Here is a 72,089-nt window from a genome sequence, read left to right as displayed (position 1 = left end):
GCGAGCTGCAAATGCCACTTCCAGCTTAGCTGTGCAGAAGAAGAACAACAAGAAGAAGAAATATCTCGAAATATGTCCGTCAGGCCCCTTCCCTTGAGATAAATCTGCAAATATCTCGGAAACGAAGCGAGCTATTGCAAAATGTTAAGAGACCTTTTTTGTAGAGAATTGAGTTTCCTACTTTTTATGTTCTATGATATTTTTTGATCAGATGCGTAGTTCTCGAGATATATCAAGATATTTAAAAGTTAAGAAGCCGCACCAACATAATAGAGATACAGAAACACCGTGGCCCCTTTCTTTGAGATAACTATGCACTAATGCGAGCTGCAAATGCCACTTCCAGCTTAGCTGTGCAGAAGAAGAACAACAAGAAGAAGAAATATCTCGAAATATGTCCGTCAGGCCCCTTCCCTTGAGATAAATCTGCAAACATCTCGGAAACGAAGTGAGCTATGGCAAAATGTTAAGAGACCTTTTTTGTAGAGAATTATGTTTCCTACTTTTTATGTTCTATGATATTTTTTGATCAGATGCGTAGTTCTCGAGATATATCAAGATATTTAAAAGTTCCGAAGCCGCACCAACATAATAGAGATACAGAAACACCGTGGCCCCTTTCTTTGAGATAACTCTGAACTATTGCGAGCTGGAAATGCCACTTCCAGTTTAGCTGTGCAGAAGAAGAACAACAAGAAGAAGAAATATCTCGAAATATGTCCGTTAGGCCCCTTCCCTTGAGATAAATCTGCAAATATCTCGGAAACGAAGCGAGCTATGGCAAAATGTTAAGAGACGTTTTTTGTAGAGAATTATGTTTCCTACAATTTATGTTCTATGATATTTTTTGATCAGAAGCGTAGTTTTCGAGATATATCGAGATATTTAAAAGTTCCGAAGCAGCACCAACATAATAGAGATACAGAAACACCGTGGCCCCTTTCTTTGAGATAACTCTGCACTAGTGCGAGCCGCAAATGCCACTTCCAGCTTAGCTGTGCAGAAGAAGAACAACAAGAAGAAGAAATATCTCGAAATATGTCCGTCAGGCCCCTTCCCTTGAGATAAATCTGCAAATATCTCGGAAACGAAGCGAGCTATTGCAAAATGTTAAGAGACCTTTTTTGTAGAGAATTGAGTTTCCTACTTTTTATGTTCTATGATATTTTTTGATCAGATGCGTAGTTCTCGCGATATATCAAGATATTTAAAAGTTCCGAAGCCGCACCAACATAATAGAGATACAGAAACACCGTGGCCCCTTTCTTTCAGATAACTATGCACTATTGCGAGCTGTAAATGCCACTTCCAGCTTAGCTGTGCAGAAGAAGAACAACAAGAAGAAGAAATATCTCGAAATATGTCCGTCAGGCCCCTTACCTTGAGATAAATCTGCAAATATCTCGGAAACGAAGCGAGCTATGGCAAAATGTTAAGAGACCTTTTTTGTAGAGAATTAAGTTTCCTACGTCTTATGTTGTATGATATTTTCTGATCAGATGCGTAGTTCTCGAGATATATCAAGATATTTAAAAGTTCCGAAGCCGCACCAACATAATAGAGATACAGAAACACCGTGGCCCCTCTCTTTGAGATAACTCTGCACTATTGCGAGCTGGAAATGCCACTTCCAGTTTAGCTGTGCAGAAGAAGAACAACAAGAAGAAGAAATATCTCGAAATATGTCCGTTAGGCCCCTTCCCTTGAGATAAATCTGCAAATATCTCGGAAACGAAGCGAGCTATGGCAAAATGTTAAGAGACCTTTTTTGTAGAGAATTAAGTTTCCTACTTTTTATGTTCTATGATATTTTTTGATCAGAAGCGTAGTTTTCGAGATATATCGAGATATTTAAAAGTTCCAAAGCCGCACCAACATAATAGAGATACAGAAACACCGTGGCCCCTTTCTTTGAGATAACTCTGCACTAGTGCGAGCCGCAAATGCCACTTCCAGCTTAGCTGTGCAGAAGAAGAACAACAAGAAGAAGAAATATCACGAAATATGTCCGTTAGGCCCCTTCCCTTGAGATAAATCTGCAAATATCTCGGAAACGAAGCGAGCTATGGCAAAATGTTAACAGACCTTTTTGTAGCGAATTAAGTTTCCTACTTTTTATGTTCTATGATATTTTTTGATCAGATGCGTAGTTCTCGAGATATATCAAGATATTCAAAAGTTCCGAAGCCGCACCAACATAATAGAGATACAGAAACACCGTGGCCCCTTTCTTTGAGATAACTCTGCACTAGTGCGAGCCGCAAATGCCACTTCCAGCTTAGCTGTGCAGAAGAAGAACAACAAGAAGAAGAAATATCTCGAAATATGTCCGTCAGGCCCCTTCCCTTGAGATAAATCTGCAAATATCTCGGAAACGAAGCGAGCTATGGCAAAATGTTAAGAGACCTTTTTTGTAGAGAATTAAGTTTCCTACTTTTTATCTTCTATGATATTTTCTGATCAGATTCGTAGTTCTCGAGATATATCAAGATATTTAAAAGTTCCGAAGCCGCACCAACATAATAGAGATACAGAAACACCGTGGCCCCTCTCTTTGAGATAACTCTGCACAATTGCGAGCTGCAAATGCCACTTCCAGCTTAGCTGTGCAGAAGAAGAACAACAAGAAGAAGAAATATCTCGAAATATGTCCGTCAGGCCCCTTCCCTTGAGATAAATCTGCAAATAGCTCGGAAACGAAGAGAGCTATGGCAAAATGTTAAGAGACCTTTTTTGTATGGAATTATGTTTCCTACTTTTTATGTTCTATGATATTTTTTGATCAGATGCGTAGTTCTCGAGATATATCAAGATATTTAAAAGTTCCGAAGCCGCACCAACATAATAGAGATACAGAAACACCGTGGCCCCTCTCTTTGAGATAACTCTGCACAATTGCGAGCTGCAAATGCCACTTCCAGCTTAGGTGTGCAGAAGAAGAACAACAAGAAGAAGAAATATCTCGAAATATGTCCGTCAGGCCCCTTCCCTTGAGATAAATCTGCAAATATCTCGGAAACGAAGCGAGCTATTGCAAAATGTTAAGAGACCTTTTTTGTAGAGAATTGAGTTTCCTACTTTTTATGTTCTATGATATTTTTTGATCAGATGCGTAGTTCTCGAGATATATCAAGATATTTAAAAGTTAAGAAGCCGCACCAACATAATAGAGATACAGAAACACCGTGGCCCCTTTCTTTGAGATAACTCTGCACTATTGCGAGCTGCAAATGCCACTTCCAGCTTAGCGTGCAGAAGAAGAACAACAAGAAGAAGAAATATCTCGAAATATGTCCGTCAGGCCCCTTCCCTTGAGATAAATCTGCAAATATCTCGGAAACGAAGAGAGCTATGGCAAAATGTTAAGAGACCTTTTTTGTAGAGAATTATGTTTCCTACTTTTTATGTTCTATGATATTTTTTGATCAGATGCGTAGTTCTCGAGATATATCAAGATATTTAAAAGTTCCGAAGCCGCACCAACATAATAGAGATACAGAAACACCGTGGCCCCTTTCTTTGAGATAACTCTGTACTATTGCGAGCTGGAAATGCCACTTCCAGTTTAGCTGTGCAGAAGAAGAACAACAAGAAGAAGAAATATCTCGAAATATGTCCGTTAGGCCCCTTCCCTTGAGATAAATCTGCAAATATCTCGGAAACGAAGCGAGCTATGGCAAAATGTTAAGAGACGTTTTTTGTAGAGAATTATGTTTCCTACAATTTATGTTCTATGATATTTTTTGATCAGAAGCGTAGTTTTCGAGATATATCGAGATGTTTAAAAGTTCCGAAGCAGCACCAACATAATAGAGATACAGAAACACCGTGGCCCCTTTCTTTGAGATAACTCTGCACTAGTGCGAGCCGCAAATGCCACTTCCAGCTTAGCTGTGCAGAAGAAGAACAACAAGAAGAAGAAATATCTCGAAATATGTCCGTCAGGCCCCTTCCCTTGAGATAAATCTGCAAATATCTCGGAAACGAAGCGAGCTATTGCAAAATGTTAAGAGACCTTTTTTGTAGAGAATTGAGTTTCCTACTTTTTATGTTCTATGATATTTTTTGATCAGATGCGTAGTTCTCGCGATATATCAAGATATTTAAAAGTTCCGAAGCCGCACCAACATAATAGGGATACAGAAACACCGTGGCCCCTTTCTTTCAGATAACTATGCACTATTGCGAGCTGTAAATGCCACTTCCAGCTTAGCTGTGCAGAAGAAGGACAACAAGAAGAAGAAATATCTCGAAATATGTCCGTCAGGCCCCTTACCTTGAGATAAATCTGCAAATATCTCGGAAACGAAGCGAGCTATGGCAAAATGTTAAGAGACCTTTTTTGTAGAGAATTAAGTTTCCTACGTCTTATGTTGTCTGATATTTTCTGATCAGATGCGTAGTTCTCGAGATATATCAAGATATTTAAAAGTTCCGAAGCCGCACCAACATAATAGAGATACAGAAACACCGTGGCCCCTCTCTTTGAGATAACTCTGCACTATTGCGAGCTGGAAATGCCACTTCCAGTTTAGCTGTGCAGAAGAAGAACAACAAGAAGAAGAAATATCTCGAAATATGTCCGTTAGGCCCCTTCCCTTGAGATAAATCTGCAAATATCTCGGAAACGAAGCGAGCTATGGCAAAATGTTAACAGACGTTTTTTGTAGAGAATTATGTTTCCTACAATTTACGTTCTATGATATTTTTTGTTCAGAAGCGTAGTTTTCGAGATATATCGAGATATTTAAAAGTTCCGAAGCAGCACCAACATAATAGAGATACAGAAACACCGTGGCCCCTTTCTTTGAGATAACTCTGCACTAGTGCGAGCCGCAAATGCCACTTCCAGCTTAGCTGTGCAGAAGAAGAACAACAAGAAGAAGAAATATCTCGAAATATGTCCGTCAGGCCCCTTCCCTTGAGATAAATCTGCAAATATCTCGGAAACGAAGAGAGCTATGGCAAAATGTTAAGAGACCGTTTTTGTAGAGAATTATGTTTCCTACTTTTTATGTTCTATGATATTTTTCGATCAGATGCGTAGTTCTCGCGATATATCAAGATATTTAAAAGTTCCGAAGCCGCACCAACATAATAGAGATACAGAAACACCGTGGCCCCTTTCTTTCAGATAACTATGCACTATTGCGAGCTGTAAATGCCACTTCCAGCTTAGCTGTGCAGAAGAAGAACAACAAGAAGAAGAAATATCTCGAAATATGTCCGTTAGGCCCCTTCCCTTGAGATAAATCTGCAAATATCTCGGAAACGAAGCGAGCTATGGCAAAATGTTAAGAGACCTTTTTTGTAGAGAATTAAGTTTCCTACTTTTTATGTTCTATGATATTTTTTGATCAGATGCGTAGTTCTCGATATATATCAAGATATTTAAAAGTTCCGAAGCCGCACCAACATAATAGAGATACAGAAACACCGTGGCCCCTATCTTTGAGATAACTCTGCACTATTGCGAGCTGGAAATGCCACTTCCAGTTTAGCTGTGCAGAAGAAGAACAACAAGAAGAAGAAATATCTCGAAATATGTCCGTTAGGCCCCTTCCCTTGAGATAAATCTGCAAATATCTCGGAAACGAAGCGAGCTATGGCAAAATGTTAACAGACGTTTTTTGTAGAGAATTATGTTTCCTACAATTTACGTTCTATGATATTTTTTGTTCAGAAGCGTAGTTTTCGAGATATATCGAGATATTTAAAAGTTCCGAAGCAGCACCAACATAATAGAGATACAGAAACACCGTGGCCCCTTTCTTTGAGATAACTCTGCACTAGTGCGAGCCGCAAATGCCACTTCCAGCTTAGCTGTGCAGAAGAAGAACAACAAGAAGAAGAAATATCTCGAAATATGTCCGTCAGGCCCCTTCCCTTGAGATAAATCTGCAAATATCTCGGAAACGAAGAGAGCTATGGCAAAATGTTAAGAGACCGTTTTTGTAGAGAATTATGTTTCCTACTTTTTATGTTCTATGATATTTTTCGATCAGATGCGTAGTTCTCGCGATATATCAAGATATTTAAAAGTTCCGAAGCCGCACCAACATAATAGAGATACAGAAACACCGTGGCCCCTTTCTTTCAGATAACTATGCACTATTGCGAGCTGTAAATGCCACTTCCAGCTTAGCTGTGCAGAAGAAGAACAACAAGAAGAAGAAATATCTCGAAATATGTCCGTTAGGCCCCTTCCCTTGAGATAAATCTGCAAATATCTCGGAAACGAAGCGAGCTATGGCAAAATGTTAAGAGACCTTTTTTGTAGAGAATTAAGTTTCCTACTTTTTATGTTCTATGATATTTTTTGATCAGATGCGTAGTTCTCGATATATATCAAGATATTTAAAAGTTCCGAAGCCGCACCAACATAATAGAGATACAGAAACACCGTGGCCCCTATCTTTGAGATAACTCTGCACTATTGCGAGCTGTAAATGCCACTTCCAGCTTAGCTGTGCAGAAGAAGAACAACAAGAAGAAGACATATCTCGAAATATGTCCGTCAGGCCCCTTCCCTTGAGATATATCTGCAAATATCTCGAAAACGAAGCGAGCTATGGCAAAATGTTAAGAGACCTTTTTTGTAGAGAATTATGTTTCCTACAATTTATGTTCTATGATATTTTTTGATCAGAAGCGTAGTTTTCGAGATATATCGAGATATTTAAAAGTTCCAAAGCCGCACCAACATAATAGAGATACAGAAACACCGTGGCCCCTTTCTTTGAGATAACTCTGCACTAGTGCGAGCCGCAAATGCCACTTCCAGCTTAGCTGTGCAGAAGAAGAACAACAAGAAGAAGAAATATCACGAAATATGTCCGTTAGGCCCCTTCCCTTGAGATAAATCTGCAAATATCTCGGAAACGAAGCGAGCTATGGCAAAATGTTAACAGACCTTTTTGTAGCGAATTAAGTTTCCTACTTTTTATGTTCTATGATATTTTTTGATCAGATGCGTAGTTCTCGAGATATATCAAGATATTCAAAAGTTCCGAAGCCGCACCAACATAATAGAGATACAGAAACACCGTGGCCCCTTTCTTTGAGATAACTCTGCACTAGTGCGAGCCGCAAATGCCACTTCCAGCTTAGCTGTGCAGAAGAAGAACAACAAGAAGAAGAAATATCTCGAAATATGTCCGTCAGGCCCCTTCCCTTGAGATAAATCTGCAAATATCTCGGAAACGAAGCGAGCTATGGCAAAATGTTAAGAGACCTTTTTTGTAGAGAATTAAGTTTCCTACGTCTTATGTTGTATGATATTTTCTGATCAGATGCGTAGTTCTCGAGATATATCAAGATATTTAAAAGTTCCGAAGCCGCACCAACATAATAGAGATACAGAAACACCGTGGCCCCTCTCTTTGAGATAACTCTGCACTATTGCGAGCTGGAAATGCCACTTCCAGTTTAGCTGTGCAGAAGAAGAACAACAAGAAGAAGAAATATCTCGAAATATGTCCGTTAGGCCCCTTCCCTTGAGATAAATCTGCAAATATCTCGGAAACGAAGCGAGCTATGGCAAAATGTTAACAGACGTTTTTTGTAGAGAATTATGTTTCCTACAATTTACGTTCTATGATATTTTTTGTTCAGAAGCGTAGTTTTCGAGATATATCGAGATATTTAAAAGTTCCGAAGCAGCACCAACATAATAGAGATACAGAAACACCGTGGCCCCTTTCTTTGAGATAACTCTGCACTAGTGCGAGCCGCAAATGCCACTTCCAGCTTAGCTGTGCAGAAGAAGAACAACAAGAAGAAGAAATATCTCGAAATATGTCCGTCAGGCCCCTTCCCTTGAGATAAATCTGCAAATATCTCGGAAACGAAGAGAGCTATGGCAAAATGTTAAGAGACCGTTTTTGTAGAGAATTATGTTTCCTACTTTTTATGTTCTATGATATTTTTCGATCAGATGCGTAGTTCTCGCGATATATCAAGATATTTAAAAGTTCCGAAGCCGCACCAACATAATAGAGATACAGAAACACCGTGGCCCCTTTCTTTCAGATAACTATGCACTATTGCGAGCTGTAAATGCCACTTCCAGCTTAGCTGTGCAGAAGAAGAACAACAAGAAGAAGAAATATCTCGAAATATGTCCGTCAGGCCCCTTACCTTGAGATAAATCTGCAAATATCTCGGAAACGAAGCGAGCTATGGCAAAATGTTAAGAGACCTTTTTTGTAGAGAATTAAGTTTCCTACGTCTTATGTTGTATGATATTTTCTGATCAGATGCGTAGTTCTCGAGATATATCAAGATATTTAAAAGTTCCGAAGCCGCACCAACATAATAGAGATACAGAAACACCGTGGCCCCTCTCTTTGAGATAACTCTGCACTATTGCGAGCTGGAAATGCCACTTCCAGTTTAGCTGTGCAGAAGAAGAACAACAAGAAGAAGAAATATCTCGAAATATGTCCGTTAGGCCCCGTCCCTTGAGATAAATCTGCAAATATCTCGGAAACGAAGCGAGCTATGGCAAAATCTTACCAGACTTTTTTGTAGAGAATTAAGTTTCCTACTTTTTATGTTCTATGATATTTTTTGATCAGATGCGTAGTTCTCGAGATATATCAAGATATTTAAAAGTTCCGAAGCCGCACCAACATAATAGAGATACAGAAACACCGTGGCCCCTTTCTTTGAGATAACTCTGCACTATTGCGAGCTGCAAATGCCACTTCCAGCTTAGCTGTGCAGAACAAGAACAACAAGAAGAAGAAATATCTCGAAATGTGTCCGTCAGGCCCCTTCCCTTGAGATAAATCTGCAAATATCTCGGAAACGAAGAGAGCTATGGCAAAATGTTAAGAGACCTTTTTTGTAGAGAATTAAGTTTCCTACTTTTTATGTTTTATGATATTTTTTGATCAGATGCGTAGTTCTCGAGATATATCAAGATATTTAAAAGTTCCGAAGCCGCACCAACATAATAGAGATACAGAAACACCGTGGCCCCTTTCTTTGAGATAACTCTGCACTAGTGCGAGCTGCAAATGCCACTTCCAGCTTAGCTGTGCAGAAGAAGAACAACAAGAAGAAGAAATATCTCGAAATATGTCCGTCAGGCCCCTTCCCTTGAGATAAATCTGCAAATATCTCGGAAACGAAGCGAGCTATGGCAAAATGTTAAGAGACCTTTTTTGTAGGGAATTCTGTTTCCTACAATTTATGTTCTATGATATTTTTTGATCAGAAGCGTAGTTTTCGAGATATATCGAGATATTTAAAAGTTCCGAAGCCGCACCAACATAATAGAGATACAGAAACACCGTGGCCCCTTTCTTTGAGATAACTCTGCACTAGTGCGAGCTGCAAATGCCACTTCCAGCTTAGCTGTGCAGAAGAAGAACAACAAGAAGAAGAAATATCTCGAAATATCTCCGTCAGGCCCCTTCCCTTGAGATAAATCTGCAAATATCTCGGAAACGAAGCGAGCTATGGCAAAATGTTAAGAGACCTTTTTTGTAGGGAATTCTGTTTCCTACAATTTATGTTCTATGATATTTTTTGATCAGAAGCGTAGTTTTCGAGATATATCGAGATATTTAAAAGTTCCGAAGCCGCACCAACATAATAGAGATACAGAAACACCGTGGCCCCTTTCTTTGAGATAACTCTGCACTAGTGCGAGCCGCAAATGCCACTTCCAGCTTAGCTGTGCAGAAGAAGAACAACAAGAAGAAGAAGTATCTCGAAATATGTCCGTCAGGCCCCTTCCCTTGAGATAAATCTGCAAATATCTCGGAAACGAAGCGAGCTATGGCAAAATGTTAAGAGACCTTTTTTGTAGAGAATTAAGTTTCCTACTTTTTATGTTCTATGATATTTTTTGATCAGATGCGTAGTTCTCGAGATATATCAAGATATTTAAAAGTTCTGAAGCCGCACCAACATAATAGAGATACAGAAACACCGTGGCCCCTTTCTTTGAGATAACTCTGCACTATTGCGAGCTGCAAATGCCACTTCCAGCTTAGCTGTGCAGAGGAAGAACAACAAGAAGAAGAAATATCTCGAAATATGTCCGTCAGGCCAGTTCCTTTGAGCTGAATCTGCAAATATCTCGGAAACGAAGCGAGCTATGGCAAAATGTTAAGAGACGTTTTTTGTAGAGAATTATGTTTCCTACAATTTATGTTCTATGATATTTTTTGATCAGAAGCGTAGTTTTCGAGATATATCGAGATATTTAAAAGTTCCGAAGCCGCACCAACATAATAGGGATACAGAAACACCGTGGCCCCTTTCTTTGAGATAACTCTGCACTAGTGCGAGCCGCAAATGCCACTTCCAGCTTAGCTGTGCAGAAGAAGAACAACAAGAAGAAGAAATATCACGAAATATGTCCGTTAGGCCCCTTCCCTTGAGATAAATCTGCAAATATCTCGGAAACGAAGCGAGCTATGGCAAAATGTTAACAGACCTTTTTGTAGCGAATTAAGTTTCCTACTTTTTATGTTCTATGATATTTTTTGATCAGATGCGTAGTTCTCGAGATATATCAAGATATTCAAAAGTTCCGAAGCCGCACCAACATAATAGAGATACAGAAACACCGTGGCCCCTTTCTTTGAGATAACTCTGCACTAGTGCGAGCCGCAAATGCCACTTCCAGCTTAGCTGTGCAGAAGAAGAACAACAAGAAGAAGAAATATCTCGAAATATGTCCGTCAGGCCCCTTCCCTTGAGATAAATCTGCAAATATCTCGGAAACGAAGCGAGCTATGGCAAAATGTTAAGAGACCTTTTTTGTAGAGAATTAAGTTTCCTACTTTTTATCTTCTATGATATTTTCTGATCAGATTCGTAGTTCTCGAGATATATCAAGATATTTAAAAGTTCCGAAGCCGCACCAACATAATAGAGATACAGAAACACCGTGGCCCCTCTCTTTGAGATAACTCTGCACAATTGCGAGCTGCAAATGCCACTTCCAGCTTAGCTGTGCAGAAGAAGAACAACAAGAAGAAGAAATATCTCGAAATATGTCCGTCAGGCCCCTTCCCTTGAGATAAATCTGCAAATATCTCGGAAACGAAGAGAGCTATGGCAAAATGTTAAGAGACCTTTTTTGTATGGAATTATGTTTCCTACTTTTTATGTTCTATGATATTTTTTGATCAGATGCGTAGTTCTCGAGATATATCAAGATATTTAAAAGTTCCGAAGCCGCACCAACATAATAGAGATACAGAAACACCGTGGCCCCTCTCTTTGAGATAACTCTGCACAATTGCGAGCTGCAAATGCCACTTCCAGCTTAGGTGTGCAGAAGAAGAACAACAAGAAGAAGAAATATCTCGAAATATGTCCGTCAGGCCCCTTCCCTTGAGATAAATCTGCAAATATCTCGGAAACGAAGCGAGCTATTGCAAAATGTTAAGAGACCTTTTTTGTAGAGAATTGAGTTTCCTACTTTTTATGTTCTATGATATTTTTTGATCAGATGCGTAGTTCTCGAGATATATCAAGATATTTAAAAGTTAAGAAGCCGCACCAACATAATAGAGATACAGAAACACCGTGGCCCCTTTCTTTGAGATAACTCTGCACTATTGCGAGCTGCAAATGCCACTTCCAGCTTAGCGTGCAGAAGAAGAACAACAAGAAGAAGAAATATCTCGAAATATGTCCGTCAGGCCCCTTCCCTTGAGATAAATCTGCAAATATCTCGGAAACGAAGAGAGCTATGGCAAAATGTTAAGAGACCTTTTTGTAGAGAATTATGTTTCCTACTTTTTATGTTCTATGATATTTTTTGATCAGATGCGTAGTTCTCGAGATATATCAAGATATTTAAAAGTTCCGAAGCCGCACCAACATAATAGAGATACAGAAACACCGTGGCCCCTTTCTTTGAGATAACTCTGTACTATTGCGAGCTGGAAATGCCACTTCCAGTTTAGCTGTGCAGAAGAAGAACAACAAGAAGAAGAAATATCTCGAAATATGTCCGTTAGGCCCCTTCCCTTGAGATAAATCTGCAAATATCTCGGAAACGAAGCGAGCTATGGCAAAATGTTAAGAGACGTTTTTTGTAGAGAATTATGTTTCCTACAATTTATGTTCTATGATATTTTTTGATCAGAAGCGTAGTTTTCGAGATATATCGAGATGTTTAAAAGTTCCGAAGCAGCACCAACATAATAGAGATACAGAAACACCGTGGCCCCTTTCTTTGAGATAACTCTGCACTAGTGCGAGCCGCAAATGCCACTTCCAGCTTAGCTGTGCAGAAGAAGAACAACAAGAAGAAGAAATATCTCGAAATATGTCCGTCAGGCCCCTTCCCTTGAGATAAATCTGCAAATATCTCGGAAACGAAGCGAGCTATTGCAAAATGTTAAGAGACCTTTTTTGTAGAGAATTGAGTTTCCTACTTTTTATGTTCTATGATATTTTTTGATCAGATGCGTAGTTCTCGCGATATATCAAGATATTTAAAAGTTCCGAAGCCGCACCAACATAATAGAGATACAGAAACACCGTGGCCCCTTTCTTTCAGATAACTATGCACTATTGCGAGCTGTAAATGCCACTTCCAGCTTAGCTGTGCAGAAGAAGAACAACAAGAAGAAGAAATATCTCGAAATATGTCCGTCAGGCCCCTTACCTTGAGATAAATCTGCAAATATCTCGGAAACGAAGCGAGCTATGGCAAAATGTTAAGAGACCTTTTTTGTAGAGAATTAAGTTTCCTACGTCTTATGTTGTATGATATTTTCTGATCAGATGCGTAGTTCTCGAGATATATCAAGATATTTAAAAGTTCCGAAGCCGCACCAACATAATAGAGATACAGAAACACCGTGGCCCCTCTCTTTGAGATAACTCTGCACTATTGCGAGCTGGAAATGCCACTTCCAGTTTAGCTGTGCAGAAGAAGAACAACAAGAAGAAGAAATATCTCGAAATATGTCCGTTAGGCCACTTCCCTTGAGATAAATCTGCAAATATCTCGGAAACGAAGCGAGCTATGGCAAAATGTTAAGAGACGTTTTTTGTAGAGAATTATGTTTCCTACAATTTACGTTCTATGATATTTTTTGTTCAGAAGCGTAGTTTTCGAGATATATCGAGATATTTAAAAGTTCCGAAGCAGCACCAACATAATAGAGATACAGAAACACCGTGGCCCCTTTCTTTGAGATAACTCTGCACTAGTGCGAGCCGCAAATGCCACTTCCAGCTTAGCTGTGCAGAAGAAGAACAACAAGAAGAAGAAATATCTCGAAATATGTCCGTCAGGCCCCTTCCCTTGAGATAAATCTGCAAATATCTCGGAAACGAAGAGAGCTATGGCAAAATGTTAAGAGACCGTTTTTGTAGAGAATTATGTTTCCTACTTTTTATGTTCTATGATATTTTTCGATCAGATGCGTAGTTCTCGCGATATATCAAGATATTTAAAAGTTCCGAAGCCGCACCAACATAATAGAGATACAGAAACACCGTGGCCCCTTTCTTTCAGATAACTATGCACTATTGCGAGCTGTAAATGCCACTTCCAGCTTAGCTGTGCAGAAGAAGAACAACAAGAAGAAGAAATATCTCGAAATATGTCCGTCAGGCCCCTTACCTTGAGATAAATCTGCAAATATCTCGGAAACGAAGCGTGCTATGGCAAAATGTTAAGAGACCTTTTTTGTAGAGAATTAAGTTTCCTACGTCTTATGTTGTATGATATTTTCTGATCAGATGCGTAGTTCTCGAGATATATCAAGATATTTAAAAGTTCCGAAGCCGCACCAACATAATAGAGATACAGAAACACCGTGGCCCCTCTCTTTGAGATAACTCTGCACTATTGCGAGCTGGAAATGCCACTTCCAGTTTAGCTGTGCAGAAGAAGAACAACAAGAAGAAGAAATATCTCGAAATATGTCCGTTAGGCCCCGTCCCTTGAGATAAATCTGCAAATATCTCGGAAACGAAGCGAGCTATGGCAAAATCTTACCAGACTTTTTTGTAGAGAATTAAGTTTCCTACTTTTTATGTTCTATGATATTTTTTGATCAGATGCGTAGTTCTCGAGATATATCAAGATATTTAAAAGTTCCGAAGCCGCACCAACATAATAGAGATACAGAAACACCGTGGCCCCTTTCTTTGAGATAACTCTGCACTATTGCGAGCTGCAAATGCCACTTCCAGCTTAGCTGTGCAGAACAAGAACAACAAGAAGAAGAAATATCTCGAAATGTGTCCGTCAGGCCCCTTCCCTTGAGATAAATCTGCAAATATCTCGGAAACGAAGAGAGCTATGGCAAAATGTTAAGAGACCTTTTTTGTAGAGAATTAAGTTTCCTACTTTTTATGTTTTATGATATTTTTTGATCAGATGCGTAGTTCTCGAGATATATCAAGATATTTAAAAGTTCCGAAGCCGCACCAACATAATAGAGATACAGAAACACCGTGGCCCCTTTCTTTCAGATAACTATGCACTATTGCGAGCTGGAAATGCCACTTCCAGTTTAGCTGTGCAGAAGAAGAACAACAAGAAGAAGAAATATCTCGAAATATGTCCGTTAGGCCCCTTCCCTTGAGATAAATCTGCAAATATCTCGGAAACGAAGCGAGCTATGGCAAAATGTTAAGAGACCTTTTTTGTAGAGAATTAAGTTTCCTACTTTTTATGTTCTATGATATTTTTTGATCAGATGCGTAGTTCTCGAGATATATCAAGATATTTAAAAGTTCCGAAGCCGCACCAACATAATAGAGATACAGAAACACCGTGGCCCCTTTCTTTGAGATAACTCTGCACTAGTGCGAGCTGCAAATGCCACTTCCAGCTTAGCTGTGCAGAAGAAGAACAACAAGAAGAAGAAATATCTCGAAATATGTCCGTCAGGCCCCTTCCCTTGAGATAAATCTGCAAATATCTCGGAAACGAAGCGAGCTATGGCAAAATGTTAAGAGACCTTTTTTGTAGGGAATTCTGTTTCCTACAATTTATGTTCTATGATATTTTTTGATCAGAAGCGTAGTTTTCGAGATATATCGAGATATTTAAAAGTTCCGAAGCCGCACCAACATAATAGAGATACAGAAACACCGTGGCCCCTTTCTTTGAGATAACTCTGCACTAGTGCGAGCCGCAAATGCCACTTCCAGCTTAGCTGTGCAGAAGAAGAACAACAAGAAGAAGAAGTATCTCGAAATATGTCCGTCAGGCCCCTTCCCTTGAGATAAATCTGCAAATATCTCGGAAACGAAGCGAGCTATGGCAAAATGTTAAGAGACCTTTTTTGTAGAGAATTAAGTTTCCTACTTTTTATGTTCTATGATATTTTTTGATCAGATGCGTAGTTCTCGAGATATATCAAGATATTTAAAAGTTCTGAAGCCGCACCAACATAATAGAGATACAGAAACACCGTGGCCCCTTTCTTTGAGATAACTCTGCACTATTGCGAGCTGCAAATGCCACTTCCAGCTTAGCTGTGCAGAGGAAGAACAACAAGAAGAAGAAATATCTCGAAATATGTCCGTCAGGCCAGTTCCTTTGAGCTGAATCTGCAAATATCTCGGAAACGAAGCGAGCTATGGCAAAATGTTAAGAGACGTTTTTTGTAGAGAATTATGTTTCCTACAATTTATGTTCTATGATATTTTTTGATCAGAAGCGTAGTTTTCGAGATATATCGAGATATTTAAAAGTTCCGAAGCCGCACCAACATAATAGAGATACAGAAACACCGTGGCCCCTTTCTTTGAGATAACTCTGCACTAGTGCGAGCCGCCAATGCCACTTCCAGCTTAGCTGTGCAGAAGAAGAACAACAAGAAGAAGAAATATCTCGAAATATGTCCGTCAGGCCCCTTCCCTTGAGATAAATCTGCAAATATCTCGGAAACGAAGAGAGCTATGGCAAAATGTTAAGAGACCTTTTTTGTAGAGAATTATGTTTCCTACTTTTTATGTTCTATGATATTTTTTGATCAGATGCGTAGTTCTCGAGATATATCAAGATATTTAAAAGTTCCGAAGCCGCACCAACATAATAGAGATACAGAAACACCGTGGCCCCTTTCTTTGAGATAACTCTGTACTATTGCGAGCTGGAAATGCCACTTCCAGTTTAGCTGTGCAGAAGAAGAACAACAAGAAGAAGAAATATCTCGAAATATGTCCGTTAGGCCCCTTCCCTTGAGATAAATCTGCAAATATCTCGGAAACGAAGCGAGCTATTGCAAAATGTTAAGAGACCTTTTTTGTAGAGAATTGAGTTTCCTACTTTTTATGTTCTATGATATTTTTTGATCAGATGCGTAGTTCTCGCGATATATCAAGATATTTAAAAGTTCCGAAGCCGCACCAACATAATAGAGATACAGAAACACCGTGGCCCCTTTCTTTCAGATAACTATGCACTATTGCGAGCTGTAAATGCCACTTCCAGCTTAGCTGTGCAGAAGAAGAACAACAAGAAGAAGAAATATCTCGAAATATGTCCGTCAGGCCCCTTACCTTGAGATAAATCTGCAAATATCTCGGAAACGAAGCGAGCTATGGCAAAATGTTAAGAGACCTTTTTTGTAGAGAATTAAGTTTCCTACGTCTTATGTTGTATGATATTTTCTGATCAGATGCGTAGTTCTCGAGATATATCAAGATATTTAAAAGTTCCGAAGCCGCACCAACATAATAGAGATACAGAAACACCGTGGCCCCTCTCTTTGAGATAACTCTGCACTATTGCGAGCTGGAAATGCCACTTCCAGTTTAGCTGTGCAGAAGAAGAACAACAAGAAGAAGAAATATCTCGAAATATGTCCGTTAGGCCCCTTCCCTTGAGATAAATCTGCAAATATCTCGGAAACGAAGCGAGCTATGGCAAAATGTTAAGAGACGTTTTTTGTAGAGAATTATGTTTCCTACAATTTACGTTCTATGATATTTTTTGTTCAGAAGCGTAGTTTTCGAGATATATCGAGATATTTAAAAGTTCCGAAGCAGCACCAACATAATAGAGATACAGAAACACCGTGGCCCCTTTCTTTGAGATAACTCTGCACTAGTGCGAGCCGCAAATGCCACTTCCAGCTTAGCTGTGCAGAAGAAGAACAACAAGAAGAAGAAATATCTCGAAATATGTCCGTCAGGCCCCTTCCCTTGAGATAAATCTGCAAATATCTCGGAAACGAAGAGAGCTATGGCAAAATGTTGAGAGACCGTTTTTGTAGAGAATTATGTTTCCTACTTTTTATGTTCTATGATATTTTTCGATCAGATGCGTAGTTCTCGCGATATATCAAGATATTTAAAAGTTCCGAAGCCGCACCTACATAATAGAGATACAGAAACACCGTGGCCCCTTTCTTTCAGATAACTATGCACTATTGCGAGCTGTAAATGCCACTTCCAGCTTAGCTGTGCAGAAGAAGAACAACAAGAAGAAGAAATATCTCGAAATATGTCCGTCAGGCCCCTTACCTTGAGATAAATCTGCAAATATCTCGGAAACGAAGCGAGCTATGGCAAAATGTTAAGAGACCTTTTTTGTAGAGAATTAAGTTTCCTACGTCTTATGTTGTATGATATTTTCTGATCAGATGCGTAGTTCTCGAGATATATCAAGATATTTAAAAGTTCCGAAGCCGCACCAACATAATAGAGATACAGAAACACCGTGGCCCCTCTCTTTGAGATAACTCTGCACTATTGCGAGCTGGAAATGCCACTTCCAGTTTAGCTGTGCAGAAGAAGAACAACAAGAAGAAGAAATATCTCGAAATATGTCCGTTAGGCCCCGTCCCTTGAGATAAATCTGCAAATATCTCGGAAACGAAGCGAGCTATGGCAAAATCTTACCAGACTTTTTTGTAGAGAATTAAGTTTCCTACTTTTTATGTTTTATGATATTTTTTGATCAGATGCGTAGTTCTCGAGATATATCAAGATATTTAAAAGTTCCGAAGCCGCACCAACATAATAGAGATACAGAAACACCGTGGCCCCTTTCTTTCAGATAACTATGCACTATTGCGAGCTGGAAATGCCACTTCCAGTTTAGCTGTGCAGAAGAAGAACAACAAGAAGAAGAAATATCTCGAAATATGTCCGTTAGGCCCCTTCCCTTGAGATAAATCTGCAAATATCTCGGAAACGAAGCGAGCTATGGCAAAATGTTAAGAGACCTTTTTTGTAGAGAATTAAGTTTCCTACTTTTTATGTTCTATGATATTTTTTGATCAGATGCGTAGTTCTCGAGATATATCGAGATATTTAAAAGTTCCGAAGCCGCACCAACATAATAGAGATACAGAAACACCGTGGCCCCTTTCTTTGAGATAACTCTGCACTAGTGCGAGCCGCAAATGCCACTTCCAGCTTAGCTGTGCAGAAGAAGAACAACAAGAAGAAGAAGTATCTCGAAATATGTCCGTCAGGCCCCTTCCCTTGAGATAAATCTGCAAATATCTCGGAAACGAAGCGAGCTATGGCAAAATGTTAAGAGACCTTTTTTGTAGAGAATTAAGTTTCCTACTTTTTATGTTCTATGATATTTTTTGATCAGATGCGTAGTTCTCGAGATATATCAAGATATTTAAAAGTTCTGAAGCCGCACCAACATAATAGAGATACAGAAACACCGTGGCCCCTTTCTTTGAGATAACTCTGCACTATTGCGAGCTGCAAATGCCACTTCCAGCTTAGCTGTGCAGAGGAAGAACAACAAGAAGAAGAAATATCTCGAAATATGTCCGTCAGGCCAGTTCCTTTGAGCTGAATCTGCAAATATCTCGGAAACGAAGCGAGCTATGGCAAAATGTTAAGAGACGTTTTTTGTAGAGAATTATGTTTCCTACAATTTATGTTCTATGATATTTTTTGATCAGAAGCGTAGTTTTCGAGATATATCGAGATATTTAAAAGTTCCGAAGCCGCACCAACATAATAGGGATACAGAAACACCGTGGCCCCTTTCTTTGAGATAACTCTGCACTAGTGCGAGCCGCAAATGCCACTTCCAGCTTAGCTGTGCAGAAGAAGAACAACAAGAAGAAGAAATATCTCGAAATATGTCCGTTAGGCCCCTTCCCTTGAGATAAATCTGCAAATATCTCGGAAACGAAGCGAGCTATGGCAAAATGTTAAGAGACCTTTTTTGTAGAGAATTAAGTTTCCTACTTTTTATGTTCTATGATATTTTTTGATCAGATGCGTAGTTCTCGAGATATATCAAGATATTTAAAAGTTCCGAAGCCGCACCAACATAATAGAGATACAGAAACACCGTGGCCCCTTTCTTTGAGATAACTCTGCACTAGTGCGAGCCGCCAATGCCACTTCCAGCTTAGCTGTGCAGAAGAAGAACAACAAGAAGAAGAAATATCTCGAAATATGTCCGTCAGGCCCCTTCCCTTGAGATAAATCTGCAAATATCTCGGAAACGAAGAGAGCTATGGCAAAATGTTAAGAGACCTTTTTTGTAGAGAATTATGTTTCCTACTTTTTATGTTCTATGATATTTTTTGATCAGATGCGTAGTTCTCGAGATATATCAAGATATTTAAAAGTTCCGAAGCCGCACCAACATAATAGAGATACAGAAACACCGTGGCCCCTTTCTTTGAGATAACTCTGTACTATTGCGAGCTGGAAATGCCACTTCCAGTTTAGCTGTGCAGAAGAAGAACAACAAGAAGAAGAAATATCTCGAAATATGTCCGTTAGGCCCCTTCCCTTGAGATAAATCTGCAAATATCTCGGAAACGAAGCGAGCTATTGCAAAATGTTAAGAGACCTTTTTTGTAGAGAATTGAGTTTCCTACTTTTTATGTTCTATGATATTTTTTGATCAGATGCGTAGTTCTCGCGATATATCAAGATATTTAAAAGTTCCGAAGCCGCACCAACATAATAGAGATACAGAAACACCGTGGCCCCTTTCTTTCAGATAACTATGCACTATTGCGAGCTGTAAATGCCACTTCCAGCTTAGCTGTGCAGAAGAAGAACAACAAGAAGAAGAAATATCTCGAAATATGTCCGTCAGGCCCCTTACCTTGAGATAAATCTGCAAATATCTCGGAAACGAAGCGAGCTATGGCAAAATGTTAAGAGACCTTTTTTGTAGAGAATTAAGTTTCCTACGTCTTATGTTGTATGATATTTTCTGATCAGATGCGTAGTTCTCGAGATATATCAAGATATTTAAAAGTTCCGAAGCCGCACCAACATAATAGAGATACAGAAACACCGTGGCCCCTCTCTTTGAGATAACTCTGCACTATTGCGAGCTGGAAATGCCACTTCCAGTTTAGCTGTGCAGAAGAAGAACAACAAGAAGAAGAAATATCTCGAAATATGTCCGTTAGGCCCCTTCCCTTGAGATAAATCTGCAAATATCTCGGAAACGAAGCGAGCTATGGCAAAATGTTAAGAGACGTTTTTTGTAGAGAATTATGTTTCCTACAATTTACGTTCTATGATATTTTTTGTTCAGAAGCGTAGTTTTCGAGATATATCGAGATATTTAAAAGTTCCGAAGCAGCACCAACATAATAGAGATACAGAAACACCGTGGCCCCTTTCTTTGAGATAACTCTGCACTAGTGCGAGCCGCAAATGCCACTTCCAGCTTAGCTGTGCAGAAGAAGAACAACAAGAAGAAGAAATATCTCGAAATATGTCCGTCAGGCCCCTTCCCTTGAGATAAATCTGCAAATATCTCGGAAACGAAGAGAGCTATGGCAAAATGTTAAGAGACCGTTTTTGTAGAGAATTATGTTTCCTACTTTTTATGTTCTATGATATTTTTCGATCAGATGCGTAGTTCTCGCGATATATCAAGATATTTAAAAGTTCCGAAGCCGCACCAACATAATAGAGATACAGAAACACCGTGGCCCCTTTCTTTCAGATAACTATGCACTATTGCGAGCTGTAAATGCCACTTCCAGCTTAGCTGTGCAGAAGAAGAACAACAAGAAGAAGAAATATCTCGAAATATGTCCGTCAGGCCCCTTACCTTGAGATAAATCTGCAAATATCTCGGAAACGAAGCGAGCTATGGCAAAATGTTAAGAGACCTTTTTTGTAGAGAATTAAGTTTCCTACGTCTTATGTTGTATGATATTTTCTGATCAGATGCGTAGTTCTCGAGATATATCAAGATATTTAAAAGTTCCGAAGCCGCACCGACATAATAGAGATACAGAAACACCGTGGCCCCTCTCTTTGAGATAACTCTGCACTATTGCGAGCTGGAAATGCCACTTCCAGTTTAGCTGTGCAGAAGAAGAACAACAAGAAGAAGAAATATCTCGAAATATGTCCGTTAGGCCCCGTCCCTTGAGATAAATCTGCAAATATCTCGGAAACGAAGCGAGCTATGGCAAAATCTTACCAGACTTTTTTGTAGAGAATTAAGTTTCCTACTTTTTATGTTCTATGATATTTTTTGATCAGATGCGTAGTTCTCGAGATATATCAAGATATTTAAAAGTTCCGAAGCCGCACCAACATAATAGAGATACAGAAACACCGTGGCCCCTTTCTTTGAGATAACTCTGCACTATTGCGAGCTGCAAATGCCACTTCCAGCTTAGCTGTGCAGAACAAGAACAACAAGAAGAAGAAATATCTCGAAATGTGTCCGTCAGGCCCCTTCCCTTGAGATAAATCTGCAAATATCTCGGAAACGAAGAGAGCTATGGCAAAATGTTAAGAGACCTTTTTTGTAGAGAATTAAGTTTCCTACTTTTTATGTTTTATGATATTTTTTGATCAGATGCGTAGTTCTCGAGATATATCAAGATATTTAAAAGTTCCGAAGCCGCACCAACATAATAGAGATACAGAAACACCGTGGCCCCTTTCTTTCAGATAACTATGCACTATTGCGAGCTGGAAATGCCACTTCCAGTTTAGCTGTGCAGAAGAAGAACAACAAGAAGAAGAAATATCTCGAAATATGTCCGTTAGGCCCCTTCCCTTGAGATAAATCTGCAAATATCTCGGAAACGAAGCGAGCTATGGCAAAATGTTAAGAGACCTTTTTTGTAGAGAATTAAGTTTCCTACTTTTTATGTTCTATGATATTTTTTGATCAGATGCGTAGTTCTCGAGATATATCAAGATATTTAAAAGTTCCGAAGCCGCACCAACATAATAGAGATACAGAAACACCGTGGCCCCTTTCTTTGAGATAACTCTGCACTAGTGCGAGCTGCAAATGCCACTTCCAGCTTAGCTGTGCAGAAGAAGAACAACAAGAAGAAGAAATATCTCGAAATATGTCCGTCAGGCCCCTTCCCTTGAGATAAATCTGCAAATATCTCGGAAACGAAGCGAGCTATGGCAAAATGTTAAGAGACCTTTTTTGTAGGGAATTCTGTTTCCTACAATTTATGTTCTATGATATTTTTTGATCAGAAGCGTAGTTTTCGAGATATATCGAGATATTTAAAAGTTCCGAAGCCGCACCAACATAATAGAGATACAGAAACACCGTGGCCCCTTTCTTTGAGATAACTCTGCACTAGTGCGAGCCGCAAATGCCACTTCCAGCTTAGCTGTGCAGAAGAAGAACAACAAGAAGAAGAAGTATCTCGAAATATGTCCGTCAGGCCCCTTCCCTTGAGATAAATCTGCAAATATCTCGGAAACGAAGCGAGCTATGGCAAAATGTTAAGAGACCTTTTTTGTAGAGAATTAAGTTTCCTACTTTTTATGTTCTATGATATTTTTTGATCAGATGCGTAGTTCTCGAGATATATCAAGATATTTAAAAGTTCCGATGCCGCACCAACATAATAGGGATACAGAAACACCGTGGCCCCTTTCTTTGAGATAACTCTGCACTAGTGCGAGCCGCAAATGCCACTTCCAGCTTAGCTGTGCAGAAGAAGAACAACAAGAAGAAGAAATATCTCGAAATATGTCCGTCAGGCCCCTTCCCTTGAGATATATCTGCAAATATCTCGGAAACGAAGCGAGCTATGGCAAAATATTAAGAGACCTTTTTTGTAGAGAATTAAGTTTCCTACTTTTTATGTTCTATGATATTTTTTGATCAGATGCGTAGTTCTCGAGATATATCAAGATATTTAAAAGTTCCGAAGCCGCACCAACATAATAGAGATACAGAAACACCGTGGCCCCTTTCTTTGAGATAACTCTGCACTATTGCGAGCTGTAAATGCCACTTCCAGCTTAGCTGTGCAGAAGAAGAACAACAAGAAGAAGAAATATCTCGAAATATGTCCGTCAGGCCCCTTCCCTTGAGATATATCTGCAAATATCTCGGAAACGAAGCGAGCTATGGCAAAATGTTAAGAGACCTTTTTTGTAGAGAATTATGTTTCGTACAATTTATGTTCTATGATATCTTTTGGTGAGAAGCGTAGTTTTCGAGATATATCGAGATATTTAAAAGTTCCAAAGCCGCACCAACATAATAGAGATACAGAAACACCGTGGCCCCTTTCTTTGAGATAACTCTGCACTAGTGCGAGCCGCAAATGCCACTTCCAGCTTAGCTGTGCAGAAGAAGAACATCAAGAAGAAGAAGTATCTCGAAATATGTCCGTCAGGCCCCTTCCCTTGAGATAAATCTGCAAATATCTCGGAAACGAAGCGAGCTATGGCAAAATGTTAAGAGACCTTTTTTGTAGAGAATTAAGTTTCCTACTTTTTATGTTCTATGATATTTTTTGATCAGATGCGTAGTTCTCGAGATATATCAAGATATTTAAAAGTTCTGAAGCCGCACCAACATAATAGAGATACAGAAACACCGTGGCCCCTTTCTTTGAGATAACTCTGCACTATTGCGAGCTGCAAATGCCACTTCCAGCTTAGCTGTGCAGAGGAAGAACAACAAGAAGAAGAAATATCTCGAAATATGTCCGTCAGGCCAGTTCCTTTGAGCTGAATCTGCAAATATCTCGGAAACGAAGCGAGCTATGGCAAAATGTTAAGAGACGTTTTTTGTAGAGAATTATGTTTCCTACAATTTATGTTCTATGATATTTTTTGATCAGAAGCGTAGTTTTCGAGATATATCGAGATATTTAAAAGTTCCGAAGCCGCACCAACATAATAGGGATACAGAAACACCGTGGCCCCTTTCTTTGAGATAACTCTGCACTAGTGCGAGCCGCAAATGCCACTTCCAGCTTAGCTGTGCAGAAGAAGAACAACAAGAAGAAGAAATATCTCGAAATATGTCCGTTAGGCCCCTTCCCTTGAGATAAATCTGCAAATATCTCGGATACGAAGCGAGCTATGGCAAAATGTTAAGAGACCTTTTTTGTAGAGAATTAAGTTTCCTACTTTTTATGTTCTATGATATTTTTTGATCAGATGCGTAGTTCTCGAGATATATCAAGATATTTAAAAGTTCCGAAGCCGCACCAACATAATAGAGATACAGAAACACCGTGGCCCCTTTCTTTGAGATAACTCTGCACTAGTGCGAGCCGCCAATGCCACTTCCAGCTTAGCTGTGCAGAAGAAGAACAACAAGAAGAAGAAATATCTCGAAATATGTCCGTCAGGCCCCTTCCCTTGAGATAAATCTGCAAATATCTCGGAAACGAAGAGAGCTATGGCAAAATGTTAAGAGACCTTTTTTGTAGAGAATTATGTTTCCTACTTTTTATGTTCTATGATATTTTTTGATCAGATGCGTAGTTCTCGAGATATATCAAGATATTTAAAAGTTCCGAAGCCGCACCAACATAATAGAGATACAGAAACACCGTGGCCCCTTTCTTTGAGATAACTCTGTACTATTGCGAGCTGGAAATGCCACTTCCAGTTTAGCTGTGCAGAAGAAGAACAACAAGAAGAAGAAGTATCTCGAAATATGTCCGTTAGGCCCCTTCCCTTGAGATAAATCTGCAAATATCTCGGAAACGAAGCGAGCTATTGCAAAATGTTAAGAGACCTTTTTTGTAGAGAATTGAGTTTCCTACTTTTTATGTTCTATGATATTTTTTGATCAGATGCGTAGTTCTCGCGATATATCAAGATATTTAAAAGTTCCGAAGCCGCACCAACATAATAGAGATACAGAAACACCGTGGCCCCTTTCTTTCAGATAACTATGCACTATTGCGAGCTGTAAATGCCACTTCCAGCTTAGCTGTGCAGAAGAAGAACAACAAGAAGAAGAAATATCTCGAAATATGTCCGTCAGGCCCCTTACCTTGAGATAAATCTGCAAATATCTCGGAAACGAAGCGAGCTATGGCAAAATGTTAAGAGACCTTTTTTGTAGAGAATTAAGTTTCCTACGTCTTATGTTGTATGATATTTTCTGATCAGATGCGTAGTTCTCGAGATATATCAAGATATTTAAAAGTTCCGAAGCCGCACCAACATAATAGAGATACAGAAACACCGTGGCCCCTCTCTTTGAGATAACTCTGCACTATTGCGAGCTGGAAATGCCACTTCCAGTTTAGCTGTGCAGAAGAAGAACAACAAGAAGAAGAAATATCTCGAAATATGTCCGTTAGGCCCCTTCCCTTGAGATAAATCTGCAAATATCTCGGAAACGAAGCGAGCTATGGCAAAATGTTAAGAGACGTTTTTTGTAGAGAATTATGTTTCCTACAATTTACGTTCTATGATATTTTTTGTTCAGAAGCGTAGTTTTCGAGATATATCGAGATATTTAAAAGTTCCGAAGCAGCACCAACATAATAGAGATACAGAAACACCGTGGCCCCTTTCTTTGAGATAACTCTGCACTAGTGCGAGCCGCAAATGCCACTTCCAGCTTAGCTGTGCAGAAGAAGAACAACAAGAAGAAGAAATATCTCGAAATATGTCCGTCAGGCCCCTTCCCTTGAGATAAATCTGCAAATATCTCGGAAACGAAGAGAGCTATGGCAAAATGTTAAGAGACCGTTTTTGTAGAGAATTATGTTTCCTACTTTTTATGTTCTATGATATTTTTCGATCAGATGCGTAGTTCTCGCGATATATCAAGATATTTAAAAGTTCCGAAGCCGCACCAACATAATAGAGATACAGAAACACCGTGGCCCCTTTCTTTCAGATAACTATGCACTATTGCGAGCTGTAAATGCCACTTCCAGCTTAGCTGTGCAGAAGAAGAACAACAAGAAGAAGAAATATCTCGAAATATGTCCGTCAGGCCCCTTACCTTGAGATAAATCTGCAAATATCTCGGAAACGAAGCGAGCTATGGCAAAATGTTAAGAGACCTTTTTTGTAGAGAATTAAGTTTCCTACGTCTTATGTTGTATGATATTTTCTGATCAGATGCGTAGTTCTCGAGATATATCAAGATATTTAAAAGTTCCGAAGCCGCACCGACATAATAGAGATACAGAAACACCGTGGCCCCTCTCTTTGAGATAACTCTGCACTATTGCGAGCTGGAAATGCCACTTCCAGTTTAGCTGTGCAGAAGAAGAACAACAAGAAGAAGAAATATCTCGAAATATGTCCGTTAGGCCCCGTCCCTTGAGATAAATCTGCAAATATCTCGGAAACGAAGCGAGCTATGGCAAAATCTTACCAGACTTTTTTGTAGAGAATTAAGTTTCCTACTTTTTATGTTCTATGATATTTTTTGATCAGATGCGTAGTTCTCGAGATATATCAAGATATTTAAAAGTTCCGAAGCCGCACCAACATAATAGAGATACAGAAACACCGTGGCCCCTTTCTTTGAGATAACTCTGCACTATTGCGAGCTGCAAATGCCACTTCCAGCTTAGCTGTGCAGAACAAGAACAACAAGAAGAAGAAATATCTCGAAATGTGTCCGTCAGGCCCCTTCCCTTGAGATAAATCTGCAAATATCTCGGAAACGAAGAGAGCTATGGCAAAATGTTAAGAGACCTTTTTTGTAGAGAATTAAGTTTCCTACTTTTTATGTTTTATGATATTTTTTGATCAGATGCGTAGTTCTCGAGATATATCAAGATATTTAAAAGTTCCGAAGCCGCACCAACATAATAGAGATACAGAAACACCGTGGCCCCTTTCTTTCAGATAACTATGCACTATTGCGAGCTGGAAATGCCACTTCCAGTTTAGCTGTGCAGAAGAAGAACAACAAGAAGAAGAAATATCTCGAAATATGTCCGTTAGGCCCCTTCCCTTGAGATAAATCTGCAAATATCTCGGAAACGAAGCGAGCTATGGCAAAATGTTAAGAGACCTTTTTTGTAGAGAATTAAGTTTCCTACTTTTTATGTTCTATGATATTTTTTGATCAGATGCGTAGTTCTCGAGATATATCAAGATATTTAAAAGTTCCGAAGCCGCACCAACATAATAGAGATACAGAAACACCGTGGCCCCTTTCTTTGAGATAACTCTGCACTAGTGCGAGCTGCAAATGCCACTTCCAGCTTAGCTGTGCAGAAGAAGAACAACAAGAAGAAGAAATATCTCGAAATATGTCCGTCAGGCCCCTTCCCTTGAGATAAATCTGCAAATATCTCGGAAACGAAGCGAGCTATGGCAAAATGTTAAGAGACCTTTTTTGTAGGGAATTCTGTTTCCTACAATTTATGTTCTATGATATTTTTTGATCAGAAGCGTAGTTTTCGAGATATATCGAGATATTTAAAAGTTCCGAAGCCGCACCAACATAATAGAGATACAGAAACACCGTGGCCCCTTTCTTTGAGATAACTCTGCACTAGTGCGAGCCGCAAATGCCACTTCCAGCTTAGCTGTGCAGAAGAAGAACAACAAGAAGAAGAATTATCTCGAAATATGTCCGTCAGGCCCCTTCCCTTGAGATAAATCTGCAAATATCTCGGAAACGAAGCGAGCTATGGCAAAATGTTAAGAGACCTTTTTTGTAGAGAATTAAGTTTCCTACTTTTTATGTTCTATGATATTTTTTGATCAGATGCGTAGTTCTCGAGATATATCAAGATATTTAAAAGTTCCGATGCCGCACCAACATAATAGGGATACAGAAACACCGTGGCCCCTTTCTTTGAGATAACTCTGCACTAGTGCGAGCCGCAAATGCCACTTCCAGCTTAGCTGTGCAGAAGAAGAACAACAAGAAGAAGAAATATCTCGAAATATGTCCGTCAGGCCCCTTCCCTTGAGATATATCTGCAAATATCTCGGAAACGAAGCGAGCTATGGCAAAATATTAAGAGACCTTTTTTGTAGAGAATTAAGTTTCCTACTTTTTATGTTCTATGATATTTTTTGATCAGATGCGTAGTTCTCGAGATATATCAAGATATTTAAAAGTTCCGAAGCCGCACCAACATAATAGAGATACAGAAACACCGTGGCCCCTTTCTTTGAGATAACTCTGCACTATTGCGAGCTGTAAATGCCACTTCCAGCTTAGCTGTGCAGAAGAAGAACAACAAGAAGAAGAAATATCTCGAAATATGTCCGTCAGGCCCCTTCCCTTGAGATATATCTGCAAATATCTCGGAAACGAAGCGAGCTATGGCAAAATGTTAAGAGACCTTTTTTGTAGAGAATTATGTTTCGTACAATTTATGTTCTATGATATCTTTTGGTGAGAAGCGTAGTTTTCGAGATATATCGAGATATTTAAAAGTTCCAAAGCCGCACCAACATAATAGAGATACAGAAACACCGTGGCCCCTTTCTTTGAGATAACTCTGCACTAGTGCGAGCCGCAAATGCCACTTCCAGCTTAGCTGTGCAGAAGAAGAACAACAAGAAGAAGAAATATCTCGAAATATGTCCGGCAGGCCCCTTCCCTTGAGATAAATCTGCAAATATCTCGGAAACGAAGCGAGCTATGGCAAAATGTTGAGAGACCTTTTTTGTAGAGAATTAAGTTTCCTACGTTTTATGTTCTATGATATTTTTTGATCAGATGCGTAGTTCTCGAGATATATCAAGATATTTAAAAGTTCCGAAGCCGCACCAACATAATAGAGATACAGAAACACCGTGGCCCCTTTCGTTGAGATAACTCTGCACTATTGCGAGCTGTAAATGCCACTTCCAGCTTAGCTGTGCGGAAGAAGAACAACAAGAAGAAGAAATATCTCGAAATATGTCCGTCAGGCCCCTTCCCTTGAGATAAATCTGCAAATATCTCGGAAACGAAGAGAGCTATGGCAAAATGTTAAGAGACCTTTTGTGTAGAGAATTAAGATTCCTACTTTTTTTGTTCTATGATATTTTTTGATCTGATGCGTAGTTCTCGAGATATATCAAGATATTTAAAAGTTCCGAAGCCGCACCAACATAATAGAGATACAGAAACACCGTGGCCCCTTTCTTTGAGATAACTCTGCACTATTGCGAGCTGTAAATGCCACTTCCAGCTTAGCTGTGCAGAAGAAGAACAACAAGAAGAAGAAATATCTCGAAATATGTCCGTCAGGCCCCTTCCCTTGAGATATATCTGCAAATATCTCGGAAACGAAGCGAGCTATGGCAAAATGTTAAGAGACCTTTTTTGTAGAGAATTATGTTTCCTACAATTTATGTTCTATGATATTTTTTGATCAGAAGCGTAGTTTTCGAGATATATCGAGATATTTAAAAGTTCCGAAGCCGCACCAACATAATAGAGATACAGAAACACCGTGGCCCCTTTCGTTGAGATAACTCTGCACTAGTGCGAGCCGCAAATGCCACTTCCAGCTTAGCTGTGCAGAAGAAGAACAACAAGAAGAAGAAATATCTCGAAATATGTCCGTCAGGCCCCTTCCCTTGAGATATATCTGCAAATATCTCGGAAACGAAGTGAGCTATGGCAAAATCTTAAGAGACCTTTTTTGTAGAGAATTAAGTTTCCTACTTTTTATGTTCTATGATATTTTTTGATCAGATGCGTAGTTCTCGAGATATATCAAGATATTTAAAAGTTCCGAAGCCGCACCAACATAATAGAGATACAGAAACACCGTGGCCCCTTTCTTTGAGATAACTCTGCACTATTGCGAGCTGTAAATGCCACTTCCAGCTTAGCTGTGCAGAAGAAGAACAACAAGAAGAAGAAATATCTCGAAATATGTCCGTCAGGCCCCTTCCCTTGAGATATATCTGCAAATATCTCGTAAACGAAGCGAGCTATGGCAAAATGTTAAGAGACCTTTTTTGTAGAGAATTATGTTTCGTACAATTTATGTTGTATGATATTTTTTGGTCAGAAGCGTAGTTTTCGAGATATATCGAGATATTTAAAAGTTCCAAAGCCGCACCAACATAATAGAGATACAGAAACACCGTGGCCCCTTTCTTCGAGATAACTCTGCACTAGTGCGAGCCGCAAATGCCACTTCCAGCTTAGCTGTGCAGAAGAAGAACAACAAGAAGAAGAAATATCTCGAAATATGTCCGTCAGGCCCCTTCCCTTGAGATATATCTGCAAATATCTCGGAAACGAAGCGAGCTATGGCAAAATGTTGAGAGACCTTTTTTGTAGAGAATCAAGTTTCCTACGTTTTATGTTCTATGATATTTTTTGATCAGATGCGTAGTTCTCGAGATATATCAAGATATTTAAAAGTTCCGAAGCCGCACCAACATAATAGAGATACAGAAACACCGTGGCCCCTTTCTTTGAGATAACTCTGCACTATTGCGAGCTGTAAATGCCACTTCCAGCTTAGCTGTGCAGAAGAAGAACAACAAGAAGAAGAAATATCTCGAAATATGTCCGTCAGGCCCCTTCCCTTGAGATAAATCTGCAAATATCTCGGAAACGAAGCGAGCTATGGCAAAATGTTGAGAGACCTTTTTTGTAGAGAATTAAGTTTCCTACGTTTTATGTTCTATGATATTTTTTGATCAGATGCGTAGTTCTCGAGATATATCAAGATATTTAAAAGTTCCGAAGCCGCACCAACATAATAGAGATACAGAAACACCGTGGCCCCTTTCGTTGAGATAACTCTGCACTAGTGCGAGCCGCAAATGCCACTTCCAGCTTAGCTGTGCAGAAGAAGAACAACAAGAAGAAGAAATATCTCGAAATATGTCCGTCAGGCCCCTTCCCTTGAGATATATCTGCAAATATCTCGGAAACGAAGCGAGCTATGGCAAAATGTTAAGAGACCTTTTTTGTAGAGAATTAAGTTTCCTACTTTTTATGTTCTATGATATTTTTTAATCAGATGCGTAGTTCTCGAGATATATCAAGATATTTAAAAGTTCCGAAGCCGCACCAACATAATAGAGATACAGAAACACCGTGGCCCCTTTCTTTGAGATAACTCTGCACTATTGCGAGCTGTAAATGCCACTTCCAGCTTAGCTGTGCAGAAGAAGAACAACAAGAAGAAGAAATATCTCGAAATATGTCCGTCAGGCCCCTTCCCTTGAGATATATCTGCAAATATCTCGGAAACGAAGCGAGCTATGGCAAAATGTTAAGAGACCTTTTTTGTAGAGAATTATGTTTCGTACAATTTATGGTCTACGATATTTTTTGGTCAGAAGCGTAGTTTTCGAGATATATCGAGATATTTAAAAGTTCCAAAGCCGCACCAACATAATAGAGATACAGAAACACCGTGGCCCCTTTCTTTGAGATAACTCTGCACTAGTGCGAGCCGCAAATGCCACTTCCAGCTTAGCTGTGCAGAAGAAGAACAAGAAGAAGAAGAAATATCTCGAAATATGTCCGTCAGGCCCCTTCCCTTGAGATAAATCTCCAAATATCTCGGAAACGAAGCGAGCTATGGCAAAATGCTGAGAGACCTTTTTTGTAGAGAATTAAGTTTCCTACTTTTTATGTTCTATGATATTTTTTGATCAGATGCGTAGTTCTCGAGATATATCAAGATATTTAAAAGTTCCGAAGCCGCACCAACATAATAGAGATACAGAAACACCGTGGCCCCTTTCTTTGAGATAACTCTGCACTATTGCGAGCTGTAAATGCCACTTCCAGCTTAGCTGTGCAGAAGAAGAACAACAAGAAGAAGACATATCTCGAAATATGTCCGTCAGGCCCCTTCCCTTGAGATATATCTGCAAATATCTCGGAAACGAAGCGAGCTATGGCAAAATGTTAAGAGACCTTTCTTGTAGAGAATTATGTTTCCTACAATTTATGTTCTATGATATTTTTTGATCAGAAGCGTTGTTTTCGAGATATATCGAGATATTTAAAAGTTCCGAAGCCGCACCAACATAATAGAGATACAGAAACACCGTGGCCCCTTTCTTTGAGATAACTCTGCACTATTGCGAGCCGCAAATGCCACTTCCAGCTTAGCTGTGCAGAAGAAGAACAACAAGAAGAAGAAATATCTCGAAATATGTCCGTCAGGCCCCTTCCCTTGAGATAAATCTGCAAATATCTCGGAAACGAAGCGAGCTATGGCAAAATGTTGAGAGACCTTTTTTGTAGAGAATTAGTTTCCTACGTTTTATGTTCTATGATATTTTTTGATCAGATGCGTAGTTCTCGAGATATATCAAGATATTTAAAAGTTCCGAAGCCGCACCAACATAATAGAGATACAGAAACACCGTGGCCCCTTTCTTTGAGATAACTCTGCACTATTGCGAGCTGCAAATGCCACTTCCAGCTTAGCTGTGCAGAAGAAGAACATCAAGAAGAAGAAATATCTCGAAATATGTCCGTCAGGCCCGTTCCCTTGAGATAAATCTGCAAATATCTCGGAAACGAAGAGAGCTATGGCAAAATGTTAAGAGACCTTTTTTGTAGAGAATTAAGTTTCCTACTTTTTATGTTCTATGATATTTTTTGATCTGATGCGTAGTTCTCGAGATATATCAAGATATTTAAAAGTTCCGAAGCCGCACCAACATAATAGAGATACAGAAACACCGTGGCCCCTTTCTTTGAGATAACTCTGCACTATTGCGAGCTGTAAATGCCACTTCCAGCTTAGCTGTGCAGAAGAAGAACAACAAGAAGAAGACATATCTCGAAATATGTCCGTCAGGCCCCTTCCCTTGAGATATATCTGCAAATATCTCGGAAACGAAGCGAGCTATGGCAAAATGTTAAGAGACCTTTTTTGTAGAGAATTATGTTTCCTACAATTTATGTTCTATGATATTTTTTGATCAGAAGCGTAGTTTTCGAGATATATCGAGATATTTAAAAGTTCCAAAGCCGCACCAACATAATAGAGATACAGAAACACCGTGCCCCTTTCTTTGAGATAACTCTGCACCATTGCGAGCTGCAAATGCCACTTCCAGCTTAGCTGTGCAGAGGAAGAACAACAAGAAGAAGAAATATCTCGAAATATGTCCGTCAGGCCAGTTCCTTTGAGCTGAATCTGCAAATATCTCGGAAACGAAGCGAGCTATGGCAAAATGTTAAGAGACGTTTTTTGTAGAGAATTATGTTTCCTACAATTTATGTTCTATGATATTTTTTGATCAGAAGCGTAGTTTTCGAGATATATCGAGATATTTAAAAGTTCCGAAGCCGCACCAACATAATAGGGATACAGAAACACCGTGGCCCCTTTCTTTGAGATAACTCTGCAGTATTGCGAGCTGTAAATGCCACTTCCAGCTTAGCTGTGCAGAAGAAGAACAACAAGAAGAAGAAATATCTCGAAATATGTCCGTCAGGCCCCTTCCCTTGAGATAAATCTGCAAATATCTCGGAAACGATGAGAGCTATGGCAAAATGTTAAGAGACCTTTTGTGTAGAGAATTAAGTTTCCTACTTTTTATGTTCTATGATATTTTTTGATCTGATGCGTAGTTCTCGAGATATATCGAGATATTTAAAAGTTCCGAAGCCGCACCAACATAATAGAGATACAGAAACACCGTGCCCCTTTCTTTGAGATAACTCTGCACTATTGCGAGCTGCAAATGCCACTTCCAGCTTAGCTGTGCAGAGGAAGAACAACAAGAAGAAGAAATATCTCGAAATATGTCCGTCAGGCCAGTTCCTTTGAGCTGAATCTGCAAATATCTCGGAAACGAAGCGAGCTATGGCAAAATGTTAAGAGACGTTTTTTGTAGAGAATTATGTTTCCTACAATTTATGTTCTATGATATTTTTTGATCAGAAGCGTAGTTTTCGAGATATATCGAGATATTTAAAAGTTCCGAAGCCGCACCAACATAATAGGGATACAGAAACACCGTGGCCCCTTTCTTTGAGATAACTCTGCAGTATTGCGAGCTGTAAATGCCACTTCCAGCATAGCTGTGCAGAAGAAGAACAACAAGAAGAAGAAATATCTCGAAATATGTCCGTCAGGCCCCTTCCCTTGAGATATATCTGCAAATATCTCGGAAACGAAGCGAGCTATGGCAAAATGTTAAGAGACCTTTTTTGTAGAGAATTATATTTCGTACAATTTATGGTCTATGATATTTTTTGGTCAGAAGCGTAGTTTTCGAGATATATCGAGATATTTAAAAGTTCCAAAGCCGCACCAACATAATAGAGATACAGAAACACCGTGGCCCCTTTCTTTGAGATAAATCTGCACTAGTGCGAGCCGCAAATGCCACTTCCAGCTTAGCTGTGCAGAAGAAGAACAAGAAGAAGAAGAAATATCTCGAAATATGTCCGTCAGGCCCCTTCCCTTGAGATAAATCTCCAAATATCTCGGAAACGAAGCGAGCTATGGCAAAATGCTGAGAGACCTTTTTTGTAGAGAATTAAGTTTCCTACTTTTTATGTTCTATGATATTTTTTGATCAGATGCGTAGTTCTCGAGATATATCAAGATATTTAAAAGTTCCGAAGCCGCACCAACATAATAGAGATACAGAAACACCGTGGCCCCTTTCTTTGAGATAACTCTGCACTATTGCGAGCTGTAAATGCCACTTCCAGCTTAGCTGTGCAGAAGAAGAACAACAAGAAGAAGAAATATCTCGAAATATGTCCGTCAGGCCCCTTCCCTTGAGATAAATCTGCAAATATCTCGGAAACGAAGAGAGCTATGGCAAAATGTTAAGAGACCTTTTGTGTAGAGAATTAAGTTTCCTACTTTTTATGTTCTATGATATTTTTTGATCTGATGCGTAGTTCTCGAGATATATCAAGATATTTAAAAGTTCCGAAGCCGCACCAACATAATAGAGATACAGAAACACCGTGGCCCCTTTCTTTGAGATAACTCTGCACTATTGCGAGCTGTAAATGCCACTTCCAGCTTAGCTGTGCAGAAGAAGAACAACAAGAAGAAGACATATCTCGAAATATGTCCGTCAGGCCCCTTCCCTTGAGATATATCTGCAAATATCTCGGAAACGAAGCGAGCTATGGCAAAATGTTAAGAGACCTTTCTTGTAGAGAATTATGTTTCCTACAATTTATGTTCTATGATATTTTTTGATCAGAAGCGTTGTTTTCGAGATATATCGAGATATTTAAAAGTTCCGAAGCCGCACCAACATAATAGAGATACAGAAACACCGTGGCCCCTTTCTTTGAGATAACTCTGCACTATTGCGAGCCGCAAATGCCACTTCCAGCTTAGCTGTGCAGAAGAAGAACAACAAGAAGAAGAAATATCTCGAAATATGTCCGTCAGGCCCCTTCCCTTGAGATAAATCTGCAAATATCTCGGAAACGAAGCGAGCTATGGCAAAATGTTGAGAGACCTTTTTTGTAGAGAATTAAGTTTCCTACGTTTTATGTTCTATGATATTTTTTGATCAGATGCGTAGTTCTCGAGATATATCAAGATATTTAAAAGTTCCGAAGCCGCACCAACATAATAGAGATACAGAAACACCGTGGCCCCTTTCTTTGAGATAACTCTGCACTATTGCGAGCTGCAAATGCCACTTCCAGCTTAGCTGTGCAGAAGAAGAACATCAAGAAGAAGAAATATCTCGAAATATGTCCGTCAGGCCCGTTCCCTTGAGATAAATCTGCAAATATCTCGGAAACGAAGAGAGCTATGGCAAAATGTTAAGAGACCTTTTTTGTAGAGAATTAAGTTTCCTACTTTTTATGTTCTATGATATTTTTTGATCTGATGCGTAGTTCTCGATATATATCAAGATATTTAAAAGTTCCGAAGCCGCACCAACATAATAGAGATACAGAAACACCGTGGCCCCTTTCTTTGAGATAACTCTGCACTATTGCGAGCTGTAAATGCCACTTCCAGCTTAGCTGTGCAGAAGAAGAACAACAAGAAGAAGACATATCTCGAAATATGTCCGTCAGGCCCCTTCCCTTGAGATATATCTGCAAATATCTCGGAAACGAAGCGAGCTATGGCAAAATGTTAAGAGACCTTTTTTGTAGAGAATTATGTTTCCTACAATTTATGTTCTATGATATTTTTTGATCAGAAGCGTAGTTTTCGAGATATATCGAGATATTTAAAAGTTCCAAAGCCGCACCAACATAATAGAGATACAGAAACACCGTGCCCCTTTCTTTGAGATAACTCTGCACTATTGCGAGCTGCAAATGCCACTTCCAGCTTAGCTGTGCAGAGGAAGAACAACAAGAAGAAGAAATATCTCGAAATATGTCCGTCAGGCCAGTTCCTTTGAGCTGAATCTGCAAATATCTCGGAAACGAAGCGAGCTATGGCAAAATGTTAAGAGACGTTTTTTGTAGAGAATTATGTTTCCTACAATTTATGTTCTATGATATTTTTTGATCAGAAGCGTAGTTTTCGAGATATATCGAGATATTTAAAAGTTCCGAAGCCGCACCAACATAATAGAGATACAGAAACACCGTGGCCCCTTTCTTTGAGATAACTCTGCACTAGTGCGAGCCGCAAATGCCACTTCCAGCTTAGCTGTGCAGAAGAAGAACAACAAGAAGAAGAAATATCTCGAAATATGTCCGTCAGGCCCCTTCCCTTGAGATATATCTGCAAATATCTCGGAAACGAAGCGAGCTATGGCAAAATGTTAAGAGACCTTTTTTGTAGAGAATTAAGTTTCCTACTTTTTATGTTCTATGATATTTTTTGATCAGATGCGTAGTTCTCGAGATATATCAAGATATTTAAAAGTTCCGAAGCCGCACCAACATAATAGAGATACAGGAACACCGTGGCCCCTTTCTTTGAGATAACTCTGCACTATTGCGAGCTGTAAATGCCACTTCCAGCTTAGCTGTGCAGAAGAAGAACAACAAGAAGAAGAAATATCTCGAAATATGTCCGTCAGGTCCCTTCCCTTGAGATAAATCTGCAAATATCTCGGAAACGAAGCGAGCTATGGCAAAATGTTGAGAGACCTTTTTTGTAGAGAATTAAGTTTCCTACGTTTTATGTTCTATGATATTTTTTGATCAGATGCGTAGTTCTCGAGATATATCAAGATATTTAAAAGTTCCGAAGCCGCACCAACATAATAGAGATACAGAAACACCGTGGCTCCTTTCTTTGAGATAACTCTGCACTATTGCGAGCTGCAAATGCCACTTCCAGCTTAGCTGTGCAGAAGAAGAACATCAAGAAGAAGAAATATCTCGAAATATGTCCGTCAGGCCCCTTCCCTTGAGATAAATCTGCAAATATCTCGGAAACGAAGAGAGCTATGGCAAAATGTTAAGAGACCTTTTTTGTAGAGAATTAAGTTTCCTACTTTTTATGTTCTATGATATTTTTTGATCAGATGCGTAGTTCTCGAGATATATCAAGATATTTAAAAGTTCCGAAGCCGCACCAACATAATAGAGATACAGAAACACCGTGGCCCCTTTCTTTGAGATAACTCTGCACTATTGCGCGCTGTAAATGCCACTTCCAGCTTAGCTGTGCAGAAGAAGAACAACAAGAAGAAGAAATATCTCGAAATATGTCCGTCAGGCCCCTTCCCTTGAGATAAATCTGCAAATATCTCGGAAATGAAGCGAGCTATGGCGAAATGTTAAGAGACCTTTTTTGTAGAGAATTATGTTTCCTACAATTTATGTTCTATGATATTTTTTGATCAGAAGCGTAGTTTTGGAGATATATCGAGATATTTAAAAGTTCCGAAGCCGCACCAACATAATAGAGATACAGAAACACCGTGGCCCCTTTCGTTGAGATAACTCTGCACTAGTGCGAGCCGCAAATGCCACTTCCAGCTTAGCTGTGCAGAAGAAGGACAACAAGAAGAAGAAATATCTCGAAATATGTCCGTCAGGCCCCTTCCCTTGAGATAAATCTGCAAATATCTCGGAAACGAAGCGAGCTATGGCAAAATGTTAAGAGACCTTTTTTGTAGAGAATTAAGTTTCCTACTTTTTATGTTCTATGATATTTTTTGATCAGATGCGTAGTTCTCGAGATATATCAAGATATTTAAAAGTTCCGAAGCCGCACCAACATAATAGAGATACAGAAACACCGTGGCCCCTTTCTTTGAGATAACTCTGCACTATTGCGCGCTGTAAATGCCACTTCCAGCTTAGCTGTGCAGAAGAAGAACAACAAGAAGAAGAAATATCTCGAAATATGTCCGTCAGGCCCCTTCCCTTGAGATAAATCTGCAAATATCTCGGAAACGAAGCGAGCTATGGCGAAATGTTAAGAGACCTTTTTTGTAGAGAATTATGTTTCCTACAATTTATGTTCTATGATATTTTTTGATCAGAAGCGTAGTTTTCGAGATATATCGAGATATTTAAAAGTTCCGAAGCCGCACCAACATAATAGAGATACAGAAACACCGTGGCCCCTTTCGTTGAGATAACTCTGCACTAGTGCGAGCCGCAAATGCCACTTCCAGCTTAGCTGTGCAGAAGAAGGACAACAAGAAGAAGAAATATCTCGAAATATGTCCGTCAGGCCCCTTCCCTTGAGATAAATCTGCAAATATCTCGGAAACGAAGCGAGCTATGGCAAAATGTTAAGAGACCTTTTTTGTAGAGAATTAAGTTTCCTACTTTTTATGTTCTATGATATTTTTTGATCAGATGCGTACTTCTCGAGATATATCAAGATATTTAAAAGTTCCGAAGCCGCACCAACATAATAGAGATACAGAAACACCGTGGCCCCTTTCTTTGAGATAACTCTGCACTATTGCGAGCTGCAAATGCCACTTCCAGCTTAGCTGTGCAGAAGAACAACAAGAAGAAGAAATATCTCGAAATATGTCCGTCAGGCCCCTTCCCTTGAGATAAATCTGCAAATATCTCGGAAACGAAGAGAGCTATGGCAAAATGTTAAGAGACCTTTTTTGTAGAGAATTAAGTTTCCTACTTTTTATGCTCTATGATATTTTTTGATTAGATGCGTAGTTCTCGAGATATATCAAGATATTTAAAAGTTCCGAAGCCGCACCAACATAATAGAGATACAGAAACACCGTGGCCCCTTTCTTTCAGATAACTATGCACTATTGCGAGCTGCAAATGCCACTTCCAGCTTAGCTGTGCAGAAGAACAACAAGAAGAAGAAATATCTCGAAATATGTCCGTCAGGCCCCTTCCCTTGAGATAAATCTGCAAATATCTCGGAAACGAAGAGAGCTATGGCAAAATGTTAAGAGACCTTTTTTGTAGAGAATTAAGTTTCCTACAATTTATGTTCTATGATATTTTTTGATCAGAAGCGTAGTTTTCGAGATATATCAAGATATTTAAAAGTTCCGAAGCCGCACCAACATAATAGAGATACAGAAACACCGTGGCCCCTTTGTTTGAGATAACTCTGCACTATTGCGAGCTGTAAATGCCACTTCCAGCTTAGCTGTGCAGAAGAAGAACAACAAGAAGAAGAAATATCTCGAAATATGTCCGTCAGGCCCCTTCCCTTGAGATATATCTGCAAATATCTCGGAAACGAAGCGAGCTATGGCGAAATGTTAAGAGACCTTTTTTGTAGAGAATTATGTTTCCTACAATTTATGTTCTATGATATTTTTTGATCAGAAGCGTAGTTTTCGAGATATATCGAGATATTTAAAAGTTCCGAAGCCGCACCAACATAATAGAGATACAGAAACAGCGTGGCCCCTTTCGTTGAGATAACTCTGCACTAGTGCGAGCCGCAAATGCCACTTCCAGCTTAGCTGTGCAGAAGAAGAACAACAAGAAGAAGAAATATCTCGAAATATGTCCGTCAGGCCCCTTCCCTTGAGATAAATCTGCAAATATCTCGGAAACGAAGCGAGCTATGGCAAAATGTTAAGAGACCTTTTTTGTAGAGAATTAAGTTTCCTACTTTTTATGTTCTATGATATTTTTTGATCAGATGCGTAGTTCTCGAGATATATCAAGATATTTAAAAGTTCCGAAGCCGCACCAACATAATAGAGATACAGAAACACCGTGGCCCCTTTCTTTGAGATAACTCTGCACTATTGCGAGCTGTAAATGCCACTTCCATCTTAGCTGTGCAGAAGAAGAACAACAAGAAGAAGAAATATCTCGAAATATGTCCGTCAGGCCCCTTCCCTTGAGATATATCTGCAAATATCTCGGAAACGAAGCGAGCTATGGCGAAATGTTAAGAGACCTTTTTTGTAGAGAATTATGTTTCCTACAATTTATGTTCTATGATATTTTTTGATCAGAAGCGTAGTTTTCGAGATATATAGAGATATTTAAAAGTTCCGAAGCCGCACCAACATAATAGAGATACAGAAACACCGTGGTCCCTTTCGTTGAGATAACTCTGCACTAGTGCGAGCCGCAAATGCCACTTCCAGCTTAGCTGTGCAGAAGAAGAACAACAAGAAGAAGAAATATCTCGAAATATGTCCGTCAGGCCCCTTCCCTTGAGATACATCTGCAAATATCTCGGAAACGAAGAGAGCTATGGCAAAATGTTTAGAGACCTTTTTTGTAGAGAATTAAGTTTCCTACTTTTTATGTTCTATGATATTTTTTGATTAGATGCGTAGTTCTCGAGATATATCAAGATATTTAAAAGTTCCGAAGCCGCACCAACATAATAGAGATACAGAAACACCGTGGCCCCTTTCTTTCAGATAACTATGCACTATTGCGAGCTGCAAATGCCACTTCCAGCTTAGCTGTGCAGAAGAACAACAAGAAGAAGCAATATCTCGAAATATGTCCGTCAGGCCCCTTCCCTTGAGATAAATCTGCAAATATCTCGGAAACGAAGAGAGCTATGGCAAAATGTTAAGAGACCTTTTTTGTAGAGAATTAAGTTTCCTACTTTTTATGTTCTATGATATTTTTTGATCTGATGCGTAGTTCTCGAGATATATCAAGATATTTAAAAGTTCCGAAGCCGCACCAACATAATAGAGATACAGAAACACCGTGGCCCCTTTCTTTGAGATAACTCTGCACTATTGCGAGCTGTAAATGCCACTTCCATCTTAGCTGTGCAGAAGAAGAACAACAAGAAGAAGAAATATCTCGAAATATGTCCGTCAGGCCCCTTCCCTTGAGATATATCTGCAAATATCTCGGAAACGAAGCGAGCTATGGCGAAATGTTAAGAGACCTTTTTTGTAGAGAATTATGTTTCCTACAATTTATGTTCTATGATATTTTTTGATCAGAAGCGTAGTTTTCGAGATATATAGAGATATTTAAAAGTTCCGAAGCCGCACCAACATAATAGAGATACAGAAACACCGTGGCCCCTTTCGTTGAGATAACTCTGCACTAGTGCGAGCCGCAAATGCCACTTCCAGCTTAGCTGTGCAGAAGAAGAACAACAAGAAGAAGAAATATCTCGAAATATGTCCGTCAGGCCCCTTCCCTTGAGATAAATCTGCAAATATCTCGGAAACGAAGCGAGCTATGGCAAAATGTTAAGAGACCTTTTTTGTAGAGAATTAAGTTTCCTACTTTTTATGTTCTATGATATTTTTTGATCAGATGCGTAGTTCTCGAGATATATCAAGATATCTAAAAGTTCCGAAGCCGCATCAACATAATAGAGATACAGAAACACCGTGGCCCCTTTCTTTGAGCTAACTCTGCACTATTGCGAGCTGCAAATGCCACTTCCAGCTTAGCTGTGCAGAAGAAGAACAACAAGAAGAAGAAATATCTCGAAATATGTCGGTCAGGCCCCTTCCCTTGAGATAAATCTGCAAATATCTCGGAAACGAAGAGAGCTATGGCAAAATGTTTAGAGACCTTTTTTGTAGAGAATTAAGTTTCCTACTTTTTATGTTCTATGATATTTTTTGATTAGATGCGTAGTTCTCGAGATATATCAAGATATTTAAAAGTTCCGAAGCCGCACCAACATAATAGAGATACAGAAACACCGTGGCCCCTTTCTTTCAGATAACTATGCACTATTGCGAGCTGCAAATGCCACTTCCAGCTTAGCTGTGCAGAAGAACAACAAGAAGAAGCAATATCTCGAAATATGTCCGTCAGGCCCCTTCCCTTGAGATAAATCTGCAAATATCTCGGAAACGAAGAGAGCTATGGCAAAATGTTAAGAGACCTTTTTTGTAGAGAATTAAGTTTCCTACTTTTTATGTTCTATGATATTTTTTGATCTGATGTGTAGTTCTCGAGATATATCAAGATATTTAAAAGTTCCGAAGCCGCACCAACATAATAGAGATACAGAAACACCGTGGCCCCTTTCTTTGAGATAACTCTGCACTATTGCGAGCTGTAAATGCCACTTCCATCTTAGCTGTGCAGAAGAAGAACAACAAGAAGAAGAAATATCTCGAAATATGTCCGTCAGGCCCCTTCCCTTGAGATATATCTGCAAATATCTCGGAAACGAAGCGAGCTATGGCGAAATGTTAAGAGACCTTTTTTGTAGAGAATTATGTTTCCTACAATTTATGTTCTATGATATTTTTTGATCAGAAGCGTAGTTTTCGAGATATATAGAGATATTTAAAAGTTCCGAAGCCGCACCAACATAATAGAGATACAGAAACACCGTGGCCCCTTTCGTTGAGATAACTCTGCACTAGTGCGAGCCGCAAATGCCACTTCCAGCTTAGCTGTGCAGAAGAAGAACAACAAGAAGAAGAAATATCTCGAAATATGTCCGTCAGGCCCCTTCCCTTGAGATAAATCTGCAAATATCTCGGAAACGAAGCGAGCTATAGCAAAATGTTAAGAGACCTTTTTTGTAGAGAATTAAGTTTCCTACTTTTTATGTTCTATGATATTTTTTGATCAGATGCGTAGTTCTCGAGATATATCAAGATATTTAAAAGTTCCGAAGCCGCACCAACATAATAGAGATACAGAAACACCGTGGCCCCTTTCTTTGAGATAACTCTGCACTATTGCGAGCTGCAAATGCCACTTCCAGCTTAGCTGTGCAGAAGAAGAACAACAAGAAGAAGAAATATCTGGAAATATGTCCGTCAGGCCCCTTCCCTTGAGATAAATCTGCAAATATCTCGGAAACGAAGAGAGCTATGGCAAAATGTTAAGAGACCTTTTTTGTAAAGAATTAAGTCTCCTACAATTTATGTTCTATGATATTTTTTGATCAGAAGCGTAGTTTTCGAGATATATCAAGATATTTAAAAGTTCCGAAGCCGCACCAACATAATAGAGATACAGAAACACCGTGGCCCCTTTCGTTGAGATAACTCTGCACTAGTGCGAGCCGCAAATGCCACTTCCAGCTTAGCTGTGCAGAAGAACAACAAGAAGAAGCAATATCTCGAAATATGTCCGTCAGGCCCCTTCCCTTGAGATAAATCTGCAAATATCTCGGAAACGAAGCGAGCTATGGCAAAATGTTAAGAGACCTTTTTTGTAGAGAATTAAGTTTCCTACTTTTTATGTTCTATGATATTTTTTGATCTGATGCGTAGTTCTCGAGATATATCAAGATATCTAAAAGTTCCGAAGCCGCATCAACATAATAGAGATACAGAAACACCGTGGCCCCTTTCTTTGAGCTAACTCTGCACTATTGCGAGCTGCAAATGCCACTTCCAGCTTAGCTGTGCAGAAGAAGAACAACAAGAAGAAGAAATATCTCGAAATATGTCCGTCAGGCCCCTTCCCTTGAGATAAATCTGCAAATATCTCGGAAACAGAGAGAGCTATGGCAAAATGTTAAGAGACCTTTTTTGTAGAGAATTAAGTTTCCTACTTTTTATGTTCTATGATATTTTTTGATCTGATGCGTAGTTCTCGAGATATATCAAGATATTTAAAAGTTCCGAAGCCGCACCAACATAATAGAGATACAGAAACACCGTGGCCCCTTTCTTTGAGATAACTCTGCACTATTGCGAGCTGTAAATGCCACTTCCAGCTTAGCTGTGCAGAAGAAGAACAACAAGAAGAAGAAATATCTCGAAATATGTCCGTCAGGCCCCTTCCCTTGAGATAAATCTGCAAATATCTCGGAAACGAAGCGAGCTATGGCAAAATGTTGAGAGACCTTTTTTGTAGAGAATTAAGTTTCCTACTATTTATGTTCTATGATATTTTTGGATCAGATGCGTAGTTCTCGAGATATATCCAGATATTTAAAAGTTCCGAAGCCGCACCAACATAATAGAGATACAGAAACACCGTGGCCCCTTTCTTTGAGATAACTCTGCACTAGAGCGAGCCGCAAATGCCACTTCCAGCTTAGCTGTGCAGAAGAAGAACAACAAGAAGAAGAAATATCTCGAAATATGTCCGTCAGGCCACTTCCCTTGAGATAAATCTGCAAATATCTCGGAAACGAAGCGAGCTATGGCAAAATGTTAAGAGACCTTTTTTGTAGAGAATTATGTTTCCTACTTTCTATGTTCAATGATATTTTTTGATCAGACGCGTAGCTCTCGAGATATATCAAGATATTTAAAAGTTCCGAAGCCGCACCAACATAATAGAGATACAGAAACAGCGTGGCCCCTTTCTTTGAGATATCTCTGCACTATTGCGAGCTGCAAATGCCACTTCCAGCTTAGCTGCGCAGAAGAAGAACAACAAGAAGAAGAAATATCTCGAAATATGTCCGTCAGGCCCCTTCCCTTGAGATAAATCTGCAAATATCTCGGAAACGAAGCGAGCTCTGGCAAAATGTTAAGAGACCTTATTTGCAGAGAATTAAGTTTCCTACTATTTATGTTCTATGATATTTTTTGATCAGATGCGTAGTTCTCGAGATATATCAAGATATTTAAAAGTTCCGAAACCGCACCAACATAATAGAGATACAGAAACACCGTGGCCCCTTTCTTTGAGATAACTCTGCACTAGTGCGAGCCGCAAATGCCACTTCCAGCTTAGCTGTGCAGAAGAAGAACAACAAGAAGAAGAAACATCTCGAAATATGTCCGTCAGGCCCCTTCCCTTGAGATAAATCTGCAAATATCTCGGAAACGAAGCGAGCTATGGCAAAATGTTAAGAGACCTTTTTTGTAGAGAATTAAGTTTCCTACTTTCTATGTTCTATGATATTTTTTGATCAGATGCGTAGTTCTCGAGATATATCAAGATATTTAAAAGTTCCGAAGCCGCACCAACATAATAGAGATACAGAAACACCGTGGCCCCTTTCTTTGAGATAACTCTGCACTAGAGCGAGCCGCAAATGCCACTTCCAGCTTAGCTGTGCAGAAGAAGAACAACAAGAAGAAGAAATATCTCGAAATATGTCGGTCAGGCCACTTCCCTTGAGATAAATCTGCAAATATCTCGGAAACGAAGCGAGCTATGGCAAAATGTTAAGAGACCTTTTTTGTAGAGAATTATGTTTCCTACTTTTTATGTTCAATGTTATCTTTTGATCAGACGCGTAGCTCTCGAGATATATCAAGATATTTAAAAGTTCCGAAGCCGCACCAACATAATAGAGATACAGAAACAGCGTGGCCCCTTTCTTTGAGATATCTCTGCACTATTGCGAGCTGCAAATGCCACTTCCAGCTTAGCTGCGCAGAAGAAGAACAACAAGAAGAAGCAATATCTCGAAATATGTCCGTCAGGCCCCTTCCCTTGAGATAAATCTGCAAATATCTCGGAAACAGAGAGAGCTATGGCAAAATGTTAAGAGACCTTTTTTGTAGAGAATTAAGTTTCCTACTTTTTATGTTCTATGATATTTTTTGATCTGATGCGTAGTTCTCGAGATATATCAAGATATTTAAAAGTTCCGAAGCCGCACCAACATAATAGAGATACAGAAACACCGTGGCCCCTTTCTTTGAGATAACTCTGCACTATTGCGAGCTGTAAATGCCACTTCCAGCTTAGCTGTGCAGAAGAAGAACAACAAGAAGAAGAAATATCTCGAAATATGTCCGTCAGGCCCCTTCCCTTGAGATAAATCTGCAAATATCTCGGAAACGAAGCGAGCTATGGCAAAATGTTGAGAGACCTTTTTTGTAGAGAATTAAGTTTCCTACTATTTATGTTCTATGATATTTTTGGATCAGATGCGTAGTTCTCGAGATATATCCAGATATTTAAAAGTTCCGAAGCCGCACCAACATAATAGAGATACAGAAACAGCGTGGCCCCTTTCTTTGAGATATCTCTGCACTATTGCGAGCTGCAAATGCCACTTCCAGCTTAGCTGCGCAGAAGAAGAACAACAAGAAGAAGCAATATCTCGAAATATGTCCGTCAGGCCCCTTCCCTTGAGATAAATCTGCAAATATCTCGGAAACAAAGAGAGCTATGGCAAAATGTTAAGAGACCTTTTTTGTAGAGAATTAAGTTTCCTACTTTTTATGTTCTATGATATTTTTTGATCTGATGCGTAGTTCTCGAGATATATCAAGATATTTAAAAGTTCCGAAGCCGCACCAACATAATAGAGATACAGAAACACCGTGGCCCCTTTCTTTGAGATAACTCTGCACTATTGCGAGCTGTAAATGCCACTTCCAGCTTAGCTGTGCAGAAGAAGAACAACAAGAAGAAGAAATATCTCGAAATATGTCCGTCAGGCCCCTTCCCTTGAGATAAATCTGCAAATATCTCGGAAACGAAGCGAGCTATGGCAAAATGTTGAGAGACCTTTTTTGTAGAGAATTAAGTTTCCTACTATTTATGTTCTATGATATTTTTGGATCAGATGCGTAGTTCTCGAGATATATCCAGATATTTAAAAGTTCCGAAGCCGCACCAACATAATAGAGATACAGAAACACCGTGGCCCCTTTCTTTGAGATAACTCTGCACTAGAGCGAGCCGCAAATGCCACTTCCAGCTTAGCTGTGCAGAAGAAGAACAACAAGAAGAAGAAATATCTCGAAATATGTCCGTCAGGCCACTTCCCTTGAGATAAATCTGCAAATATCTCGGAAACGAAGCGAGCTATGGCAAAATGTTAAGAGACCTTTTTTGTAGAGAATTATGTTTCCTACTTTCTATGTTCAATGATATTTTTTGATCAGACGCGTAGCTCTCGAGATATATCAAGATATTTAAAAGTTCCGAAGCCGCACCAACATAATAGAGATACAGAAACAGCGTGGCCCCTTTCTTTGAGATATCTCTGCACTATTGCGAGCTGCAAATGCCACTTCCAGCTTAGCTGCGCAGAAGAAGAACAACAAGAAGAAGAAATATCTCGAAATATGTCCGTCAGGCCCCTTCCCTTGAGATAAATCTGCAAATATCTCGGAAACGAAGCGAGCTATGGCAAAATGTTAAGAGACCTTATTTGCAGAGAATTAAGTTTCCTACTATTTATGTTCTATGATATTTTTTGATCAGATGCGTAGTTCTCGAGATATATCAAGATATTTAAAAGTTCCGAAACCGCACCAACATAATAGAGATACAGAAACACCGTGGCCCCTTTCTTTGAGATAACTCTGCACTAGTGCGAGCCGCAAATGCCACTTCCAGCTTAGCTGTGCAGAAGAAGAACAACAAGAAGAAGAAACATCTCGAAATATGTCCGTCAGGCCCCTTCCCTTGAGATAAATCTGCAAATATCTCGGAAACGAAGCGAGCTATGGCAAAATGTTAAGAGACCTTTTTTGTAGAGAATTAAGTTTCCTACTTTCTATATTCTATGATATTTTTTGATCAGATGCGTAGTTCTCGAGATATATCAAGATATTTAAAAGTTCCGAAGCCGCACCAACATAATAGAGATACAGAAACACCGTGGCCCCTTTCTTTGAGATAACTCTGCACTATTGCGAGCTGTAAATGCCACTTCCAGCTTAGCTGTGCAGAAGAAGAACAACAAGAAGAAGAAATATCTCGAAATATGTCCGTCAGGCCCCTTCCCTTGAGATAAATCTGCAAATATCTCGGAAACGAAGCGAGCTATGGCAAAATGTTCAGAGACCTTTTTTGTAGAGAATTAAGTTTCCTACTTTTTATCTTCTATGATATTTTTTGATCAGATGCGTAGTTCTCGAGATATATCAAGATATTTAAAAGTTCCGAAGCCGCACCAACATAATAGAGATACAGAAACACCGTGGCCCCTCTCTTTGAGATAACTCTGCACTATTGCGAGCTGGAAATGCCACTTCCAGTTTAGCTGTGCAGAAGAAGGACAACAAGAAGAAGAAATATCTCGAAATATGTCCGTTGGGCCCCTTCCCTTGAGATAAATCTGCAAATATCTCGGAAACGAAGCGAGCTATGGCGAAATGTTAAGAGACCTTTTTTGTAGAGAATTAAGTTTCCTACTTTTTATGTTCTATGATATTTTTTGATCAGATGCGTAGTTCTCGAGATATATCAAGATATTTAAAAGTTCCGAAGCCGCACCAACATAATAGAGATACAGAAACACCGTGGCCCCTTTCTTTGAGATAACTCTGCACTATTGCGAGCTGCAAATGCCACTTCCAGCTTAGCTGTGCAGAAGAACAACAAGAAGAAGAAATATCTCGAAATATGTCCGTCAGGCCCCTTCCCTTGAGATAAATCTGCAAATATCTCGGAAACGAAGCGAGCTATGGCAAAATGTTAAGAGACCTTTTTTGTAGAGAATTAAGTTTCCTACTTTCTATGTTCTATGATATTTTTTGATCAGATGCGTAGTTCTCGAGATATATCAAGATATTTAAAAGTTCCGAAGCCGCACCAACATAATAGAGATACAGAAACACCGTGGCCCCTTCCTTTGAGATAACTCTGCACTATTGCGAGCTGTAAATGCCACTTCCAGCTTAGCTGTGCAGAAGAAGAACAACAAGAAGAAGAAATATCTCGAAATATGTCCGTCAGGCCCCTTCCCTTGAGATATATCTGCAAAATATCTCGGAAACGAAGCGAGCTATGGCAAAATGTTAAGAGACCTTTTTTGTAGAGAATTCTGTTTCCTACAATTTATGTTCTATGATATTTTTTGATCAGAAGCGTAGTTTTCGAGATATATCAAGATATTTAAAAGTTCCGAAGCCGCACCAACATAATAGAGATACAGAAACACCGTGGCCCCTTTCTTTGAGATAACTCTGCACTAGTGCGAGCCGCAAATGCCACTTCCAGCTTAGCTGTGCAGAAGAAGAACAACAAGAAGAAGAAATATCTCGAAATATGTCCGTCAGGCCCCTTCCCTTGAGATAAATCTGCAAATATCTCGGAAACGAAGCGAGCTATGGCAAAATGTTCAGAGACCTTTTTTGTAGAGAATTAAGTTTCCTACTTTTTATGTTCTATGATATTTTTTGATCAGATGCGTAGTTCTCGAGATATATCAAGATATTTAAAAGTTCCGAAGCCGCACCAACATAATAGAGATACAGAAACACCGTGGCCCCTTTCGTTGAGATAACTCTGCACTAGTGCGAGCCGCAAATGCCACTTCCAGCTTAGCTGTGCAGAAGAAGAACAACAAGAAGAAGAAATATCTCGAAATATGTCCGTCAGGCCCCTTCCCTTGAGATAAATCTGCAAATATCTCGGAAACGAAGCGAGCTATGGCAAAATGTTCAGAGACCTTTTTTGTAGAGAATTAAGTTTCCTACTTTTTATCTTCTATGATATTTTTTGATCAGATGCGTAGTTCTCGAGATATATCAAGATATTTAAAAGTTCCGAAGCCGCACCAACATAATAGAGATACAGAAACACCGTGGCCCCTCTCTTTGAGATAACTCTGCACTATTGCGAGCTGCAAATGCCACTTCCAGCTTAGCTGTGCAGAAGAAGAACAACAAGAAGAAGAAATATCTCGAAATATGTCCGTCAGGCCACTTCCCTTGAGATAAATCTGCAAATATCTCGGAAACGAAGCGAGCTATGGCAAAATGTTAAGAGACCTTTTTTGTAGAGAATTATGTTTCCTACTTTTTATCTTCTATGATATTCTTTGATCAGATGCGTAGTTCTCGAGATATATCAAGATATTTAAAAGTTCCGAAGCCGCACCAACATAATAGAGATACAGAAACACCGTGGCCCCTCTCTTTGAGATAACTCTGCACTATTGCGAGCTGGAAATGCCACTTCCAGTTTAGCTGTGCAGAAGAAGGACAACAAGAAGAAGAAATATCTCGAAATATGTCCGTTAGGCCCCTTCCCTTGAGATAAATCTGCAAATATCTCGGAAACGAAGCGAGCTATGGCGAAATGTTAAGAGACCTTTTTTGTAGAGAATTAAGTTTCCTACTTTTTATGTTCTATGATATTTTTTGATCAGATGCGTAGTTCTCGAGATATATCAAGATATTTAAAAGTTCCGAAGCCGCACCAACATAATAGAGATACAGAAACACCGTGGCCCCTTTCTTTGAGATAACTCTGCACTATTGCGAGCTGCAAATGCCACTTCCAGCTTAGCTGTGCAGAAGAACAACAAGAAGAAGAAATATCTCGAAATATGTCCGTCAGGCCCCTTCCCTTGAGATAAATCTGCAAATATCTCGGAAACGAAGCGAGCTATGGCAAAATGTTAAGAGACCTTATTTGCAGAGAATTAAGTTTCCTACTATTTATGTTCTATGATATTTTTTGATCAGATGCGTAGTTCTCGAGATATATCAAGATATTTAAAAGTTCCGAAACCGCACCAACATAATAGAGATACAGAAACACCGTGGCCCCTTTCTTTGAGATAACTCTGCACTAGTGCGAGCCGCAAATGCCACTTCCAGCTTAGCTGTGCAGAAGAAGAACAACAAGAAGAAGAAATATCTCGAAATATGTCCGTCAGGCCCCTTCCCTTGAGATAAATCTGCAAATATCTCGGAAACGAAGCGAGCTATGGCAAAATGTTAAGAGACCTTTTTTGTAGAGAATTAAGTTTCCTACTTTCTATGTTCTATGATATTTTTTGATCAGATGCGTAGTTCTCGAGATATATCAAGATATTTAAAAGTTCCGAAGCCGCACCAACATAATAGAGATACAGAAACACCGTGGCCCCTTCCTTTGAGATAACTCTGCACTATTGCGAGCTGTAAATGCCACTTCCAGCTTAGCTGTGCAGAAGAAGAACAACAAGAAGAAGAAATATCTCGAAATATGTCCGTCAGGCCCCTTCCCTTGAGATATATCTGCAAAATATCTCGGAAACGAAGCGAGCTATGGCAAAATGTTAAGAGACCTTATTTGCAGAGAATTAAGTTTCCTACTATTTATGTTCTATGATATTTTTTGATCAGATGCGTAGTTCTCGAGATATATCAAGATATTTAAAAGTTCCGAAACCGCACCAACATAATAGAGATACAGAAACACCGTGGCCCCTTTCTTTGAGATAACTCTGCACTAGTGCGAGCCGCAAATGCCACTTCCAGCTTAGCTGTGCAGAAGAAGAACAACAAGAAGAAGAAATATCTCGAAATATGTCCGTCAGGCCCCTTCCCTTGAGATAAATCTGCAAATATCTCGGAAACGAAGCGAGCTATGGCAAAATGTTAAGAGACCTTTTTTGTAGAGAATTAAGTTTCCTACTTTCTATGTTCTATGATATTTTTTGATCAGATGCGTAGTTCTCGAGATATATCAAGATATTTAAAAGTTCCGAAGCCGCACCAACATAATAGAGATACAGAAACACCGTGGCCCCTTCCTTTGAGATAACTCTGCACTATTGCGAGCTGTAAATGCCACTTCCAGCTTAGCTGTGCAGAAGAAGAACAACAAGAAGAAGAAATATCTCGAAATATGTCCGTCAGGCCCCTTCCCTTGAGATATATCTGCAAAATATCTCGGAAACGAAGCGAGCTATGGCAAAATGTTAAGAGACCTTTTTTGTAGAGAATTCTGTTTCCTACAATTTATGTTCTATGATATTTTTTGATCAGAAGCGTAGTTCTCGAGATATATCAAGATATTTAAAAGTTCCGAAGCCGCACCAACATAATAGAGATACAGAAACACCGTGGCCCCTCTCTTTGAGATAACTCTGCACTATTGCGAGCTGGAAATGCCACTTCCAGTTTAGCTGTGCAGAAGAAGGACAACAAGAAGAAGAAATATCGCGAAATATGTCCGTTAGGCCCCTTCCCTTGAGATAAATCTGCAAATATCTCGGAAACGAAGCGAGCTATGGCAAAATGTTAAGAGACGTTTTTTGTAGAGAATTATGTTTCCTACAATTTATGTTGTATCATATTTTTTGATCAGAAGCGTAGTTTTCGAGATATATCGAGATATTTAAAAGTTCCGAAGCCGCACCAACATAATAGAGATACAGAAACACCGTGGCCCCTTTCTTTGAGATAACTCTGCACTAGGGCGAGCCGCAAATGCCACTTCCAGCTTAGCTGTGCAGAAGAAGAACAACAGGAAGAAGAAATATCTCGAAATATGTCCGACAGGCCCCTTCCCTTGAGATAAATCTGCAAATATCTCGGAAACGAAGCGAGCTATGGCGAAATGTTAAGAGACCTTTTTTGTAGAGAATTAAGTTTCCTACTTTTTATCTTCTACGATATTTTTTGATCAGATGCGTAGTTCTCGAGATATATCAAGATATTTAAAAGTTCCGAAGCCGCACCAACATAATAGAGATACAGAAACACCGTGGCCCCTTTCTTTGAGATAACTCTGCACTATTGCGCGCTGCAAATGCCACTTCCAGCTTAGCTGTGCAGAAGAAGAACAACAAGAAGAAGAAATATCTCGAAATATGTCCGTCAGGCCCCTTCCCTTGAGATAAATCTGCAAATATCTCGGAAACGAAGCGAGCTATGGCAAAATGTTAAGAGACCTGTTTTGTAGAGAATAATGTTTGCTACAATTTACGTTCTATGATATTTTTTGATCAGAAGCGTAGTTTTCAAGATATGTCGAGATATTTAAAAGTTCCGAAGCCGCACCAACATAATAGAGATACAGAAACACCGTGGCCCCTTTCTTTGAGATAACTCTGCACTATTGCGAGCTGCAAATGCCACTTCCAGCTCAGCTGTGCAGAAGAAGAACAACAAGAAGAAGAAATATCTCGAAATCTGTCCGTCAGGCCCCTTCCCTTGAGATATATCTGCAAATATCTCGGAAACGAAGCGAGCTATGGCAAAATGTTAAGAGACCTTTTTTGTAGAGAATTAAGTTTCCTACTTTTTATGTTCTATGATATTTTTTGATCAGATGCGTAGTTCTCGAGATATATCAAGATATTTAAAAGTTCCGAAGCCGCACCAACATAATAGAGATACAGAAACACCGTGGCCCCTTTCTTTGAGATAACGCTGCACTATTGCGAGCTGCAAATGCCACTTCCAGCTTAGCTGTGCAGAGGAAGAACAACAAGAAGAAGAAGTATCTCGAAATATGTCCGTCAGGCCCGTTCCTTTGAGCTGAATCTGCAAATATCTCGGAAACGAAGCGAGCTATGGCAAAATGTTAAGAGACGCTTTTTGTAGAGAATTATGTTTCCTACAATTTATGTTCTATCATATTTTTTGATCAGAAGCGTAGTTTTCGAGATATATCGAGATATTTAAAAGTTCCGAAGCCGCACCAACATAATAGAGATACAGAAACACCGTGGCCCCTTTCTTTGAGATAACTCTGCACTAGGGCGAGCCGCAAATGCCACTTCCAGCTTAGCTGTGCAGAAGAAGAACAACAAGAAGAAGAAATATCTCGAAATATGTCCGACAGGCCCCTTCCCTTGAGATAAATCTGCAAATATCTCGGAAACGAAGCGAGCTATGGCGAAATGTTAAGAGACCGTTTTTGTAGAGAATTAAGTTTCCTACTTTTTATCTTCTACGATATTTTATGATCAGATGCGTAGTTCTCGAGATATATCAAGATATTTAAAAGTTCCGAAGCCGCACCAACATAATAGAGATACAGAAACACCGTGGCCCCTTTCTTTGAGATAACTCTGCACTATTGCGAGCTGCAAATGCCACTTCCAGCTTAGCTGTGCAGAGGAAGAACAACAAGAAGAAGAAGTATCTCGAAATATGTCCGTCAGGCCCGTTCCTTTGAGCTGAATCTGCAAATATCTCGGAAACGAAGCGAGCTATGGCAAAATGTTAAGAGACCTTTTTTGTAGAGAATTAAGTTTCCTACTTTTTATGTTCTATGATATTTTTCGATCAGAGGCGTAGTTCTCGAGATATATCAAGATATTTAAAAGTTCCGAAGCCGCACCAACATAATAGAGATACAGAAACACCGTGGCCCCTTTCTTTGAGATAACTCTGCACTATTGCGACCTGCAAATGCCACTTCCAGCTCAGCTGTGCAGAAGAAGAACAACAAGAAGAAGAAATATCTCGAAATATGTCCGTCAGGCCCCTTCCCTTGAGATATATCTGCAAATATCTCGGAAACGAAGCGAGCTATGGCAAAATGTTAAGAGACCTTTTTTGTAGAGAATTAAGTTTCCTACTTTTTATGTTCTATGATATTTTTTGATCAGATGCGTAGTTCTCGAGATATATCAAGATATTTAAAAGTTCCGAAGCCGCACCAACATAATAGAGATACAGAAACACCGTGGCCCCTTTCTTTGAGATAACGCTGCACTATTGCGAGCTGCAAATGCCACTTCCAGCTTAGCTGTGCAGAGGAAGAACAACAAGAAGAAGAAGTATCTCGAAATATGTCCGTCAGGCCCGTTCCTTTGAGCTGAATCTGCAAATATCTCGGAAACGAAGCGAGCTATGGCAAAATGTTAAGAGACGTTTTTTGTAGAGAATCATGTTTCCTACAATTTATGTTCTATCATATTTTTTGATCAGAAGCGTAGTTTTCGAGATATATCGAGATATTTAAAAGTTCCGAAGCCGCACCAACATAATAGAGATACAGAAACACCGTGGCCCCTTTCTTTGAGATAACTCTGCACTAGTGCGAGCCGCAAATGCCACTTCCAGCTTAGCTGTGCAGAAGAAGAACAACAAGAAGAAGAAATATCTCGAAATATGTCCGACAGGCCCCTTCCCTTGAGATAAATCTGCAAATATCTCGGAAACGAAGCGAGCTATGGCGAAATGTTAAGAGACCTTTTTTGTAGAGAATTAAGTTTCCTACTTTTTATCTTCTATGATATTTTTCGATCAGAGGCGTAGTTCTCGAGATATATCAAGATATTTAAAAGCTCCGAAGCCGCACCAACATAATAGAGATACAGAAACACCGTGGCCCCTTTCTTTGAGATAACTCTGCACGATTGCGAGCTGGAAATGCCACTTCCAGTTTAGCTGTGCAGAAGAAGAACAACAAGAAGAAGAAATATCTCGAAATATGTCCGTCAGGCCCCTTCCCTTGAGATATATCTGCAAATATCTCGGAAACGAAGCGAGCTATGGCAAAATGTTAAGAGACCTTTTTTGTAGAGAATTATGTTTCCTACAATTTATGTTCTATGATATTTTTTGATCAGAAGCGTAGTTTTCGAGATATATCGAGATATTTAAAAGTTCCGAAGCCGCACCAACATAATAGAGATACAGAAACACCGTGGCCCCTTTCTTTGAGATAACTCTGCACTAGTGCGAGCTGCAAATGCCACTTCCAGCTTAGCTGTGCAGAAGAAGAACAACAAGAAGAAGAAATATCTCGAAATATGTCCGTCAGGCCCCTTCCCTTGAGATAAATCTGCAAATATCTCGGAAACGAAGAGAGCTATGGCAAAATGTTAAGAGACCTTTTTTGTAGAGAATTAAGTTTCCTACTTTTTATGTTCTATGATATTTTTCGATCAGAGGCGTAGTTCTCGAGATATATCAAGATATTTAAAAGCTCCGAAGCCGCACCAACATAATAGAGATACAGAAACACCGTGGCCCCTTTCTTTGAGATAACTCTGCACGATTGCGAGCTGGAAATGCCACTTCCAGTTTAGCTGTGCAGAAGAAGAACAACAAGAAGAAGAAATATCTCGAAATATGTCCGTCAGGCCCCTTCCCTTGAGATATATCTGCAAATATCTCGGAAACGAAGCGAGCTATGGCAAAATGTTAACAGACCTTTTTTGTAGAGAATTATGTTTCCTACAATTTATGTTCTATGATATTTTTTGATCAGAAGCGTAGTTTTCGAGATATATCGAGATATTTAAAAGTTCCGAAGCCGCACCAACATAATAGAGATACAGAAACACCGTGGCCCCTTTCTTTGAGATAACTCTGCACTAGTGCGAGCCGCAAATGCCACTTCCAGCTTAGCTGTGCAGAAGAAGAACAACAAGAAGAAGAAATATCTCGAAATATGTCCGTCAGGCCCCTTCCCTTGAGATAAATCTGCAAATATCTCGGAAACGAAGAGAGCTATGGCAAAATGTTAAGAGACCTTTTTTGTAGAGAATTAAGTTTCCTACTTTTTATGTTCTATGATATTTTTCGATCAGAGGCGTAGTTCTCGAGATATATCAAGATATTTAAAAGCTCCGAAGCCGCACCAACATAATAGAGATACAGAAACACCGTGGCCCCTTTCTTTGAGATAACTCTGCACGATTGCGAGCTGGAAATGCCACTTCCAGTTTAGCTGTGCAGAAGAAGAACAACAAGAAGAAGAAATATCTCGAAATATGTCCGTCAGGCCCCTTCCCTTGAGATATATCTGCAAATATCTCGGAAACGAAGCGAGCTATGGCAAAATGTTAAGAGACCTTTTTTGTAGAGAATTATGTTTCCTACAATTTATGTTCTATGATATTTTTTGAGCAGAAGCGTAGTTTTCGAGATATATCGAGATATTTAAAAGTTCCGAAGCCGCACCAACATAATGGAGATACAGTAACACCGTGGCCCCTTTCTTTGAGATAACTCTGCACTAGTGCGAGCTGCAAATGCCACTTCCAGCTCAGCTGTGCAGAAGAAGAACAACAAGAAGAAGAAATATCTCGAAATATGTCCGTCAGGCCCCTTCCCTTGAGATAAATCTGCAAATATCTCGGAAACGAAGCGAGCTATGGCAAAATGTTAAGAGACGTTTTTTGTAGTGAATTATGTTTCCTACAATTTATGTTCTATGATATTTTTTGATCAGAAGCGTAGTTTTCGAGATATATCGAGATATTTAAAAGTTCCGAAGCGGCACCAACATAATAGAGATACAGAAACACCGTGGCCCCTTTCTTTGAGATAACTCTGCACTAGTGCGAGCCGCAAATGCCACTTCCAGCTTAGCTGTGCAGAAGAAGAACAACAAGAAGAAGAAATATCTCGAAATATGTCCGACAGGCCCCTTCCCTTGAGATAAATCTGCAAATATCTCGGAAACGAAGCGAGCTATGGCAAAATGTTAAGAGACCTTTTTTGTAGAGAATTAAGTTTCCTACTTTTTATGTTCTATGATATTTTTTGATCAGATGCGTAGTTCTCGAGATATATCAAGATATTTAAAAGTTCCGAAGCCGCACCAACATAATAGAGATACAGAAACACCGTGGCCCCTTTCTTTGAGATAACTCTGCACTATTGCGAGCTGCAAATGCCACTTCCAGCTTAGCTGTGCAGAGGAAGAACAACAAGAAGAAGAAGTATCTCGAAATATGTCCGTCAGGCCCGTTCCTTTGAGCTGAATCTGCAAATATCTCGGAAACGAAGCGAGCTATGGCAAAATGTTAAGAGACGTTTTTTGTAGTGAATTATGTTTCCTACAATTTATGTTCTATGATATTTTTTGATCAGAAGCGTAGTTTTCGAGATATATCGAGATATTTAAAAGTTCCGAAGCCGCACCAACATAATAGAGATACAGAAACACCGTGGCTCCTTTCTTTGAGATAACTCTGCACTAGTGCGAGCCGCAAATGCCACTTCCAGCTTAGCTGTGCAGAAGAAGAACAACAAGAAGAAGAAATATCTCGAAATATGTCCGTCAGGCCCCTTGCCTTGAGATAAATCTGCAAATATCTCGGAAACCAAGCGAGCTATGGCAAAATGTTAAGAGACCTTTTTTGCAGAGAATTAAGTTTCCTACTTTTTATGTTCTATGATATTTTTCGATCAGAGGCGTAGTTCTCGAGATATATCAAGATATTTAAAAGTTCCGAAGCCGCACCAACATAATAGAGATACAGAAACACCGTGGCCCCTTTCTTTGAGATAACTCTGCACGATTGCGAGCTGGAAATGCCACTTCCAGTTTAGCTGTGCAGAAGAAGAACAACAAGAAGAAGAAATATCTCGAAATATGTCCGTCAGGCGTCTTCCCTTGAGATAAATCTGCAAATATCTCGGAAACGAAGCGAGCTATGGCAAAATGTTAACAGACTTTTTTGTAGAGAATTATGTTTCCTACAATTTATGTTCTATGATATTTTTTGATCAGAAGCGTAGTTTTCGAGATATATCGAGATATTTAAAAGTTCCGAAGCCGCACAAACATAATAGAGATACAGAAACACCGTGGCCCCTTTCTTTGAGATAACTCTGCACTAGTGCGAGCCGCAAATGCCACTTCCAGCTTAGCTGTGCAGAAGAAGAACAACAAGAAGAAGAAATATCTCGAAATATGTCCGTCAGGCCCCTTCCCTTGAGATAAATCTGCAAATATCTCGGAAACGAAGCGAGCTATGGCAAAATGTTAAGAGACCTTTTTTGTAGAGAATTAAGTTTCCTACTTTTTATGTTCTATGATATTTTTCGATCAGAGGCGTAGTTCTCGAGATATATCAAGATATTTAAAAGTTCCGAAGCCGCACCAACATAATAGAGATACAGAAACACCGTGGCCCCTTTCTTTGAGATAACTCTGCACGATTGCGAGCTGGAAATGCCACTTCCAGTTTAGCTGTGCAGAAGAAGAACAACAAGAAGAAGAAATATCTGGAAATATGTCCGTCAGGCCAGTTCCTTTGAGCTGAATCTGCAAATATCTCGGAAACGAAGCGAGCTATGGCAAAATGTTAAGAGACGTTTTTTGTAGAGAATTATGTTTCCTACAATTTATGTTCTATGATATTTTTTGATCAGAAGCGTAGTTTTCGAGATATATCGAGATATTTAAAAGTTCCGAAGCCGCACCAACATAATAGGGATACAGAAACACCGTGGCCCCTTTCTTTGAGATAACTCTGCACTAGTGCGAGCCGCAAATGCCACTTCCAGTTTAGCTGTGCAGAAGAAGAACAACAAGAAGAAGAAATATCTCGAAATATGTCCGTCAGGACCCTTCCCTTGAGATAAATCTGCAAATATCTCGGAAACGAAGAGAGCTATGGCAAAATGTTAAGAGACCTTTTTTGTAGAGAATTAAGTTTCCTACTTTTTATGTTGTATGATATTTTTTGATCAGATGCGCAGTTCTCGAGATATATCAAGATATTTAAAAGTTCCGAAGCCGCACCAACATAATAGAGATACAGAAACACCGTGGCCCCTTTCTTGGAGATAACTCTGCACTATTGCGAGCTGCAAATGCCACTTCCAGCTTAGCTGTGCAGAAGAAGAACAACAAGAAGAAGAAATATCTCGAAATATGTCCGTCAGGCCCCTTCCCTTGAGATAAATCTGCAAATATCTCGGAAACGAAGCGAGCTATGGCAAAATGTTAAGAGACCTTATTTGTAGAGAATTAAGTTTCCTACTTTTTATGTTCTATGATATTTTTTGATCAGATGCGTAGTTCTCGAGATATATCGAGATATTTAAAAGTTCCGAAGCCGCACCAACACAATAGAGATACAGAAACACCGTGGCCCCTTTCTTTGAGATAACTCTGCACTATTGCGAGCTGCAAATGCCACTTCCAGCTTAGCTGTGCAGAAGAAGAACAACAAGAAGAAGAAATATCTCGAAATATGTCCGTCAGGCCCCTTCCCTTGAGATAAATCTGCAACTATCTCGGAAACGAAGCGAGCTATGGCAAAATGTTAAGAGACCTTTTTTGTAGAGAATTATGTTTCCTACAAGCTATGTTCTATGGTATTTTTTGATCAGAAGCGTAGTTTTCGAGATATATCGAGATATTTAAAAGTTCCGAAGCCGCACCAACATAATAGAGATACAGAAATACGTGGCCCCTTTCTTTGAGATAACTCTGCACTATTGCGAGCTGCAAATGCCACTTCCAGCTTAGCTGTGCAGAAGAAGAACAACAAGAAGAAGAAATATCTCGAAATATGTCTGTCAGGCCCCTTCCCTTGAGATAAATCTGCAACTATCTCGGAAACGAAGCGAGCTATGGCAAAATGTTAAGAGACCTTTTTTGTAGAGAATGATGTTTCCTACAAGTTATGTTCTATGATATTTTTTGATCAGAAGCGTAGTTTTCGAGATATATCAAGATATTTAAAAGTTCCGAAGCCGCACCAACATAATAGAGATACAGAAACACCGTGGCCCCTTTCTTTGAGATAACTCTGCACTATTGCGAGCTGCAAATGCCACTTCCAGCATAGCTGTGCAGAAGAAGAACAACAAGAAGAAGAAATATCTCGAAATATGTCCGTTAGGCCCCTTCCCTTGAGATAAATCTGCAAATATCTCGGAAACGAAGCGCGCTATGGCAAAATGTTAAGAGACCTTTTTTGTAGAGGATTAAGTTTCCTACTTTTTATGTTGTATGATATTTTTTGATCAGATGCGTAGTTTTCGAGATATATCAAGATATTTAAAAGTTCCGAAGCCGCACCAACATAATAGAGATACAGAAACACCGTGGCCCCTTTCTTTGAGATAACTCTGCACTATTGCGAGCTGCAAATGCCACTTCCAGCTTAGCTGTGCAGAAGAAGAACAACAAGAAGAAGAAATATCTCGAAATATGTCCGTCAGGCCCCTTCCCTTGAGCTAAATCTGCAAATATCTCGGAAACAATGCGAGCTATGGCAAAATTGTAAGAGATCTTTTTTGTAGGAAATTAAGTTTCCTACTATTTATGTTCTATGATATTTTTTGATCAGATGCGTAGTTCTCGAGATATATCAAGATATTTAAAAGTTCCGAAGCCGCACCAACATAATAGAGATACAGAAACACCGTGGCCCCTTTCTTTGAGATAACTCTGCACTATTGCGAGCTGTAAATGACACTTCCAGCTTAGCTGTGCAGAAGAAGAACAACAAGAAGAAGAAATATCTCGAAATATGTCCGTCAGGCCCCTTCCCTTGAGATAGATCTGCAAATATCTCGGAAACGAAGCGAGCTATGGCAAAATGTTAAGAGACCTTTTTTGTAGAGAATTAAGTTTCCTACTTTTTATGTTCTATGATATTTTTTGATCAGATGCGTAGTTCTCGAGATATATCAAGATATTTAAAAGTTCCGAAGCCGCACCACCATAATAGAGATACAGAAACACCGTGGCCCCTTTCTTTGAGATAACTCTGCACTATTGCGAGCAGCAAATGCCACTTCCAGCTTAGCTGTGCAGAAGAAGAACAACAAGAAGAAGAAATATCTCGAAATATGTCCGTCAGGCCCCTTCCCTTGAGATAAATCTGCAAATATCTCGGAAACGAAGCGAGCTATGGCAAAATGTTAAGAGACCTTTTTTGTAGAGAATTAAGTTTCCTACTTTTTATGTTCTATGATATTTTTTGATCAGATGCGTAGTTCTCGAGATATATCAAGATATTTAAAAGTTCCGAAGCCGCACCAACATAATAGAGATACAGAAACACCGTGGCCCCTTTCTTTGAGATAACTCTGCACTATTGCGAGCTGGAAATGCCACTTCCAGTTTAGCTGTGCAGAAGAAGAACAACAAGAAGAAGAAATATCTCGAAATATGTCCGTCAGGCCCCTTCCCTTGAGATAAATCTGCAAATATCTCGGAAACGAAGCAAGCTATGGCAAAATGTTAAGAGACCTTTTTTGTAGAGAATTATGTTTCCTACAATTTATGTTCTATGATATTTTTTGATCAGAAGCGTAGTTTTCGAGATATATCGAGATATTTAAAAGTTGCGAAGCCGCACCAACATAATAGAGATACAGAAACACCGTGGCCCCTTTCTTTGGGATAACTCTGCACTATTGCGAGCTGGAAATGCCACTTCCAGTTTAGCTGTGCAGAAGAAGAACAACAAGAAGAAGAAATATCTCGAAATATGTCCGTCAGGACCCTTCCCTTGAGATAAATCTGCAAATATCTCGGAAACGAAGAGAGCTATGGCAAAATGTTAACAGACCTTTTTTGTAGAGAATTAAGTTTCCTACTTTTTATGTTGTATGATATTTTTTGATCAGATGCGCAGTTCTCGAGATATATCAAGATATTTAAAAGTTCCGAAGCCGCACCAACATAATAGAGATACAGAAACACCGTGGCCCCTTTCTTGGAGATAACTCTGCACTATTGCGAGCTGCAAATGCCACTTCCAGCTTAGCTGTGCAGAAGAAGAACAACAAGAAGAAGAAATATCTCGAAATATGTCCGTCAGGCCCCTTCCCTTGAGATAAATCTGCAAATATCTCGGAAACGAAGCGAGCTATGGCAAAATGTTAAGAGACCTTATTTGTAGAGAATTAAGTTTCCTACTTTTTATGTTCTATGATATTTTTTGATCAGATGCGTAGTTCTCGAGATATATCAAGATATTTAAAAGTTCCGAAGCCGCACCAACATAATAGAGATACAGAAACACCGTGGCCCCTTTCTTTGAGATAACTCTGCACTATTGCGAGCTGGAAATGCCACTTCCAGTTTAGCTGTGCAGAAGAAGAACAACAAGAAGAAGAAATATCTCGAAATATGTCCGTCAGGCCCCTTCCCTTGAGATAAATCTGCAAATATCTCGGAAACGAAGCAAGCTATGGCAAAATGTTAAGAGACCTTTTTTGTAGAGAATTATGTTTCCTACAATTTATGTTCTATGATATTTTTTGATCAGAAGCGTAGTTTTCGAGATATATCGAGATATTTAAAAGTTGCGAAGCCGCACCAACATAATAGAGATACAGAAACACCGTGGCCCCTTTCTTTGGGATAACTCTGCACTATTGCGAGCTGGAAATGCCACTTCCAGTTTAGCTGTGCAGAAGAAGAACAACAAGAAGAAGAAATATCTCGAAATATGTCCGTCAGGACCCTTCCCTTGAGATAAATCTGCAAATATCTCGGAAACGAAGAGAGCTATGGCAAAATGTTAACAGACCTTTTTTGTAGAGAATTAAGTTTCCTACTTTTTATGTTGTATGATATTTTTTGATCAGATGCGCAGTTCTCGAGATATATCAAGATATTTAAAAGTTCCGAAGCCGCACCAACATAATAGAGATACAGAAACACCGTGGCCCCTTTCTTGGAGATAACTCTGCACTATTGCGAGCTGCAAATGCCACTTCCAGCTTAGCTGTGCAGAAGAAGAACAACAAGAAGAAGAAATATCTCGAAATATGTCCGTCAGGCCCCTTCCCTTGAGATAAATCTGCAAATATCTCGGAAACGAAGCGAGCTATGGCAAAATGTTAAGAGACCTTATTTGTAGAGAATTAAGTTTCCTACTTTTTATGTTCTATGATATTTTTTGATCAGATGCGTAGTTCTCGAGATATATCGAGATATTTAAAAGTTCCGAAGCCGCACCAACACAATAGAGATACAGAAACACCGTGGCCCCTTTCTTTGAGATAACTCTGCACTATTGCGAGCTGCAAATGCCACTTCCAGCTTAGCTGTGCAGAAGAAGAACAACAAGAAGAAGAAATATCTCGAAATATGTCCGTCAGGCCCCTTCCCTTGAGATAAATCTGCAACTATCTCGGAAACGAAGCGAGCTATGGCAAAATGTTAAGAGACCTTTTTTGTAGAGAATTATGTTTCCTACAAGCTATGTTCTATGGTATTTTTTGATCAGAAGCGTAGTTTTCGAGATATATCGAGATATTTAAAAGTTCCGAAGCCGCACCAACATAATAGAGATACAGAAATACGTGGCCCCTTTCTTTGAGATAACTCTGCACTATTGGGAGCTGCAAATGCCACTTCCAGCTTAGCTGTGCAGAAGAAGAACAACAAGAAGAAGAAATATCTCGAAATATGTCTGTCAGGCCCCTTCCCTTGAGATAAATCTGCAACTATCTCGGAAACGAAGCGAGCTATGGCAAAATGTTAAGAGACCTTTTTTGTAGAGAATGATGTTTCCTACAAGTTATGTTCTATGATATTTTTTGATCAGAAGCGTAGTTTTCGAGATATATCAAGATATTTAAAAGTTCCGAAGCCGCACCAACATAATAGAGATACAGAAACACCGTGGCCCCTTTCTTTGAGATAACTCTGCACTATTGCGAGCTGCAAATGCCACTTCCAGCATAGCTGTGCAGAAGAAGAACAACAAGAAGAAGAAATATCTCGAAATATGTCCGTTAGGCCCCTTCCCTTGAGATAAATCTGCAAATATCTCGGAAACGAAGCGCGCTATGGCAAAATGTTAAGAGACCTTTTTTGTAGAGGATTAAGTTTCCTACTTTTTATGTTGTATGATATTTTTTGATCAGATGCGTAGTTTTCGAGATATATCAAGATATTTAAAAGTTCCGAAGCCGCACAAACATAATAGAGATACAGAAACACCGTGGCCCCTTTCTTTGAGATAACTCTGCACTATTGCGAGCTGTAAATGACACTTCCAGCTTAGCTGTGCAGAAGAAGAACAACAAGAAGAAGAAATATCTCGAAATATGTCCGTCAGGCCCCTTCCCTTGAGATAGATCTGCAAATATCTCGGAAACGAAGCGAGCTATGGCAAAATGTTAAGAGACCTTTTTTGTAGAGAATTAAGTTTCCTACTTTTTATGTTCTATGATATTTTTTGATCAGATGCGTAGTTCTCGAGATATATCAAGATATTTAAAAGTTCCGAAGCCGCACCACCATAATAGAGATACAGAAACACCGTGGCCCCTTTCTTTGAGATAACTCTGCACTATTGCGAGCAGCAAATGCCACTTCCAGCTTAGCTGTGCAGAAGAAGAACAACAAGAAGAAGAAATATCTCGAAATATGTCCGTCAGGCCCCTTCCCTTGAGATAAATCTGCAAATATCTCGGAAACGAAGCGAGCTATGGCAAAATGTTAAGAGACCTTTTTTGTAGAGAATTAAGTTTCCTACTTTTTATGTTCTATGATATTTTTTGATCAGATGCGTAGTTCTCGAGATATATCAAGATATTTAAAAGTTCCGAAGCCGCACCAACATAATAGAGATACAGAAACACCGTGGCCCCTTTCTTTGAGATAACTCTGCACTATTGCGAGCTGGAAATGCCACTTCCAGTTTAGCTGTGCAGAAGAAGAACAACAAGAAGAAGAAATATCTCGAAATATGTCCGTCAGGCCCCTTCCCTTGAGATAAATCTGCAAATATCTCGGAAACGAAGCAAGCTATGGCAAAATGTTAAGAGACCTTTTTTGTAGAGAATTATGTTTCCTACAATTTATGTTCTATGATATTTTTTGATCAGAAGCGTAGTTTTCGAGATATATCGAGATATTTAAAAGTTGCGAAGCCGCACCAACATAATAGAGATACAGAAACACCGTGGCCCCTTTCTTTGGGATAACTCTGCACTATTGCGAGCTGGAAATGCCACTTCCAGTTTAGCTGTGCAGAAGAAGAACAACAAGAAGAAGAAATATCTCGAAATATGTCCGTCAGGACCCTTCCCTTGAGATAAATCTGCAAATATCTCGGAAACGAAGAGAGCTATGGCAAAATGTTAACAGACCTTTTTTGTAGAGAATTAAGTTTCCTACTTTTTATGTTGTATGATATTTTTTGATCAGATGCGCAGTTCTCGAGATATATCAAGATATTTAAAAGTTCCGAAGCCGCACCAACATAATAGAGATACAGAAACACCGTGGCCCCTTTCTTGGAGATAACTCTGCACTATTGCGAGCTGCAAATGCCACTTCCAGCTTAGCTGTGCAGAAGAAGAACAACAAGAAGAAGAAATATCTCGAAATATGTCCGTCAGGCCCCTTCCCTTGAGATAAATCTGCAAATATCTCGGAAACGAAGCGAGCTATGGCAAAATGTTAAGAGACCTTATTTGTAGAGAATTAAGTTTCCTACTTTTTATGTTCTATGATATTTTTTGATCAGATGCGTAGTTCTCGAGATATATCGAGATATTTAAAAGTTCCGAAGCCGCACCAACACAATAGAGATACAGAAACACCGTGGCCCCTTTCTTTGAGATAACTCTGCACTATTGCGAGCTGCAAATGCCACTTCCAGCTTAGCTGTGCAGAAGAAGAACAACAAGAAGAAGAAATATCTCGAAATATGTCCGTCAGGCCCCTTCCCTTGAGATAAATCTGCAACTATCTCGGAAACGAAGCGAGCTATGGCAAAATGTTAAGAGACCTTTTTTGTAGAGAATTATGTTTCCTACAAGCTATGTTCTATGGTATTTTTTGATCAGAAGCGTAGTTTTCGAGATATATCGAGATATTTAAAAGTTCCGAAGCCGCACCAACATAATAGAGATACAGAAATACGTGGCCCCTTTCTTTGAGATAACTCTGCACTATTGGGAGCTGCAAATGCCACTTCCAGCTTAGCTGTGCAGAAGAAGAACAACAAGAAGAAGAAATATCTCGAAATATGTCTGTCAGGCCCCTTCCCTTGAGATAAATCTGCAACTATCTCGGAAACGAAGCGAGCTATGGCAAAATGTTAAGAGACCTTTTTTGTAGAGAATGATGTTTCCTACAAGTTATGTTCTATGATATTTTTTGATCAGAAGCGTAGTTTTCGAGATATATCAAGATATTTAAAAGTTCCGAAGCCGCACCAACATAATAGAGATACAGAAACACCGTGGCCCCTTTCTTTGAGATAACTCTGCACTATTGCGAGCTGCAAATGCCACTTCCAGCATAGCTGTGCAGAAGAAGAACAACAAGAAGAAGAAATATCTCGAAATATGTCCGTTAGGCCCCTTCCCTTGAGATAAATCTGCAAATATCTCGGAAACGAAGCGCGCTATGGCAAAATGTTAAGAGACCTTTTTTGTAGAGGATTAAGTTTCCTACTTTTTATGTTGTATGATATTTTTTGATCAGATGCGTAGTTTTCGAGATATATCAAGATATTTAAAAGTTCCGAAGCCGCACCAACATAATAGAGATACAGAAACACCGTGGCCCCTTTCTTTGAGATAACTCTGCACTATTGCGAGCTGCAAATGCCACTTCCAGCTTAGCTGTGCAGAAGAAGAACAACAAGAAGAAGAAATATCTCGAAATATGTCCGTCAGGCCCCTTCCCTTGAGCTAAATCTGCAAATATCTCGGAAACAATGCGAGCTATGGCAAAATAGTAAGAGATCTTTTTTGTAGGAAATTAAGTTTCCTACTATTTATGCTCTATGATATTTTTTGATCAGATGCGTAGTTCTCGAGATATATCAAGATATTTAAAAGTTCCGAAGCCGCACCAACATAATAGAGATACAGAAACACCGTGGCCCCTTTCTTTGAGATAACTCTGCACTATTGCGAGCTGTAAATGCCACTTCCAGCTTAGCTGTGAAGAAGAAGAACAACAAGAAGAAGAAATATCACGAAATATGTCCGTCAGGCCCCTTCCCTTGAGATAAATCTGCAAATATCTCGGAAACGAAGCAAGCTATGGCAAAATGTTAAGAGACCTTTTTTGTAGAGAATTATGTTTCCTACAATTTATGTTCTATGATATTTTTTGATCAGAAGCGTAGTTTTCGAGATATATCGAGATATTTAAAAGTTCCGAAGCCGCACCAACATAATAGAGATACAGAAACACCGTGGCCCCTTTCTTTGGGATAACTCTGCACTATTGCGAGCTGGAAATGCCACTTCCAGTTTAGCTGTGCAGAAGAAGAACAACAAGAAGAAGAAATATCTCGAAATATGTCCGTTAGGACCCTTCCCTTGAGATAAATCTGCAAATATCTCGGAAACGAAGAGAGCTATGGCAAAATGTTAAGAGACCTTTTTTGTAGAGAATTAAGTTTCCTACTTTTTATGTTGTATGATATTTTTTGATCAGATGCGCAGTTCTCGAGATATATCAAGATATTTAAAAGTTCCGAAGCCGCACCAACATAATAGAGATACAGAAACACCGTGGCCCCTTTCTTGGAGATAACTCTGCACGATTGCGAGCTGGAAATGCCACTTCCAGTTTAGCTGTGCAGAAGAAGAACAACAAGAAGAAGAAATATCTCGAAATATGTCCATCAGGACCCTTCCCTTGAGATAAATCTGCAAATATCTCGGAAACGAAGCGAGCTATGGCAAAATGTTAAGAGACCTCTTTTGTAGGGAATTATGTTTCCTACAATTTATGTTCTATGATATTTTTTGATCAGATGCGTAGTTCTCGAGATATATCAAGATATTTAAAAGCTCCGAAGCTGCACCAACATAATAGAGGTACAGAAACACCGTGGCCCCTTTCTTTGAGATAACTCTGCACTATTGCGAGCTGCAAATGCCACTTCCAGCTTAGCTGTGCAGAAGAAGAACAACAAGAATAAGAAATATTTCGAAATATGTCCGTCAGGCCCCTTCCCTTGAGATAAATCTGCAAATATCTCGGAAACGAAGCGAGCTACGGCAAAATGTTAAGAGACCTTTTTTGTAGAAAATTAGGTTTCCTACTTTTTATGTTCTATGATATTTTTTGATCAGATGCGTAGTTCTCGAGATATATCAAGATATTTAAAAGTTCCGAAGCCGCACAAACATAATAGAGATACAGAAACACCGTGGCCCCTTTCTTTGCGATAACTCTGCACTATTGCGAGCTGCAAATGCCACTTCCAGCTTAGCTGTGCAGAAGAAGAACAACAAGAAGAAGAAATATCTCGAAATATGTCCGTCAGGCCCCTTCCCTTGAGATAAATCTGCAAATATCTCGGAAACGAAGCGAGCTATGGCAAAATGTTAAGAGACCTTATTTGTAGAGAATTAAGTTTCCTACTTTTTATGTTCTATGATATTTTTTGATCAGATGCGTAGTTCTCGAGATATATCGAGATATTTAAAAGTTCCGAAGCCGCACCAACATAATAGAGATACAGAAACACCGTGGCCCCTTTCTTTGAGATAACTCTGCACTATTGCGAGCTGCAAATGCCACTTCCAGCTTAGCTGTGCAGAAGAAGAACAACAAGAAGAAGAAATATCTCGAAATATGTCCGTCAGGCCCCTTCCCTTGAGATAAATCTGCAAATATCTCGGAAACGAAGCGAGCTATGGCAAAATGTTAAGAGACCTTATTTGTAGAGAATTAAGTTTCCTACTTTTTATGTTCTATGATATTTTTTGATCAGATGCGTAGTTCTCGAGATATATCGAGATATTTAAAAGTTCCGAAGCCGCACCAACATAATAGAGATACAGAAACACCGTGGCCCCTTTCTTTGAGATAACTCTGCACTATTGCGAGCTGCAAATGCCACTTCCAGCTTAGCTGTGCAGAAGAAGAACAACAAGAAGAAGAAATATCTCGAAATATGTCCGTCAGGCCCCTTCCCTTGAGATAAATCTGCAACTATCTCGGAAACGAAGCGAGCTATGGCAAAATGTTAAGAGACCTTTTTTGTAGAGAATTATGTTTCCTACAAGCTATGTTCTATGGTATTTTTTGATCAGAAGCGTAGTTTTCGAGATATATCGAGATATTTAAAAGTTCCGAAGCCGCACCAACATAATAGAGATACAGAAACACGAGGCCCCTTTCTTTGAGATAACTCTGCACTATTGCGAGCTGCAAATGCCACTTCCAGCTTAGCTGTGCAGAAGAAGAACAACAAGAAGAAGAAATATCTCGAAATATGTCTGTCAGGCCCCTTCCCTTGAGATAAATCTGCAACTATCTCGGAAACGAAGCGAGCTATGGCAAAATGTTAAGAGATTTTTTTTGTAGAGAATTATGTTTCCTACAAGTTATGTTCTATGATATTTTTTGATCAGAAGCGTAGTTTTCGAGATATATCAAGATATTTAAAAGTTCCGAAGCCGCACCAACATAATAGAGATACAGAAACACCGTGGTCCCTTTCTTTGAGATAACTCTGCACTATTGCGAGCTGCAAATGCCACTTCCAGCTTAGCTGTGCAGAAGAAGAACAACAAGAAGAAGAAATATCTCGAAATATGTCCGTTAGGCCCCTTCCCTTGAGATAAATCTGCAAATATCTCGGAAACGAAGCGAGCTATGGCAAAATGTTAAGAGACCTTTTTTGTAGAGGATTAAGTTTCCTACTTTTTATGTTGTATGATATTTTTTGATCAAATGCGTAGTTTTCGAGATATATCAAGATATTTAAAAGTTCCGAAGCCGCACCAACATAATAGAGATACAGAAACACCGTGGCCCCTTTCTTTGAGATAACTCTGCACTATTGCGAGCTGCAAATGCCACTTCCAGCTTAGCTGTGCAGAAGAAGAACAACAAGAAGAAGAAATATCTCGAAATATGTCCGTCAGGCCCCTTCCCTTGAGCTAAATCTGCAAATATCTCGGAAACAATGCGAGCTATGGCAAAATAGTAAGAGATCTTTTTTCTAGGAAATTAAGTTTCCTACTATTTATGTTCTATGATATTTTTTGATCAGATGCGTAGTTCTCGAGATATATCAAGATATTTAAAAGTTCCGAAGGCGCACCAACATAATAGAGATACAGAAACACCGTGGCCCCTTTCTTTGAGATAACTCTGCACTATTGCGAGCTGTAAATGCCACTTCCAGCTTAGCTGTGCAGAAGAAGAACAACAAGAAGAAGAAATATCACGAAATATGTCCGTCAGGCCCCTTCCCTTGAGATAAATCTGCAACTATCTCGGAAACGAAGCGAGCTATGGCAAAATGTTAAGAGACCTTTTTTGTAGAGAATTATGTTTCCTACAAGCTATGTTCTATGGTATTTTTTGATCAGAAGCGTAGTTTTCGAGATATATCGAGATATTTAAAAGTTCCGAAGCCGCACCAACATAATAGAGATACGGAAACACGTGGCCCCTTTCTTTGAGATAACTCTGCACTATTGCGAGCTGCAAATGCCACTTCCAGCTTAGCTGTGCAGAAGAAGAACAACAAGAAGAAGAAATATCTCGAAATATGTCCGTCAGGCCCCTTCCCTTGAGATAAATCTGCAAATATCTCGGAAACGAAGCGAGCTATGGCAAAATGTTAAGAGACCTTATTTGTAGAGAATTAAGTTTCCTACTTTTTATGTTCTATGATATTTTTTGATCAGATGCGTAGTTCTCGAGATATATCGAGATATTTAAAAGTTCCGAAGCCGCACCAACATAATAGAGATACAGAAACACCGTGGCCCCTTTCTTTGAGATAACTCTGCACTATTGCGAGCTGCAAATGCCACTTCCAGCTTAGCTGTGCAGAAGAAGAACAACAAGAAGAAGAAATATCTCGAAATATGTCCGTCAGGCCCCTTCCCTTGAGATAAATCTGCAACTATCTCGGAAACGAAGCGAGCTATGGCAAAATGATAAGAGACCTTTTTTGTAGAGAATTATGTTTCCTACAAGTTATGTTCTATGATATTTTTTGATCAGAAGCGTAGTTTTCGAGATATATCAAGATATTTAAAAGTTCCGAAGCCGCACCAACATAATAGGGATACAGAAACACCGTGGCCCCTCTCTTTGAGATAACTCTGCACTATTGCGAGCTGTAAATGCCACTTCCAGCTTAGCTGTGCAGAAGAAGAACAACAAGAAGAAGAAATATCTCGAAATATGTCCGTCAGGCCCCTTCCCTTGAGATAAATCTGCAAATATCTCGGAAACGAAGCGAGCTACGGCAAAATGTTGAGAGACCTTTTTTGTAGAGAATTAAGTTTCCTACTTTTTATGTTCTATGATATTTTTTGATCAGATGCGTAGTTCTCGAGATATATCAAGATATTTAAAAGTTCCGAAGCCGCACCAACATAATAGAGATACAGAAACACCGTGGCCCCTCTCTTTGAGATAACTCTGCACTATT

Source organism: Osmia lignaria, unplaced genomic scaffold (assembly GCF_051020975.1).
Source record: "Osmia lignaria lignaria isolate PbOS001 unplaced genomic scaffold, iyOsmLign1 scaffold0006, whole genome shotgun sequence".
Taxonomy (NCBI): Eukaryota; Metazoa; Arthropoda; class Insecta; order Hymenoptera; family Megachilidae; genus Osmia; species Osmia lignaria.
The sequence above is the reverse complement of the archived record's forward strand: the minus strand, read 5'-3'. Positions refer to the sequence as shown.